The sequence below is a fragment of the Pelobates fuscus genome, chromosome 4, assembly GCF_036172605.1.
Source record: "Pelobates fuscus isolate aPelFus1 chromosome 4, aPelFus1.pri, whole genome shotgun sequence".
Lineage (NCBI taxonomy): Eukaryota > Metazoa > Chordata > Amphibia > Anura > Pelobatidae > Pelobates > Pelobates fuscus.
This window is the reverse complement of record NC_086320.1, coordinates 360,090,488-360,151,435: the sequence shown is the minus strand read 5'-3', so window position 1 is coordinate 360,151,435 and position 60,948 is coordinate 360,090,488. Positions and strand designations below refer to the sequence as shown.

Below are 60,948 nucleotides of genomic sequence, written 5' to 3'. Positions count from 1 at the left end.
ATGAATTTATTTTTAATTACTTTCCTTAACCTGCACTAATTATGCACACATTATGATTGCAAAAACTGTAAAAAAAAACAATATTTTTCATTTTTTTTGCATTTTTCTGTATTTTTTTTATAATAAGTAAGCATTTATATATTTATATGTTATATCAAATTAAAGCCCTTTCTGTCCTTTAAAAAACAGTATATAATATGTGTCGGTGCAATAAATGAGAGAGATGAAAATTGCAGTTGAACGCAAACAGCAAGAAAATGCAAAAATTGCTTGTGTCATTAAGTGTAAGTCAAGCTTCTGAAGCTCTGTCCTTAAGGGGTTAAGATCTTCGCATACACTGCCACAAATATTGTGTGGATTAGATTCCAGCTTCTTTTTTGCCACAAATATTTACATTATTCACAAATAAGTGAAAAGATAAATTCATATTTAGTGATATGGTTTCACAAGGGTTATATTTATTTTGCACCAATGAAGTACAAAGACATTAATACAAAAAACCCTAAACAGAAAATCAGCAGCTTTAAATGAAAATTATTTTTTAAAAAAAGCTAAAATCCTTTTAAATATGTTATTTTTTCCCCTAAATAGTCTCTTGTTTGTGCAAAATTCATCGAATAATCCAGGTTGGATCTTTTTGAATAGCTTCATTTTCTGGCCCCAGAATTGCAGTCCCACGAGTGCACTGACCAGCAGTTAAATACCTGGGATAAAGAGAGAAGGTGCATATTAAGATTCGAACAGTGTCTATTCTCACTTGCCATACTGTGGAGAAGCAGAGGTAAAACGGGAATGGAAACATCTGGTACACAGACAGATGGGGATAATAGGACTTTAAGGATGCAAAATGTTCAAGGGATCAGATCAGGGATGGCCACAAGGTAGATCAGCTGTTCTTGAACTAAAACGAAGTAATAATACTTTTCTATTCTTATGACTGACTAGGCATCATTGGGGTCCAGGTTTTGGCCAGTGCACATGGTGTGCAGTTTTCGTTATAGTTGGTGGGAAGCGATGCTTGTGGACATGTCTAAAAGTCTAAATGTGTTTCTCTACCCTTTTGATTTTACGCTGGTGAAGCCATGTGGCCTATAATATGCACACATGCTAAAACTATAATCAGCAAAAAAGTCAACTTACCTTCCTGCCGCATTAACCAGATCCGAATGGCTGACGGCAAAAAGTTGTTCTCTGTGTCTTTGTATCATCTCATTACTGAGTCCACTTAAAAACTGATTCATGCCTTAAAAATAAAAAGACTTAGTGATTAGATGTCCTACAGACTAGCCATGTTGTATTAATTAGATGGACTGTTAAATGAGAAAGCATCATGGCATTTATTGATTTTTACATACATAGACACATATACAATCACATGCAAACACACATTTACACACAGCCAACTATACACACACACACACAGACGCACACACTTACGTTTATTCAAATTCTTTCTTTTATTTGGCGGGGGGATGGGTTCTTACTTTAAAGTGGCTCGGCAACCACTTATAACTACTAATAAGATATCAGCCATGAAGCATTCACTCCGTTTTAAATATATTTACCTTTATTACAAGGAGCAGTGGGAGAATCTACTTTTGAAAATACAGAGAGCTTAGCTTCGTTTAGGTCTTCTTCTGTAAATTTTCCAGATTTTGCCCACTCAATTGCCTTTCGAAATGTAGTTAGTGTTGACAATGAATTTGGATCCCTGAAATTAAGATTTAAAGACATTTAATTTTTCTATGGAGGGCTCAAACATACTGCAGCAAGTTCTCACACAAGGTTGCAAATACCTGTAAGCAAGGGTTTATAGAATATGAACATTTAACATTCTTAAGTAGCTTCATTCGTGAAAACACATGAATGAGGCTACTCCACAAGTTAACAGAATATTTATTAAAATGTTTATTATTTTGCCAATCAGATGAATTCATCTTTTTCTATGAATAAAGCTATTGTTAGGGCACTTTGACGTACATCTTCTGCCTGTAATATTGTTGAGCAAAATTTGTGATTACATTTTGGCAAATGTGCTTGAAACCAGTATTGCAAGAAATGCACTATCAGAAGGCACAAAGGGGACGCCAGTATCATTAGTGTATCAATCCCCAGTGTGATATTTTATCGTGAATAAACAAATGTTGCAGAGTGGCCAATGAGCCTAACACCTTCCATTTTACCTGGTAACTATGGCAATGCTCCCATGACCCTTCCTCAAAGCAAACTACAAAAGTTAGGCATCATCCTTAATTTTAATATTCTTACATGACCCCAGTAATTGCATGATGATGGGTTGTGCATTCCATTGGAACAGGAGCATGGGACTATGTAACAATAGACATGAACACCGCAAACTAGCTTTTCAATTTTACTCAAAGTACACTTACTAGCCTTTACATTTTTGCTTAATTTCAGTTCAACTGTGTTTATCCATAGCACATGTAACGTTGCAGATGGTATTTCAGCGGTACATGAAATAACAGTTTGGTCACTACATCTTACACAATCTGTGTTTCATGGAAGAACACCACGGTCCCAAAATCACGTCAAGGCAAGTGCTGCTATTTTTGGGGTAGAAAATGTTGAATTTGTACTTCCTTACCGATACGAGTAAAATGTGAAAATTCCATTAAAATTGAGTTTTGCTCCTCCCCCATAAGCTCCTCCTTTCTCCCGGATTTCACCATGAAGAAATTTATTGCTCATTACTCGTGCGAGTAAACGTAAACTAGAATAAAACATAAACATGTTGTTACTTTACAAAGCTAAGACGAAAAAAAATTAAGCCAAGTCCATTGCACATAGTTAACAACTAAAACAAACTAAATATTACAAAAATAGGAAATTAACAATATACTCTCTTAAAATAGAATACCAAAGCTCCACTGCAATGCTAGCAAATGTGTTAATCAGTCCTGAAAAGAATAATCTCCCATTTCGGAGAATTCCACACTGATGCAGGATATCATGGCAATTTCCTTCAATGTACAGAAAACATCCTGAAGAGCATTAATGAGTATATAAAACAAGCCAGAAAACAGTTATAAACAAAGGGGTGAACAATTCAAACAATACCAGTGAGAATTATTCGAAACACATGAATGCTTATTGGGTCACATGACTGCACATTCTATTATATACTTAAGAAATTCATATTTCCATTGTATTTGCATAAAATATATTGCAATTTCAAATGCAGATCATCAGACATACACACAGCACTTCAAGGACTTGGGCCAAGTTTAAAATTAGGACTGTGCTTCCAGATCAGGGACACGTAGGAGCTGCTAGTTTAGCTGGATACTATTCTGGAACATATATCTTTATATATATGCTGTCCATGCTGTTTGTGGATACATGTCATGTTATCGCACGTTAAAGGGACAGTCCAAGCACAAAAATAACGTTATTTTAATTCAGAGAAACATCACTGTTAGCAGTCCCACACCTCGAGTGGATGAAATTCAGATGGCCAGTAGGCGCTTCGGAATAAAACAATCGATAACTGAATCTATTTTATGGCCGGCATTAGCCCCTGAGAATGCTGACCCCAGACACTAGGTATGCATCCAAGCTTCTCTATGAGGGACATTGGACTGGTAGATAGATAATAGCAAAATGACACGCATGCAGCAGAAGTCCACAATGGCTCTCTATGAAAAAAAAAGGTCAGCAATCTTGATGACTTGACATTAGGTTATATCTTTATTCTAGTAAAAGAAATATATACTCCAATCGATACATTTGAATATACAGAATTTTTATTACCTCCCATAGTCCGAGTCCATGAAGGGGACAGTCCTTATAGATTCACCAATGTAATTTACAGGAAAAGCTAGAGAAAAATGTGTCTTCATCTGGCATGGTTTGAACGTTGGCTCCTTAAAAAATATAAAAATGGTAAAATCAGTAATATGACAGTTTAAGACATTAACAGACTGTCTTATTTAATGGAAATACCCATTCAGCAAGATGGGATTTTCTGTATGTATAATGTGTTGTAATCCTATAGAACATATATAATGTTAATGTCCATGTATCAGTATAGTTTTATCCTTCTGGTATTCCTTTGTAATGTAAGCAATACCTGGCACTAGATTAACTAGAGGGCACCAAACAACTAGTTACTTACACATATAAGCTTCCTCTTGATTTTCTGAGAATTTTCGGAAGACGAATGACTGCAATATTTCTATAAATTCAGAGACAATTAGAGATTCATTTAATAAAATTGACACTGGAAGAAAATTGAATGTATCCCCCACCCCCTGCACTTCCCAGGTCCAACCAACTTTTCACATACCTCAACTACATTGGGGCGGACAGGTTTGCGCTCTTTCTTGTTCCTGGGGAGTCCAGACAAGAAGTTATCTATTTCCTTTGATGTGATGGGTATTTGTTGTGGGGTGGCATTCACCGAGCACCTAATGGATAAAAAGTGTCGTTGGGCTTATTCATTCTACCACAGTCAACCTACACCAAGTTAGAAGCTAGTTATAAAATGCCTTTAGGTTGATGTATGTGTGAATAAAAGACCTTTAATATGTTTATTTAGTCATCTTATAAATCACTGCACTACAATGATATATGTCCACTTACCGTAAGCTGTCACTTAGAAGGACATATTTCCGGATACGAGATAATTTACGGAGCACGGAACTCATATCGGGCATTTCTGCTATCCTTTGCATCATGTTTAACTAGAAATAATTAAAACAAATAAAAATATTTCTGCAATACAACAAAATGTAATGATACCCAAGCACACTTGTGGAGCCCTTCTCTTTTTTGCTAATTCTCGCAATGATCAACTTGAATACTAAGCTCTTTTATTACAGGAACAGTAATAGCAGCAGTGTCACAGATCACAGTGCAATAGCCCCCCTGTCCCTGCACTCAGTTGTTATTTGCAAAATTTGGTTCAGCTACAAACACTTCCCTCACCTTATAACAACATACCTCAGGTGTTTTACTCCAAGGATATAAATATTAGATTTAAAAAGTGATCATGTTTGTAATATGTTTTTTTTTTCCCCCACAGGTTTTATAATGCATTATAAAAAAAGCCGTCATCTCCAGCTTGACGTGACCTTTAAATTATGTTAGGCAGCAGGGAGGCCATTTAACATTTTCTATAAAAGGGAGAAAAGCCCATGATATAATAATATGATATTTACATTTACCCAACATGAAACCTAAACACGTTATAAAGGAGGAGACTATATCTAAAAGAAGAAAAACTACCACAACAAGAGGACATAGTCTTAAATTAGAGGGGCAAAGGTTTAAAAATAATATCAGGAAGTATTACTTTACAGAGAGAGTAGTGGATGCATGGAATAGCCTTCCAGCTGAAGTGCTAGTGGTTAGAACAGTGAGGGAGTTTAAGCATGCGTGGGATAGGCATAAGGCCAGAGACTAATGAAAGTATTTAGAAAATTGGGCAGACTATCATCTGCCGTCACATTCTGTTTCTATAACAATGTATTAATAGAACTGCAAGAGGTATAACTCAAAATAAGAAATAAACCAGGTGAGACAGAAAAAAACAAAAAAACAGCATAACAGGGGATATTGGAGTAAATTGTCTCTATACCTGATCCATTCCACCAAACAGTTCCTCCAGTTCTCCTGTTGGTGTAAGAGTCCTTCCAGCACGGATCCAAGCATACTGGTGTCCTGAATCTGATATCCCATTACACATTTCTTGGGCACTCATTCTTACTAAAACACTTAGTCGCTCCTCATCATCAAAACGCGGACTGTAAAAATTAACAAAATTCTAGTAACTCATATTACATTGGGGGGGGGGGGGAAGCATTAACAAGATACCAAGTAAATCAAAACATACAACATATTAAAGTTCTGTTTAAACTCTAAAACTACAGACTAACAATCACATGAGTTTAATGTTAATAAAATGGGTTTGGCATTGCACACATTACACTGGTTTACACAGCTTGAACAAACAGCACTTTGACATTGTGGTGTATAACATCTGATAAAATTAACCTCGATTTATTTAGTGGAAGAATTGATTTTTTTGGCCACAATTAAGAACAAACAAAATTACATAACACCAAGGCTTCTGCAACCACCAATTGTCCGGATATTGGAATTCTCCCAAATAGACTAAATTCTGTATATTTACAAACTGGTGATTTGGCGAGCACTGGTGTAGACTGCTAAATTTAATCAGCTGTTGTGTACGAGAGGTCTGGCTATTTAAGACCGGCTAATTACACAAGTTTCCTCTATTGTCTTCTCCTATAGCCTCCATCAAAACACAAATATGCCAGCTGACATGGTCATAAGATAATGCTATAGAAGAAACACACCTGTTAAAAATTTCGCTCCAGAGATGCATCATGTCTGGAACATTTCTATCCAGGCACGACGATGAGAAGAGAACTCCCTACAGTTAAAAAGAAATTAAAACAAGCCATGAAACATCATCAGTCTAGTAAAGCAGATATTAAAAAGGAAAACATGCTAATTAGCCCTATTGCAAAAGAAAACATAAAACGTAATGTTGTAAGATGCAGTGAGAGAAACAGGGCTTACCGTTTATACTAAAATAATGAAAATATAATAATAGCTCCGGTTGTTTTCTGCTTTCTTCAATTAGAAAGATTGTAACAAGTGTCATATATGTGACCTTTACAACACTAATCTATTGTGATCTTATGACGGCTTTTTTTTTATATCTCACCTGTTCATAAGTGTCCAGACTGGAGTCGTCGGACACAATGTGCGGACTGACAGACATTCCACCAGTTGTCAGCTCCATTTGTTGAGCTTGTTCCCGGTAATTATAAGCACCACATCCCATCCTGTAAGAGATCGTATCATTTTATTGAAAAACAAAATAACAATGTTTCTACATCATGAACAATAAATTTAAAATAATTAAGGGATCTTTGTGTCGGCTTCCTTCAAAAAACTCATTTCTGTGAGCTGCATTTCTGCTTGGATGAGTTTTACGAGCCAGTAAGTCCTCTTCTGGGATTTGTATGGTTAGACTAACGCAAATTGCCAAATTTCCTCCATTGATAGGTAAGGAAAATAATCTTTATTCCAAAGTGAATGCACAGTTAAGACACGTGGGGGGGGAGAGTGACAATCACCACTGGTGCTTTTTGTGCCTACAGGCAATTTACCAGAGTCAGTGATGATCTCCACTCTACACTCTATGCATCCTAACTGTAAGTGTTTTTCTGGAATAAAGAATATTTTTCTTACATACAGATCAAAGGGTTTTTACACCCATGCTTAAGAAGATCCAGAAATTCACTTTAGTCTAGTGTTTCTTTGCAGTTTCAGAGACTACTTGCCTCTCTTAGAACTCTGGTATATTTTGCTGTGCTATATATTCTAACATGCAATCTGGTTGTATCCAGCTATACATATACAGTGTTTGGTGGTTTTAACACCTTCTCTGGTCTGCAATATCAGTTGTAAAAAGCTACAAATGTTAGCATTGCGTGCAAGTCACCTTCAATGTCAGGGTGTTATGATCCCGTGTGCCATGTCTCGCAGGTTCCTTCTTTTAAAGCTTTCCTACCCTTTTTACTTGAAGAAGAATGCAGGAGAAGTGTGAGATTATCCGACTTGGTCAGCCTATTGCTTCCATCACAGATAAGCAATATTTAGATAAGTAGTATCCGTGTCTGAATTAACCTGAAGGTCCAGATGAGTTGGTTGTCCAGGCCATGCTCCCAGTATCATCGGCACCTGCTGTGGCTTATGAAACTGCTAGGCTGCTTGACCCAGAGCTCAGAGCACGAACAGGAAGTTGCTCCAAAAATATACATGTGTATTGTTGAATGGCAGACTCAGATATTCAGTTATTGGTGCTTCCACTACATGACCTAAAGCAACGGCTCCCAAGCTCCTCCCCCAATAACATAGTATTGTAACCAGATAGATTTTCTCACAGTTCCATTTAAGAATTCGTTTTAACCAACCTTAGTAGTATGAAAAGCTTACTCTTCATGAGACAACAGGAATAATGTTACACCAATTCTATAAATATATGGATACACGACTCCACAGGCACCACATGCGAATTAATTCTTGCACAAATACTAGCAATGTAAATATTAAATCCCTCCTAAAATCAAATATTAAACATAATTCACAGATTAATAATGTCAGATCGTAAAAAAAACAACTTACTTTGTGACAACAGAACAGAAGAGAGGGACGTACGGCTTGAGCTCCTCAGGCAAAGGGTTTAAACTGGATATTGCTCGAAAATATACCATCCCATTGGTCGGCTGAGGACAGTACTGGACAGGAACACCCCCTGAAAAACCACAATGCACACATTAATACATCCGATGACTGAGCAGGATTGGTAGTGACGAATCAATATGATCACAAGTAGGGTAGATTTAGCACCGAATATCATTTATAAAAATATAATATATATATACCCAAAAACTATATAAATATAAATAAAATAAATACAAATATACACACACCCCAAAAACTATTTTCAAAGATCACAGATTGTGAACTCTGAAGTGGACCTCTTATACATAGATCTGTGGAAGCTAGGTTCTACTTAGTCTTCCTTATAGAACATAAAGAAAGACTGAGTACCCGAGACTCGCTGATTGCCTTACCGGAGTATGCAATTTCCAGTTCTGTATTAGGAATACATCGTTCAATCTCAGACACTTTGATGGCTGGCAAGAAGGATACATCCTCAGGTTTGCTCTGCAGCTCTATTAATTTCAAGCCTAGAAATAAGACATTACGTTAATTTGAAATGCATCTCGACAAGACAATGCAACAACAAAGCATCCCGACAAGACAATGCAACAACAAAGCATCCCGACAAGACAATGCAACAACAAAGCATTGAAACTCCTGCTGATCTGCATTTCTCAGGAAAAAAATAGTTTCATTGGGAGGCTCAGGATAATGTTGTTGTTGATGGTGGCACTTTGCTGTCAGACTAGTATTAGTAGCAATGCCAAGTGATTATGTGGGTCTCACACGGATGTGAAAGCAGAGTAATGCCAGGTGAATGACATTACCTGGGTTTGAATAGTATTTAAAACAGAATAATGCCACGTGAATTTAAGTATCAGGAGTAGACTTGTATCAGTAAGTAATAAAATAGTAAATAGCTCTTAGTAAATACTAAAACCTCAGCTCATTAAAGTGGTCTGGGTGCAGTGTCCCAGGTTCCTTAACCCTGCAAATGTAATTATTGCAGTTTTTAATAAACTGCAATAATTACCTTTGAGGGATAATTCCACTCTAGTGAGTGACATCGGCTATGGACTTAGGTAAGTGTCAGAAGGGTTTTTTAACCCCTTCTGCACCACAGGGAAGGGGGGACAGGAGCAACAGAGGGAGGCACTATAGGAAGCTATAGCGCCAGAAAAACAATTTTGTGTTCCTGGCACTATAGTTTTCCTTTAAAGGCTGCCTATTCATGTTTTCCAAATCCCTTTTCATCAGAGACTAGAGCTGTGAATTGCCCATTTGCAAACCAGGGCTTTGTTATTTAGCCTGGCGCACTAAACAATGAACCAGGCTGAAATTGTATGGCTACTATAATTCTACAGAGCCGTTCAGCTAATCCTCTGTACTGAACGGAACTGCTTTAAGGGAAAAACTACTTATACTATAATCTCCAGGTGTGCTATGGTTTATGATGGGATAAGAGTTTCTGTCTAGTGTGGTAGGGGTCTGCTTTGGAGGTAAAGGCAGAACCACTAAACGGCGCAAAATGGGAAAATAACTTTACAGATTTTTTTTACATTATAATTTTAAGGCATTATCTATATACTGCATAAAATATAGGGGATAATTTTAACTCTATATATTCCTCTTCTGCAACTGTCACTAGTCTAATACTATCCTTACCTTTTGTGTCATTTTACCCCACTCCCTCTAGCATGTAAGCTCATTGAGCAGGGCCCTCAACCCCTCTGTTCCTCTGTCTGGTTACAACTACATGTCTGTTCGTCCACCCATTGTAAAGCGCTGCGGAATTTCACAGCGCTCTATAAATAATATAATAATAATAATAATAATAATAATATCCCTTCTAAGCTTTCATAGAATTGTTGTCTCCCAATTATCTCCTTTAAAATGAAAAAATAGAAAAAAAGTATTATCTACCTTCTCCATGTGTGTATAGATTACGAATGAGTTTCACTTGAGTTAGTAGATACATTTTCACTGCCTTGAATTAATTATAGGGTTAACCTGCTTGTGCTAACCAGACTGCTAGAAAACAAAATCTAAATCTCTTCTCTCTGCAGTTGGAGTAGGAAGTGTCCAGCTTAACTGTGTTAATGGTTACCTCAGCTTTGTATCGCAATATTGGAAATAAAACATAAGTAGTACTGTTGAAAATACACCAATTGCTGGCCTTTTGATAAATTGGAATACAGTATGTATACTCATTACACCCATATACATACATACATACATATATGTTAATTCATTAAAGGGACACTATAGTCGCCAGAGCAACTACAGCTTAATGTCGGTGTTCTGGTGTCCATAGCCTGTCCCTCCAAGGCTATTAATGTAAATAATGCTTTTTCAGAGAAAGTCACTCAGATGGCCACTAGAGGTGCTTCCTGGGTCAGTGCTGCATGGAGATGCTGAACGCTCCCCATAGAGATGCTGATTGGCGCAGTGAAGCATTTCACCACGCATGCACAATAGCCTTCCAATGCTTTTCTTTGAGAAAGCATTGCACTGACTGAGATTATCAACTCTGATAATGGCAGACGAGGAGGCGGAGGCACCCACAGTGAGCCCGGACATTGTACTGGAAATAGTGTAAGAAATAGATGTTTATATTCCTGATACTAGAGAGTCCCTTTAAACGTATATGGCTTGGCTGCATAATTTTAGTTTAGCTATGTAACCTTTCTCATAGATTTGCTTTCTTTCTTCTTCAGACAGTGCTTTGACCTTTTGGTTCAGTTTCTCAGTTTCCAGCTGCAACTGCTTGTCTTTGTAGTTCTCCTCAGGGCTCATTGATAAGGTCATTTGGTGTTGGTTGTCCTGTGAAGACACAAAATGCAAAACTGTAATGGGGCAAAATACGGATAACATGCTGGAGCATGTCCACAGCCATAGGGAGTAAAAATGAGGATGAGACTTGATCTAAGCAATGTTTCAGTGGTAGAACTGCTGGTATCAGAGGTGGTTACTCAATAAACAATCAATCTTATGGCAATTTGAACCACCGCAGTCTCTGAAGGTGAAAGTAATATTCCGTTGACATACATTAGATCACGTGCTTCTAACAGAGCCAAAGACCACTATTAATTACTACATGCATTTTCCCTAGCCAGAATCTGTCAATTCAAAATGGATAATGTGATATGTCACACAGCACCTGGAATACCAAGCTAGTTCCATGAATGTGACCATAGTTTACTCCAGGGAACACATACAATAGAAAATAAATAGAAAGTAAAACCTTCTGGGTGAGCAGGAATGGGAGGTTTGCAATATAAAATGGTTGACCAGAATGCATGTTTGCAAAGCATTTACTAAAATCTCCAAGAAATGTTTATGTCACATTGTAAAATCCATAATACAAATATGCAATCTGCCCTTGGAAATAAATACATTTAAAAAAAAAAAACAAAAAAAAAACAAAGGTTCTAGAACAGGTTGTGCTCAATAAAGTGGTGGCCATCGATTAATTCTTCCATTTGTGCCTTAGTTTAAGAAATGTGAAAAAATAATACAGAATTCTACGTTCTAAAAATGCAACCATGGGAGAAACGGTCCGTTCTAAACATATGCACATTGTTTTAAATGCATACTTCTATTTTATTTTAAGATCTCTAACTATGTGTGTTACTTGGTATTTAGTACTTTAGTTTGAAGCATTGCTAGGAAACAACATGGTTTTTAAATACATAAATGCTTACATTTTCACCTGTGGCTGAATGTCTGTTGGTATAGCTGTTCAAACCCGAATGACATATCAGTATCTAACCATTTAACAATGTTATATTACCTTAAAATATTGTTTGAGTTTTTCTTGAAGGAACTTCGGGTTCTCTTTAAGACACTGTCTGAATTTATTGATTTGTTCTTCAGTTTTCAAGAGCTCCACAGGGTCGCCATCATGATTCCATGTAGACGAAATACACTAGGTTAACATGAAGAAGAAAAAATATGTTTTAAACTTTTAAATAGAGGAAAGAGGAGAGAATGTATTTAGTTTATGTATAGGTTGGTTTGGCGTCCAATCTCCCAATCCTTGTGGTGCTACCACCCTTCATATCCAAATGTTATTCAAACGACAGCACAGCCTGATCACCAGATCCACACAATGGGGAACTACGATATTCTCCATATCTATTGCAGATGGGGTTCACAATATGCAGAGGTTAACTATGTGTCTAGGGCCATGGAGAGAAGATTTTTAAACACATGTATAGCCAAGCTTTGGTCAGGAGAAAAAGACAGTTTAAACCCTGGCTAATAATGTATAGCAGTGGTTATAGTAACACTTACTGAAGCAAGATGAAGTCCAAAGCTTGTAGTCTGGTGTTTTGTCTGTATTTCCAATTTATGAAGCAAGGCCTCTATCCTTTCAGGTTCAAACCCCTTCCTGAAATTAATTAGAACATAAACACGTATTATGAGGGGAGCAAAGGAAACGTATGCTCAAATAGAATATAGGGTTCGAAACGGAATGGACAAACAAAAGCTATCCCTGGGAAGCTGTGATGTGAATCACGGTTTACCTATGTGGGAATCTTTCTGTACGACCTGGCATGGGAGGTTTTTCTTTTAGAACTTATAATTTCTCCTTCAAACCCCATATGCCACCATAGAAAGCATGAACATGGATCAAAGTGGTGCCATTAAATCTTAACCTTAATAAGATGTGTATTATAGAGCATAACATGGAAAATACAGAGCTCTTACATTAAAGGAATATGTGGACAGTATAGAGCCCCTTCTTGTCTATGACAATTCCTTTATAACACAACATATCTGGCAAGACTTCTTAAACAAACCTTTAAACATCTCTGTAAAAACTAATCTCCAACTTACTCAATGACTTCATCAATGGTCGTATAAATTATATTTTTCACAGTTTCAATATCATCTTTAGAGATTCCTTGTAATCCAATACTGAAGTACGTGTCGAGTGTGTGGCTGTTAAAGCTGTAAGAAAAGCAAGAAAAATGAAAAACAAATGATATACATATATCAGTATAGTATTAGTAGAGTATAATAAACAGATGTATAAATCACTTTTGACATTTGTGCATGTTCTATGACTAGATCTGATTTGTTAAAATTGGTTAAATATGACCTTCTGATCACTGGTCAGGTGAGCTTTGGTTATTTTCAGGTTAGAGTTTAACCTTTGTATTTGGGTACATATCTAGAAGTGAAACTTTATCAGTTTGTTGAAACAATAGGGGAAACAATAGGGGAGCAGAGGTTTGACGTTCATAAAATAGGGCATTTGATGACTGATCACATCTAGTAATTACTAATTTAATTAAATATGAATCACAGGACTTCAAACAAGAAGAGAAATAAATAAATAACCTGCCATGATAGCAAGAATTTACTCAGTTACCATTGAAGAATTAATATGTTGTCATGTAATAAAGCACTCACAATAGCTTACATGAATTGGCAAAACAAAAGGTCAACAAAATTTACTTTTTCTTACCCAGTGTCAGGAGAAAAATCAGCCCCAAGGTTGGATTCAATTAAGGCTTTATAAAAAGGAGAATTAGGTCCATTAACCAATAGCGAAGACAGAAGGGATAACGTAAAGGTTTCAAAAGAATCTGTAAGTCTATGGAAAGACAGACAAATACATTTCAAATATGAGATAATTCTGTGTTCCATATGAAAAAAATATCAGTTATAAAATACCATGATACACTTATAAACTCAGGGAATAATTATCAGATATGTTCAGCACTACTTTGTATTTCCTAAAGGGACACAGTAGTCACCCAGACCACTTTATCTCAATGCGTCCTGTCCTTTTAAATCTACAATGTAAAACAATACAGCTCTTTAGAAACTGTAATATTTACATCACAGAGTTAAACACACCTCTAGTGGCTGTAGGTATTACTTAGTTACGTGACGCAGAAGCCCCCCTTAAGAAAGCATTGACTCAATGCCTCCTGTGTGACGTTGCGGAAGGAGGAGAGGTAAGAAGAGCCAAGAGAGCCTCCATGCTGGCTAGCTGTCCCTAGATAGGATCACATGCTTGAATCCCTAGTGCCATAATATTCCTTTAACCCTTTATGGACAGAGCTTCAGATGCTTTTCTTTCACTTAAAGATGCAAGCAATTTTGCATTTTCGTGTTCAACCGCAATTTCCAGCTTTCTCTTTTATTTGTCGTAACCAAAAAGTCTGTGGCCCCAATTGGTAGAGGGGAGCCCCAGGTAGTTAATGATAACTGGCACTGCCTGCTGTGAGCAGAGATTAAACTCTGACACCACATTTTAGCAATGGGTATTTAAATCCCAATTTAAATGCCTGTTTGCAGCACTCACTTTGGATTCTATATCGAGCTTGAATAGCAGTCGCTTCTTTCAAAGAAAAAGTTTGTTGTTTCCAATCTTAATATTTCACTCACTAGAACAGGTGTAGGCAACCTTTGGCCATCGGAATGTTGTGGACTACATTTCTCTGATTCTTTGCCAGCATTATGGCTGTAATAGCATTATGGGAGATGTAGTCCACAACATCTGGGGTTCTGAAGGCTGCCTACCCAAGCCCAGAACTAGAAAGTGGGCTGTGAGCAGTTAAAGTAACTCCTACAAAGAACAAAGCAACAGATCTGGAATTCTTTTTCTAATTGTGCGGTTAGGGGATACAGCTGATGAGTGATCGAACCCTCAAATCAATACGATGGTAAATGGATGAAATACTCACTGTGATAACAGGAAGCTAATGCTGACCATTGTCTGTTTAGATGGATCAGAAGCAAAGGAGTCTGTGGCACAGGTTTCGTGGTATTCCCTCTACAAAGGACAAAAGCACTTATTAACACTGACATACAGTAGATAGATTGACAGACATGCACGAAATGCACAACAAAAAATAGAAAACACTTATAGCCACTACCTATGGTTCTTACTAATTCTGACAGACACGTAGAATGCTTAGGGCAGCAATTTTCACATTCCATGAATGATCCAAAGGGTTTAAAACAGCATGGGGACCTGGTTGAGCATGAACGTGAACGTGTAATCATGAAGAATGGTGTTGTAGAAGGAAAAGATGACGCAATATCGAAAAATTATCAAACAACCACATTTTTTATTTTAACAGTCTTTCTTAGAATGTTTATTTTGTGATTTTAGTTTACAGAAGGACGAGATGTCACTATCCAAATTTGTTTTCCAGTAAAACAAATCTTCACACAAAACCAGTGGTAAAAGGAAATGCTACAAATTTAAAGGACCACTTTTGGCCCCCAACCACTTCAGCTCAATGAAGTGGTCTGGGTGCCAGGTCCCTCTACTTTTAACCCTGCAGCTGAAAACATAGCAGTTTCAGAGAGACTGCTATGTTTCACTGAGGGTTAATCCAGCCTCTAGTTGAGGTCTCCCTGGCAGCCGCTAGAGGTGCTTCCGCGATTCTCACTGTGAAAATCACAGTGAGAAGACGCTGGACATCCATAGGAAAGCATTGAGTAATGCTTTCCTATGGGCGGTTTGAATACACGCGCGGCTTTTGCCGTGCATTCGGAGCTGACAACGGCAGATGGAGGAGAATTCCCCGGCGCTGGAGAAAGGAAAGTGGCTGAAGGGGTTTTAACCCCTTCAGCCCAGCGTGAGGGTGGACCTAATGATCCTATAGTGCCAGGAAAACTAGTTTGTTTTCCTGGCACAATAGTGGTCCTTTAATAACACCAGTACAGGTTCTAAGAATGAAAAGAACTCAGATTCCCAAGTAAATACTAAGTGAACAGTAAGAAATGAGAAACATTAAACCTGAATTAATGAACTAAAGTGGATCTTATAACTCTTATAACTGTGCACCAATATGTACATTTGCAAAACAAGAAAAAAATCATTCACAAAAATGAAAAAATAAAATAACAAACAATGTATATTACAATGTTACTATTTACAATAAAATAGAGCTTCACAATATAGTTCACACACTAGTAAAACATTGAAAACATTTTTTTTTTTGTTTAAAGTGGGTTTATTTTTGTGTGTACATAAACTACGCTAACAAACTATGCGATCTGTTCCCCAAACCAGGAATTGACCAGAGAATTGCAAATTTCAGAGCAAAATACAGGAACTAAAAAACAACAAATAAGCTTTTCCCAGCTCGTTATATGGGCCTAAAATTTGTAAATTGCATGCCAGTTCCCCACTATTCCAAGTTTAGTGAATAAGACTCTATATTTGATGTTCTATCAGGATGCAGATAGTGAAAGTAAATACTTACAGGAGACTGCCAGCGTTTTTGTGCTGGAACCATAGTGTCAGTGTTTATTCTTCCAAATCTACTCAAGGCGTCTTCATGTATTTGCTTTAAATGCATTTCCAAAGGAAAGTTGCCGTACGTAAAAAATCTGAAAGTCAAGTCGTTTATAGAAGAAAAAAGGTTAACATCACACACACAGAATATAACACAGATATATGACAGGTGCAAACAGATTGATATCAAATGCAGCATTTTTGTCTATTTATGCTGAAAATGTACCTTGATGAAGGCCCCAGTTTTGTATTTCTTATGGCCCATTCTATTATTCTATCGCTGGGCTGTAAGAATGTAGGCAGTGTGTTTGGGACGTGGTTTTGTTATACCCTTCTAACAGACACTGGTAATATTAGGGCCATGCATTATCAAATAAGTGTAAAAATAATAATGTTTGTGATTTGTACTATAGCAATCAGCTAGGTGGAAATGGCATGCGGAAGGATGGCTATAAAACTAGTTCAATTTTGAGGAACCCACACCAAGTATGCCAACAGGCCACATATCTTTAATTCACCCTAAAGGAGTTCATAGACTTGAAAAAAATCAAGCACTGATGATGATTTTATCTTGTTTATATAGTTTATTTTAGACAATACAAAGTGTATTTTGTGCATTTAAAGCCTTGCTTTTGTGTTTTTCCTTTTTTAAATTCCATATTCAAGTAAATCATAAATAATTTTTCCTATTAAGAATAACCATATATCCATATCTGTAACTTCATCCACTACCCGCTTTTCAAATCCCCAAAATGCAAATTTCTGCATATTTCAGAGGTAGGACCACCTTTTCCTGTGTAGACCTTTTGAAAGGGAACAGCACTTCCTGTCCTTAAAGGACCACTATAGGCACACAGACCTCTTCAGCTCAATGAAGTGATCTGGGTGCCAGGTCCATCTAGGGTTGACCCTGCAGCTGTAAACATAGCAGTTTCAGAGAAATAAGTTACAATAGGGTTAATCCCATTGACAGCCGCTAGAGACGCTTCCGCGCTCCTCACTGTGATTTTCACAGTGAGAAGACGCTGCCGTCTATAGGAAAGCAATGAGAAATGCTTTCCTATGAGACTGATTGAATGCTCTCGCGACTCTTGCCGCACATGCGGCGGATGACGTCAGAAGAGGGAGGAGAGTCCCCAGCGCCGAGGGAGCCCTGCGCTGGAGAAAGGTAAGAGTTTAACCCCTTCCTCCCCCTAGAGCCCAGCGGGAGTGGGACCCTGAGGGTGGGGGGGACCCAAAGACCTTATAGAGCCAGGAAAACGAGTTTGTTTTCCTGGCACTATAGTGGTCCTTTAAAGAGAATACTCTCTGTGTATAAGGTGGTCAGTTATGGCTATATCTGTTATTGATACTGTTGAATTGACCATATAGAGGTAACCCAGCTTGTCTGTTCACTAATATAACGGATTGGGCATTGAAACACAGCGGTACCTTGCATTGCTCGGGTGGTAATATGTGGAATGGAACTGCTTTAGCTTCTCCCAAGTGAGATCTGGAATGTCTAATGGTTCTCCTCCTGATACAACTCCATACGTGTGATCCGGGAGCAGCCAGGTCTGACCCTTCTGTAAGAACACTCTCTCCTTGTCAGCCTGATGAAAGAAAGAGAGAACAACTATTATAAAATAAACCTATAGCAAACACAATTTACTTGCTAAAAATTTAAGCAAATACTTACCGTATATACTAGAGTATAAGCCGACCCGAATATAAGCCGAGGCCCCTAATTTTACCCCCAAAAAATGGGAAAATTTATTGACTCGAGTATAAGACTAGGGTGGGAAATGCAGCAGCTACTGGTAAATTTCTAAATAAAATTAGATCCTAAAAAAATTATATTAATTTAATATTTATTTACAGTGTGTGTATATAATGAATGCAGTGTGTGCGTATGAGTATGAGTGCAGTGTGCGTATGAGTATGAGTGCAGTGTGCGTGTGTGTATGAGCGCAGTGTGTGTATGAGCGCAGTGTGTGTATGAGCGCAGTGTGTGTATGAGCGCAGTGTGTGTATGTGATGCAGAGTGTGATGCAGAGCCTTGGTGGGGGGTGGGCATTTTTATTATTTTTTAATTATTATTTTAATAATAATTGTTTTTTTGTTTTATTAATATTTTTTTATTATTATTATTTTTTATTTTATTATTTTTTTAAATATTATTTTATTATTATTTATATTTTTTTCGTCCCCCCTCCCTGCTTGATACATGGCAGGGAGGGGGGCTCTCACTCCCTGGTGGTCCAGTGGCATTGGCAGTTTAGTGGAGGGGGCTGGCAGAGAGCATTTACTTATCTCTCCTGCAGCTCCTGTCAGCTCCCTTCCCCTCCGCGCCGGTCCGGTCAGCTCCCTCTGCAAGTCCCAGTGTAAGACTTGCGGCCGCGCTATGACTCCGCGGCTCTCGCGAGACTTACACTGGGACTTGCAGAGGGAGCTGACCGGACCGGCGCGGAGGAGAAGGGAGCTGACAGGAGCTGCAGGGGAGGTAAGTAAACGTTCTCTGCCAGCCCCCCTCCTACACAGCCCCATTGTCTGTATTATGGCAATGTAAATTGCCATAATACAGACATTGACTCGAATATAAGTCGAGTTGGGGTTTTTCAGCACAAAAAATGTGCCGAAAAACTCAATTTATACTCGAGTATATACGGTATATGGTATATTTCTTTCTATCAAAAAAAAATAAAAAAAAATTTCATAGTACATAGCTTTTTACCCCTCTGTCTGGAGAAATACCTTTGATCAATTGTTAAGATTTTGTAAAGTATCCTGGATAAGAGCACAACAAAAGATTGATTAAATAAATAAATAAATAGCTATAACTCTTATACTTGGCTGGATTGACAGTGTGACGAACTTTCCTTCGCCACAAGCTCCTGGGGGAGCCTTCTCGCTAGCCTCCTGCCCCAGGATTATGGGCCATGGAAAGGACTTGGTTTGTGGGGTTTATTTGTGCTGTTTGGGAACCGAACAGACTCACGAACTGCGGACCACTTCTGTGCTTGTTAACCCCTATTGACCTATCGGGAGACCTCAATCATCGAGGGTTCTAATTGTTCGGCTGGGTGGCCGCCGTTCGTATGCATGAACACGTGGGAACTGAGTTAGCAGCCATCTTGTTCGCAAGAATGCAAGCAGCGGTGTTCGATCATCGAGTTCATGGAACTACAATCGGACAGTGTTACTCCCGAACAGCCGTTCAGTGCGGCTCTCCTGACATGTGTGGATAAGAAGCAGACGTTTGTCAAAGTTCAGCGGTGTTCAGGAGTAACAGTGTTCGACAAGCCAGAGGATGAGTTTGGTAACTCAATCGTATGGAACTCCCGAAAGTGACCGGACGCTACCACTGAATCCCTGGAACTAATTTTGGCTGACGCCTCATGGGCGGTTGGTCAAAACTTTACCCTGGTGGTGATTCCACTGTGTTCGTGGGATCTGAGCGCTATTTGGAAAACTTGGGCGCTCAGATCCAAGCTATCCGAGGGATTTCATATTAATGGGGGTTCCTATATATGTTTTATGTATTTTTGATATTTTGTATTTTATTCCTAGCCATGCTGACTCTGGAATTTGTAACCATTTTGTGGGAGTGTTCTGGGTGTGTTTTTCAGCCTTCTGATTTTGTATATAAGTGGGCCAGTTTAAACATATTTGTTTTACCCTTCATCAAGTCTATGCTGATGTTTAGGGAACTTGGACTATTGTCACTACTGCGCTTTGGACTCTGGGGATTTATAATGGATATACTCAGCGTGAGTATAGGGGATCCGTTATTGACAGCTAATAAAATGTTTTATCATATCATTACCCATCTTAATGATATTCATTTTATTGGTAACAAAAGAATGGTCATTTCTGAATGGATGTTTTTTTTAAGCACTGTTTGCTTGCAAATCCTGTAGATTTAGTAACAATCTCCCTTGTAGGAATATCTTTTCTGAATTTGCTAATATGAGATACAGGACAACACTTCTACCTTTCTAACATTGTCTTCAATTTAATACTTTTGGATAAGTTGGTAAAATGATTTACTATTTTTGGATAAAAAAAAAAAAAATCTTACAAATATTACAATTACATTACAAAATATTGCAATTGGGGCTATTTTAATTGAACTAGCATTGTATAAAGTATTTTTAAAAAAAACACCACAACTTACAAATGCTCCTTTCATCTCGTTAAAGACGATGCCTTTGAAGATCAATGGAGAGTTAGGATCTGTTGGATCTTTGTGCTCTAGTCTCCATCCTTCTTGCCTACAATAATTAAACAGTGGTATTACCCAACCTTGCAAGTACAGCGACTGATCTGCACGTAATATTCCATTTGATATATTTACCAAAAATCCAGTTCCCTCAAGAATGGGAAGAAAACGGCATCCAAATACACAGACATGAGGTTCTGAAAATCCTTGGGATTTTGTGTTGAAAATGGATACATTGTGTTGTCGCTGGCTGAAACATAAAAGGAATGCCTTTTTATTGGGGGTTATTTTCTCCTTTTTTAAATCCATCCCAGGAAAGACTATTACTACATTAAGTTTGAATTAAATCACTTTACATCTACTGACTGAATTGAATAATGTGCACCACCATTTAGATCTCACAAATAAGCAAACTTTTGCCATGACAACTCTTCCACAAAATGTTTGTATAGCTGTTAATTTTTATGATCTTGCCACCCTGTCAACTTCTTTGAGTAGAATGTATATTCAGCACAGAACTCCAGCAAGAATAATGCACTGTTTTACTTAGAAACGTTTCCCAGAGATCCCACGGACATTATGCAGACTTGGTAAGTGACTTGGGCTGATCAGCAAACTCTCCTTTGGTGTTAATGGGGCTCATCACTAACAAACTTGCAAAACTTTGCAATCATGCAGACTGATTTGTATTAAATTCCCTGACTGTGCCTAGTGTAGTCATACTAATCTGTATATATGCAAAATAAAACCATATTAAAAAAAAAAGAGAATCATTTCACAAGATACCTATTTAATTTCTCTCAGAAGTACTTTATGTTTATCTTCTATTTATTTTAGCGTTTAAATAATAGGAATATAAAGCACCTTCTAAATGGACACTATAGTCACCAAACCAACTTTAGCTTAATGAAGCAGTTTTTGTGCATAGATCATGACTGAAGTCGCACTGCTTCATTTTCTGATATTTAGGAGGTATATCACTCTTGTTCCTGTTTATGCAGCCTTAGCCACACTTTTTCTGGCTCTGACTGACAACCTGCATGAAAATAAAATGGTTTCCTGTTTAATCAGATGCTAACTTACGTTAGAAGTAATTGTTTTTTTTCCTGCTCTGTAAATTTAACTTTAATCACACACAATAGAGTCTACAGGCTATTGACAGAGCAAAAGATAAGAAATTCTTAATTAAACAGAATTTGCAATAAAGGAAGTGTAAACATTAGAGGACGTGTTTAGGAAGGTTGCGTATGTCACATGCAGGGAGGTGTGACTAGAGCTGCATAAACAAAGTGATTTTACTCCTAACGGCAGAGAACGGAGTAGTGAGACTGCAATGACATGATTTATACACCAAAACTGCTTCAATAAGCTAAAATTGTGTTGGTGACTATAGTGTCCCTTTAAATGTACAATATTGAATCTTCAACAACTTTGTAGTGCTAGCGTATGTTTTATTAAACTGAAAAACAATTCAGCACACACACACACACATATATATATTAGATCAGCAGTTGCCAAACTGTGTGCCGCGGCGCCCCACGGCGTGCACACAGGGGTGCTGCGGAATGTTTCCCTGGTGCTATCATTATAGCACCGGACATTAATGCTGAACCGGGGCCCAGTCGGGTGCCGTGGTCTTAAAGGACCCGGCACCTGTAATGTCGGGCGGCGGGGAGGAAGTGACAGCCTGTCACTTCCTCCCAGCGTCATGCAGGGACACAGAGCGGGAGTGACCGCAGCTTGAGGGGAAAGGAGCATGAAGAGCTACAGATCCCTCACTCCCACCAGCCAGCAGGACTCCAAGCCACCAAGCCACTATCCTGGACACATAAGTTAAGCAGGAGATATTAAAAATATCACTTGTGTGTGTATGAGTGTGTGTATGTATATATATATATATATATATATATGTCAGTGTGTGCGCACACATCTGTGTGTCAGGATATGTGCGTGTATGTGCATCTGTGTCATTGTGTGTGTTTTTATGTCAATGTGTGTATCTGTGTCATGTATGTATAAATGTTTGTGTGTGTGTGTATATATGTCGGTGTATGCATGTTTTAAGGTGTGTGTATGTGTCGTGTCTATATGAATTTGTGTGTATGTATATATGTATGTATATACATCCAAGCAGTCATTCACCAGCACAACAAACACACTCCTGCAATCCAACACAAATATTACATACGAACACACCCCTGCATTCAATTCAAAAAGGATATACAAACACACCCCTTCACTCAAACACAAATAGTTCACACAAATGTACACCCGCATTTAAAAGTGAACATTACATTCAAACACACCCCTGCAATCAAATACACCCCTATATTAAAACACAATAACTATACACAAGCACCCCTTCAAACACCAACACTGTACATTACACTATAGCACCAGTAAATGCTGCAGAACTCCACAGATATACATCCTAGAAATGTTGACTTGGGGTGCCTTGGAAAAATATTGAAATATTAAGGGTGCCTTGAACCTAAAAAAAATTTGGGAACCACTGTATTAGATCCAAAAATCCTCTTCTCCATTACTGTAACTGTTCCTCTTTGAGAGGTGCACCTTGACAATTCCATTTTAAATTTTAATTACTGCAAACTATTTAGTTTCCTTGTGAACCACAAGGGCGAAGTACAAAACCTTGAAATGCATACCAGTGGATTTATTAAACAGTAAATTGTACAGATCTGGAAAACAAATTCCAAAATGTAGAGCAAAGCAGCTAATTTAAAAATAAGCCTTCCACCTCTGCTATAGTCACAGTCTGGCTATTTTAGTTTGAATTTTGTAATGTGGTCTTCAGTATGTTGCGGTTCACCAATTAGTGAATAAAGCCTCAATGTTGACTCACATTAGCAATAGGGTGCAGGTAGAGATTATTTTTTATAAAGATGCGTGGTAAACTTACCGGTGAATGCATTCATGAATGTAGATAACGATCTATTCAGCATTTTGAAGAAAGGATCTCTGCATGGATATTTCTCAGAGCCACACAACGTGGTGTGCTCCAGTATGTGTGGGACGCCAGTACTGTCCAGAGGTGTTGTTCTAAACTGAACACTGGAAAAATAAAAGTCACAGGGTAATGGGAGTCACACTAATGTTGGTAAACTCTTTCTGTGGTTCTACAGATATGAATAATAACAAAACTAAAAAAATAAATAAAAAAATCTTTATTTTATTTATTTAAAATATTACATCTGTTTTTTCGAGACTCCAAAGAGAACTCCAAAATTTATGTCACTGCTGGCTTCGAACCAGAGTGCCCAGGCAGCACTATAGCCATGAAAGTTCCCAAACTAGTATTAACCGCTGCATTACCTAAATAAATTATTGGAATCCTCTCTTGCGATGTGCAAGTATTTTGCTCCCGTGTTGTCATGGCTGAGCTTAATAGCAGTTAAAAATAATTCTGGGACAGGTGTAACCTAACAAAGAAACAAAAAAAGATCAGCAGCTTGATAACTCAACCAGAAAATTGTACAAGAGAGCACAGCCTTTTTTTTATTTAAATCAATCAATTCACAAAACACATGCAAAAAAAACAAAAAAACAACATAACTACTAGTAGAGATATGAATGCGCACAGAAAGAATAACAACATTTTTTTTTAAAGAAATGTACAATGTATTCCTTTAACCAGTATTACAACCTGATCATTTGGGCCTAATGCACCATCCTGCACACATTTTTAAAGCTTTATGGTAAGATATTTATTTATAAAATATTTTACCGTGGGAGAGCGGAGCTAGCTCTCGATCAGGCAAGCCGCAGGGATGCGAACTTCCGTAGGCAGGGCGTACAAAAAGCCAGAAAAACAGCACAAAGTGGGGTGTAAACAGCCCAGGAAAACACAGGTGGTGCTACTCTAACAATGGGGCGCAAGACCAAGATGCCCTGGCTGTATCGGCCCAGATACTGTGAAGATATCGGAGATCTTCTGCAGAGACCGTATGTAGAATTGAGGCCTGAAATGGCGGCGGACCTTTGAGATTTCTCTGACGCATCGGAGGATTACTCCCTCCACGACATGGAAGACCTGGGCTATAAAGGGACACCCAAGCCCACACAATCCACTGTGGGAATATCACACCCTGTCACCACAGCCATACTCACAAGCCTATTGGTGGACCTCCGTCAAAGTCTCTTATCCGAAATCACACAGGTAAGGGAGGACATCAAGGGGTTCACTGCACGCCTAGACACAGTTGAGCAAACCACAACAGCTCACACATCACAGGTCCTGGAGCTACAAAAGCAGGTCAGTGATCTCACCGCGGCCCATGCAACCCTCAGCCACCAACTAGCTGCCATGGAAGACAAAAGAAGGTGGAAACACCTGAAAATTAAAGGCCTAGCAGACGGCGGCACCACTGCAGGACTGCCTCATTTTCTGCGCAGACTTTTTGCGGCCCTCTTGCTGTCTAAACAGGCATATTGTTAGACAGGATGTTCCGCCTCCCTAAGCCTTCATCAGCTGCGGCTTCAGCCACTAGCTACCTACTAATACAATTTTTAAATGGCCAGGACAAGGCCGCCATTTTAAACACAACCAGAGGGAAAACTCCATATCGGTTCGAAGAAATGGACATTGCATTTTTCTACAACCTTTCCCGTATGACGCTGCAATGGAGAAAATCACTGCGCCCTCTCACAACACTTCTGTCGACTCAGAGCATTAAATACCACTGGAGTTCCCCTCACATTCTTATAATACAGCACCAGAATGTGGATTACAAAGTGTCCAATGCTTCCAAGATGGACGCAATCCTGATCAGGCTTGGTCTGCATGGCACCCCCATATCTACAATTCGTTCCAGCCTCCAAGAGCAAGACCTCTGTTGCAGTTACCTTGCAGCACCCTCTTTTTGTTTTTTATGCTTTATTTCCAATTTTTCCACCTATACAAAGAGAGACTTACGCGGTTTTAAGTTTATCAGTTCTTACGTGTTATGTTTTGTTTCTAAGGATTTTATCACACCAAGTCATTGAGAAACCCCTGTGGCCTTCCTGGGTCATGGCCAGGAATAACCCATTTACGCTAGCTCACCTATTACCACCAACCCCCCCCCCCCAGCTCCGCACTAATAATTTCCCACTTTACTCTAACATGTGGAGCTGCCATCCTTGCGAGCAAAGCTTCCCCTATCTTTAAGTTTGTATTCACCTTTTTTATTTTATTTTCCTTGTTGTGTTTCCATTTTGAACATTGCCGTGCCCTTTTACTGCACCTACTGCTTATAAAACCTACACTAACTGCCTAGGCACGGCAGTTTACTCCAATTTAAAAAAATAAACATACAGCACAGTTATTATTATTATTATGATATTTATAGAGCGCCGTCAAATTCCGCAGCGCTTTACAGTGGGTGGACGAACAGACATGTAGTTGTATCCAGACAAGTTGGACACACAGGAACAGAGGGGTTGAGGGCCCTGCTCAATGAGCTCACATGCTAGAGGGAGTGGGGTAAAATGACACAAAAAGGTAAGGATAGTATTAGACTAGTGACTAAGATTGAATGTATGTCACTGACCATTTTGTCATATCTCGACTATTGTATCACATGCTATGTCTCTTATGTACCAGACTGCGCAAAAATAAAGAATTTTAAAAAATATATATTTATTTTTTACCAGGAAGAATACATTGAGATTTCATTCATTTTCAAGTATGACCTGGGGATATCAGCTCAAGGAGCCGATTATAAAACATTTAGACCGATGTTTAATGGGAGACTTTCAATTTGGAACACTGAATGGATAATTAAGGCTCAAATAATTTTAATTGAAGTTTATCAGTGAAAGTACTTTGAAGTACTGGCTGCATTGAAGACCAGTGCTTATATACCGTAATACCTCATTTACTGTGAAACCATGAATCGTTTCTCCTGGTTTATACTGCAAGGCTCTCTCATTTGCCAAACTTCCCTTCCATCTTTGTGAATACCGGGAAATTGCACTATGGAGTAAATAGAGGAAAATTAAATCATTAGTAACAGAAATTCTCTGATCAATCTCCTCGAACCATAAAACTGGCTAGGTCTATATAAAGAAATTAAAAAATAATAATAAAAATACTGAACTTGATGAAAATCAAAAGAAACTATACTATACTAAACTAAAAAATAACAATGAGATGATAAAATCAAATAATAATTATTTCACTTCATATTGAGCTACAGAACATGAAAAATGTGCATTTAAAAAGTAAAACAAAATTGCTTATTTAAAGGTTCAGCAGTTCAGATATTCTAATTAAAGGATTTTGGGCTAGCTTGCTGTGGGCTGTTTGGAACTTGTTCAACCACTCCCAGAATCTCACATAATGAATAGTTATCTCAGTCGGCTATTGTACGAGTTTCAGTACCTGTTTTCCAGCTCAGACCTGAGGGTCATGGGTTTAAACCCCAGCAGGGTCTTCACTTATTGCTCAATAAAATTAACACCTTTCAAGTGAGTAACAGAACATATCTATACCAGTTAAAAATTATAGACATAGTAAATGGATGATAGATGTCCCTGGCCATTGAATAATGATGTACTGGGACAGTCATTCATCAGGTAAGGACAGTGTTTATGACTTTCCCAGCACATAATTTGCTGTGGAGGGGTTAAACTATATATTGGGGGTCTGCAGGACTCCAAAATAACATTACAAAAAAAAAAAAAAAAAGGGATCAGAGGGATTCCAGTCCCTCGTTTGCAATAAGTGCATTGAATTTCACAGACATTCCAATGCAAAGAAAAGAAAGCTAATGAGGGCAGGCATATTCTTGCATGATGCCCTATGGCATCATACTACACATTTGACTTAAGATCTACCAACGAATTCTAGATTTTGCAGAATTTTCCATAGTTCTCCGCCTTATATTCTTATTAACATGAGCGTGTGAGACATGCCTCTAATGGGGTCATAAGTGGTCTGGGTGCAGTGGCTCTGTCCCTTTAAGTGAATACTATAGGCATCAAAACAACGTTAGCTTAATGAAGCAGGTTTAGTGTATACACTGTGCCCTTGCAGTCTCACTGCTTAATTTTCCGCCATTTAGGAGTTAAATTACTTTTGTAAATTTAAATTTGTGCAGCTCTGTGTATTTTTACAAGTGTCATCATCCATGAGTGTCTCATATAAAAACAGCAATCTCATGATGAGTTACTAGTTGCTGTGAGTTACATAATATACAGCATGTGTAATCATAGCAATCTAACTTGCATTTAACCTTGCTTTTAGATGGCTTTCATCAAGCTGATCTGTCTCACTTGAGAGCTTCTAATAAATATTGAAATGCCAAGCATGGCCACTTATGTTTTCTCAGTACTGGCCATTTTTTATTTGCTCACATGTAGCAAAATAGGACAACTTTTCACAACTTTTTGACATTTACACTTTAACTGGGCATTCCATATCAACTAAACATGCATTACACACAATGTCTGTCTTTAGACTGTAATGTTAGCAAGCAGTATCTAAAATGCAAAATTTATCAAGAAACAAACATCGTACAGAAAGAGACTGCCATCAATACAAAAAAAGATCCCATCAGCAGTCTATTGATACAATGGGACACACACCCTACAGAATAACAGATAGATATAGATCAGATACATTTACATAAAAAAAATATAATTCCTAGTAAGTACAACCAAAGATACAACTGCTGACACACAAGGTTATATAAGCATTTGTGAGTATTTACAAAATATCAAAAAAGCCTTCTGTAAATATTACTGTTATTGCATTAACTAAAAGGGTTTGTTTTGAGTTTTACCTAATTCTAGTAAATTGCGTACAACTAGGATCATTAAAACTAGCTGAAATAGAAAACAAGTGTGTGACTTCGAAATCTTAACTTAGCATTTTCTTTTCAAATTATTTTCATTGAACGGTTTGTGAAAAACATTTTTTCAAGTAATACTGAACAGAAATATATATATAAAAAAAACATGAAACTACAGAAATGAGTATTAAACACACATATATATATATATATATATATATATATATATATATATAAAATTAATAATAAATAATAAAAATTACTGTATACTAGATTATTATTTTTAATTAGCTGATGAAAGCTACATTTACATAAAAAAGGAAACAGAATTCCTATTAAATAAAAACAAAAATACAACTGCTGACACACAAGGTAATATATAAGCATTTGTGAATATTTACAAATATATATAAAGTCTTGTGTAAATATTACTTTTATTGCATTAACTAACAGGACTAATCAATCCAACTCTAGCCATGTAGTTTATATTGGACTACAATCCCCATCATCCAGAGGCAGCCCCATACCCCTTGCTGTAGAACTTGTCATGTAGCCATGAGCTCACCCAGTGCTCACCCAGTGCCCACCCTCTGCCCCCCCGGTACCTACCGGCTCAGTAGGAGCCCTGCTCGGAGCTGTCTGATCATGTCTCTGGCTGCCACAAACTCCTCGCACCCAGTCTGCCCGGCTTCACCATCTAACCAGTGACCTCTGCGCTCACCACCATCCCGCACACCCATTGGCCGAACGGCTAGCTAAGAAAGTCGCGATTGGCTGGTTGCTAACCGGGCACCCGGCATGTGACAGATTCCACCATCCGAAAAGAGTCTCCGAGCTCCATACACAAGAGACCCTATCGCCGTTTGGCACAGTGTCGCTGTGGCGGAGGAGTTATTTTGTTGGAGCAAAGAATAGCTGTCTTTCCCATACATTAACGTTTTATCTCTAGTGATGAGAGCTCTTTAGTGAAATTTAGTTGGTGTGACAGCTAATAGTTGCAATATGTCAGACATTGGCTCCTGTATAGTTTGGGGCTGACTAACATGTCTCCCCCCTCCTCCCCCAGTTGTGATCTCAAAATGCTTAGTAAGATTAAAATATAACTTATCTATAACAGCAAGGCCTCCAGATAAACCATCATGAATTCTGGTGTATTCATTGTATAAAGTGTGTCACATAACTCCCAACAGTGATTAGAGGGACACTATAGGCACCCAGACCACTTCAGCTCATTGAAGTGGTATTGGTGCATATTCCCAGGTCCCCTAACCCTGGAAGTGCAATTATTGCAGGCTATAATTCATTTTAATAATTACCTCTCCATGGTTAAGGGACATGGGAATATTTTTTTGACAATAATTAACCCTAAAAACCCTGGAAGTCCCATTAGAGCAGGGGTTCCCCACCCAGTCCTAAGTTACCCCCTTAACAGTCCAGGATTTAGGGATTACTCTGTTGTGTCTAAAGTGTTTTTTTTTTCCCTCTCTCTAAAAATGCCTTAGACACAACTGGGTAATCCTTAAATCCTGGACTATTAGGGAGTATTTGAGGACTGGGTTGGGATTGGGAACCACTGCTATAGAGGGACTTCAGGGATGTTAGGTGACTTTTGGGGCGCCTAACTGACCCTGGACGTCCTCACGCTATGGATGAGGATATTCAACGTCACTCAAAACCCCATACTAAAGCATTGTATTGCGGGGGAGGAGCGAAGGAGGACCCAAGCCAGCACCGCGGGACGTCAACACTGGACTCAGGTAAGTGACAGAAAGGGTTTTTAACCCATTCTTCACCATGGTGGTTAGTAAGGTGGGGCACTATAACTATGTTTTCCTGGAACTATAGGGTTCGTTTAAGAGGGACCATGCTGAATATGAGTTCCTCTTCTGCTTTCCCAGGTTTGCCTCAAGGTGTCCTTAAAAATGGACAAGAGAACAGGGACATCTTGACGCATGGGCGTGCTGGCCTGTTGCCCGGGTTCCTCAAGAGCATAGGGGCCCCATAGATTTGCCAACTTTTCATTATATTATTCGAGAAGATTTATTCAGACCCTTCAATCATTTTTATCAAAACATGTAGGTGGACTAATCACCCCAGTATCAGCTGTTAACTGCACAAGTCAGTTTTAAAGCAATTCTCTGCAAAGAAATTTCACAAATGTTTGTGTTGAACACTTTATTAAAGGGACACTATAGTCACCAGAACAACTACAGCTTAATGTAGTTGTTCTGGTGAGTATATTAGCTCCCTTTAGGCATTTTCATGTAAACACTGCCTTTTCAGAGATGCCCCTAGGGACATCTCCAAATGGCCACTCCATAGATCCTGGCTCAGTATTGTAGCTTTGTATGGTTGAGGACCACCCGATCGCAATGGATTTCCCAGTGATGATGTCAGAGCTGGGATGAAGCCCTCATTTCCTCCCAGCCAACAGAGCGACGTGCAGGAGGAGAGTGGAAGCTCTGACTCCCATCAGCATGAGGCAGCCACTGGACCCCAGGAAAGTCACTAAATGTTTTTAACAGTTAGTGTGTGTGTGTGATAGAGAATGTCTCTAAAGCATGTTTTTTTCATGATTAAACACTGATTTTGTCAGAAGTATCAATAAATCTAAACTTAATTTTGTCAGTAGTTTATATTTTTATTCCTGTGAGTGATTGTGTAGGTAGGACCCCAGTGCACTGCTTTGCCCAGGGGCCTATAGTGCTGTTAAGAGTACTCTGTCTCAGGACACTGTGTTTAGACAGGAACCCCCATGATGGATGTAGTAAGCCTACTTCCATAGGAAGATTATCACAAGTTAAACTACTTCTGGATCACTAATTAATTCTGTCTTCTGGGCTGCATAGTTTGAAAGGACTGTCTGACCAATTGTGTAATTCAATAAAATTCTACATACTGCTGGGTAGCACTTTCAAGTCATGCTTCTGCATAATGCAGAACTCATTAGTGTCCCGAAATAACTTTTTAATTAGCACCTTAAAGGGACACTATAAGTACCAAAACAAATTTAACTTAAACCCTTAAGGACACATGACGGAAATATTATGTCATGATTCCCTTTTATTCCAGAAGTTGTGTCCTTAATGGGTTAATGTAGCAGCTTTGGTATATATATCATACCCCTGCAGTCTCACTGCTTCATTATCTGCCATTTACAATTACAATTATTTATATAGCGACAACTTATTCCGCAGTGCTCTACAATAGATAAACAGGCCAAACAGTTCTAACAAAACATATTTGATAAACAGTTGGTGAAGAGGGTCCTGCCCAAGCAAGCTTACAATCTAAAAGGATTAGGAACAAATACACACAGGGAAGTTAGGGGATCAATTGACATGTTTCATAGGTGCCAACAGTCCCGATTTTGGTGGTGCAGTCCCACCCAGCAAATACTGCTCCTAGTGATCTGTCCTCTATTTTGAAATCTGATTGCAGATTTCAAAATGCAGTAGGGACTGGGTACTAGGACAATGCTCCATTGACCTTAAGGTAAAAAGGCACGTTTGTAGTCTTAGAGGGAGAAAAATCACGGAGTTCGGTCTCAGAGAGATTACATTTTAGGAATCGTGAAGTCATCCAATCAGAAACAGAGGATGGGGAGTCAGTGACACGATACAACAAATGAGGACAAAAAAGAAGAGAGGTATCTGGGTATCATTATTACAGACATTCATTATATATTATGTATAAGGATGTTAACTATCAGTAAAGGAAATGTGCCAAGTGGCATTTATTGGTTACATAATTTTTTCACGCCTATGTAGCAAACCTCTTGCATACATACGTTTGTAAATCTTTTAATGTCTTATATGTTCTTATAAGGTCTCTGATGCCTTGTGCATGATGCAAATGTACAGTTCATGCAGTAAGTTACTCAATTCATTTCAGTAAATTCTCCTCTGCGATTGTAATATAGCAAACAAAAAAGCTAATCTTTTTTTTGCATTTTGTAATACACTGTCGATTTAACGCAATAAAATTTGAGTTCAGCACTCACTTAGACTGTCATTTCTACTTATTAAAAACATCATTGTTGTATTTTGTATGTAACCTTTATATTTTAAATGTAGCTATTAAATAGAGCAATGCTTTAATGATGCTTTCCTAAAAGTAAAAATCTCTAGAAAAGATGTTGTTCAAAAAGACCCTCTTAACGTACACTCCCTCAGACCCTAGTATGCAACAACATACGTTATGAGATCGCACATCATCACACATAAGATCTGATGTATTTGTCCCCAGCAGACGCGTCGGCCCCCTACGCCAGAGCTTCCCGTTCCAATGGGCGGACCAAAAGATCAGATACCTGGGAACCTGGCTGACCAAAGACAGCAAAGACCTCTTTCAAGCTAACTTCGCCACCACACTTTCTACCTTTTCAAAAAGACATGAGGGACTGGGCACATCCGCACATATCATGGCTCGGAGGGTCCAAGTCATCAAGATGAATTTCCTCCCACGCCTACTATACTTATTCCAAACCATCCCCATTAACCCCTTAAGGACACATGACGTGTCTGACACGTCATGATTCCCTTTTATTCCAGAAGTTTGGTCCTTAAGGGGTTAAACTCCCTGGGGCGTTTTTCGCCGCACGAAAAACAGCCATGATCACATACATTTGGGACGGTAGACGCCCAAGGATGAAAGCCACCATACTAATGAAACCCAAGGACATGGGGGGCCTAGCACTGCCGGACTTCCGCTCATACCACACGGCCACAAATCTCCTGAGGCAAACATGCCATTAGCAGCCATACCCTGGGGCAGGAAGGACCCAGACACCCGAGACATGTCCCCATACACTAGATTCACCCTGGAAATATAGCGCAAAGCGTCGAGGACACACAACTTAGCGCCCTACCCCTCCCCCCTGACACCACTGATACACAACACTGACTTCACGCCGGGTCTCGACCCTAAAGCATTTCAGGAAATTCTCCAGACCCCGATCCCGAGACTACACCACATAACCACCAACGGCAAATGCAAACCACTAGTGGACATGCTGGGGGACAAGACACCCACTTTCATACAAAGCTTCAAACACGCACAACTTTCCGCCTTCGTACACACCCTACCACAGGGAACCGCACTCACCAGAAACCGCACAACATTCGAGACACTAAGCAATAACCCAGACCCACTACCACACGGAGTCTCCCTCTTATACACAATGTTGCAGACAGAGACACCTACTGCTAAACCTCTATTTATGGGGAAATGGGAAACGGCACTGAACAGAACGTTCACAGACGCAGAGTGGGAGCAGATATGCTACCTCACTCACCACTGCTCGACACACAGCAAAACCCAAGAGACGGCATTTAAAATCCTGACGAACTGGTACCGCACCCCACACCTCCTCCACAACATAGACCCAGAACACACTAACCTCTGCTGGAGGTGCGAGAGGGAAACAGGAACTGCACTACACATTTGGTGGGACTGCGAGGTAATTAGACCGTACTGGGAGGGCATACACAACATACTAAATATGTTCTCGGATGCACCTCCCCCCCCCTGGAACCGGCAGCAATGCTCCTTCACCACACCACAGTACCGAGATCCAGATATAAGAAATCCATGACGGTTAGGATACTGAATGTAGCCAAACAGATACTCCCCCAATACTGGAAGCAAAAGACTGCACCCCCGTTAAAGGTATGGTTCGCCCAGATGGAAGAACTTAGGGCAATAGAAGACCTGATCATGACAGCCACAGACCAACCCCAGACTTACGCGGAGACCTGGACACTGTGGCTCCTCGAGACCGCCAAAGACGCCTTTCTAGAGAAGATTAAGGACAGGGAGGTGGCCAGACCCCGACCCACCCTCCCCATTACCACCTAGAATGAACATGACACGAGACTGGTACCCACGGCTAAACCACCCTGAAGCTCCAATGCGCAACCACAACCTGACACCACTAATGAACGAATGCCATACGCTATTCTAACATACTGCATACACCCAACACAACAGATACCTAGACACACTTTAATACACTTATTGCAGCAGACATGCACAGCAACTCGATACGACACACATAACCAACAGCGCCCGAATGGGAGTGAGACCCACGACCAGGCACCGCACCACTCCTCCCCAGGAGACGAAAACACTGTGAGACACAAACACACAGAAGAGTCGCAATTAACCCACGCACATCACATAGGAAGTAAACATTGTTGCATACTCACATATCATACGGGACCTGCGCGTCCGACAATACAGCGGGCCTGCGAGCCCAAATATACGTACGAATAATTGACTTCAACAAAATGCATAACGCTCCAATATGGTTTCACACGAATGTCTAGCATACTGTATATACCTGATAACACATCCGTGAGGGCCTGCGTGCCCGATAACTCCTTTAATTGCAAAGTTAACCTGATTACATGTTACGTTAAAAGCAGAGACCTGCGAGTGTCAAAAACCTGAACGAGAAAACCAAAATAAAAATTATATTTACAAAAAAAAAAAGATCTGATGTATTTGTGTATAGTATATATTGTATAATTGTTGTGCATTTTTTTCCATGCCTAACCCAGAGTGATGCATTCATAAGCACAATGACCACAAATACAGGCTTATAGAACAGTTTCAGCAAGTGAAGGAGGCAAACTTTCACTAGGCTCATGGGTAATGCATGCTCATGTCATACAGGTACACAGATTTGATGACAGGGTTACACTTTCCTACCTGACATTAGAGGAGTGGGAAGAGTTTCAGCCTAAATATTTAAGAACAAAATAAATTAAATTTGAAGTAATTTCAGAGAAGGTCTGCAGACACAGCTTCCTAGTGCCATAATCAGTAAAATAATAAACTGTAGTGGCTATGTTGCTTGGAGTGTGCGTTTAACTGTATATTTAGTGGAATTTAAGCAATTTAATGAAGAACATGTCATGTATGATCACTTGATCTGTAGGAAACCGTAACAACTGTCCAGTCTGTTTGTTTTTCCAGCACACCCAACAGATTGTAGAAATATAAATGGAAACATCCCGCAGATGCTCAATCAGATTGAGATCTGGGGAATTTGGAGGCCAAAGCAACACCTTGAACTCTGTCATGTTAATCAAACCATTCCTGAACATTTTTTGCAGTGTGACAGGGTGCATTATCCTGCTGAAAGACAGATGAAGTGAATAACATTGATGGCCACTGCCATCAGGGAACACACCGCTGCCATGAAGGGGTATATGTGATATACAACACTCTCTAGGTAGGTGATACATGACAAAGTGACATCCAAATAAACGCCAGGACCCAAGGTTTCCCAGAAGAACATTGCCCAGTGCATAACACTGCCTCCACTGACGTCTTGTATCCTTCAGCCATCTCTTCCCCAGGTAAACGATGCACATACACACCATGGCCATCCACCTGACCTAAACTAAAATGTTATTCATCAGACCAGGCAACTTTTTTCCATTTCTCCGTGGTCCAGTTCTGACACTGACGTCCCCACTAAAGGCACTCTTGGTGGTAGGTCATCATGGGCATTCTGACCGGTCTGCGGCAACTAGACATGTGCAATTCATTTCGTTTCGAATGTACATTAAGACAAATTTTGTGCAATTCGGACATTTGGATGCTTATGAATGTCCGAAGTTCGGTAGTTTGGAAGTGGCGAAACGAATTGCCGAAGTGCTGAAGTTCCGAAGTGCTGAAGTTCCAAAGTGCTTAAATTTCTGAAAAGTGGCAAAACAAGAGAGAGGGAGGGAAAATTACATGAATGATGACAAGAATCTTGACCAATAAGCTAATTCCTGGCACTGGGAGCCCTATAGATGGTTAAGTGGTTGTGGTGGTAGTCCTGGCACTGGGAGCCATATATATGTGTAAGTGGTTGTGGTGGCAGTCTGGGCACTGGGAGCCCTATATATGTGTAAGTGGTTGTGGTGGCAGTCCGGGCACTAGGAGCCCTATAGATGTGTAAGTGGTTGTGGTGGCAGTCCTGGCACTTGGAGCCCTATAGATGTGTAAGTGGTTGTGGTGGCAGTCCTGGCACTTGGAGCCCTATAGATGTGTAAGTGGTTGTGGTGGCAGTCCTGGCACTTGGAGCCCTATAGATGTGTAAGTGGTTGTGGTGGCAGTCTGTGCACTGGATGCCACTTACACATCTGTAGGGCTCCCAGTGCCAGGATTGTCACCACAACCACTTACACATCTATAGGGCTCCCAGTGCCCGGACTGCCACCACAACCACTTACACATCTATAGCGCTCCCACCTCCCAGTGCCAGGACTGCCACCACAACCACTTACTCATCTATAGGGTTCCCAGTGCCAGGACTGCCACCACAACCACTTACACATCTATAGCGCTCCCGCCTCCCAGTGCCAGGACTGACACCACAACCACTTACACATCTGTAGGGCTCCCAGTGCCCGGACTGCCACCACACCACTTACTAGGCATGTGCAATTAGTTTCATGCAATTCAGACATTCGGATGCTTACTAAGTGCCGCAGTTCAGAATTGCCGACTAATTTTGTAACTTACCTGAATTTCTGAACCAAACCAAATGTTTTGCCCATGCACATCCCTAGCGGCAACTCAGACCCATATGCAGAAACTGTGATGCACTGTTCACTTTTCTATTATGGCTATTTGGTTATTTCTATTGGAGCTACAGTAAGCCTTCTGTATGATAGGACCATATGGGCTAGTCTTACTCCCCACGTGCATCACTGAGCCTTTGGCGCCCATGACTCCGATGCCAGTTCACCAGTTCCCCTTCCCTGTGCTTCTTTTGGTACTTAATCAGTCAGGAATAGAGGATAAAGCCTGGGACAGAAAAAGAGGTGGCTCTAGTGAATTTACTACTTACCCCTGTATACCGGGAACACCCCACTAGGCTTTCCATTTTGGAGATGCTCTGACCCAGTCATCTAGCCACCACTATTTGGCCCTTGTCAAAGTCACTCAGATCTTTTCGCTTGTCCATTTTTCCTGCTTACAGCACATCAAACTCAATAACTGAGACTGTTCACTTGCTGCTCAATATATCCCAGCCCTTGACGGGAGCCATTGTAACAATATAAGCAATGTTATTCACTTTACCTGTCAGTGGTTATAACTGATTAGTGTATACCACATAAAATAAGAAAGCACATAAGGGAAGCCGTAGGGTCGATTCACCTTGTTTATAGCAGTAGAGAGATAATAATTTAAATATAATGTAAATAAAATACCGACCTGATTTTCTGCTTGTGTCTCAGGTACTTCACCCACCTCTTGTTCACTTTCACTTTTTCTTTAACCAGGACGTGAATTAGATATATAAGATATAGTATCCAATCCCTGATTATATTTCTTATTCTGGAATTACTGACAATATTTTCTTGCAAGACGTCACATGCACAGTTACTCTGTCACATGTGACGTGAATAACCAGCCTCTCACATATAAACAAGCAGGGCTGGAGTACGAGCCTCTTATGCTTGGTGCTGAAGCACATGATGGGGCTAATTACAGACAGAAAAGAGAAAACACTAAAATAGTCATACCTCCCAAGTGTCTTGTATGTGGTATAGGTGGTGCCGGAGGGAAACTCAGACACTCACAGGATGCATTGGTAAGAATACCCAATGCTAATTTCTGGCTTTCATCTCTCAACCAAGTCTATCTCTCCATCTTTCAAGCCCACAGCTCCCAACACCTGTCTCTCACTATGAATTCTGCCTCCTCAGCACTCACCTATCCACTCCTCTCATTCCCTTCTTACTAGCAGGCAGAAGCTCCTGGTATGCAGCTTGGGACAGAGAAAGAGGTGGCTCTGGTGAATAATGCGGAAAGTGGACATGCTGCATTGTTAAAGAAATAGAACCAGAAAGAGCATTTGCACAGTGAGCTAAGTCAGCTTTATGCTATTTTATAGTCATCCAGTCCACACAAGTTTTTCCCAGACATCCCTTCACTCTGAACATCAATAGAGAGCAAAAGCATGTTAAAAAATAGTAAAAAAGATATTATTATTATTATTATTTTCATCAATGCCCTATTTATTCTATAGGCGCCACGGGTCTGGAGCAGATTCAGCTCCATGAGCCCCTATGTTAATCTGACTCTGTAACATCCTGTAAGGTGGGTGTGAAAGACATCTCAGCTTTTATTTCCATTCCTTTGTAAATTTTAATAGAGTAGACTTGCAGGAACCGGCATCTCTCAGCGTTTCTTTTGCATTGTCTTTACTCTAATACCTAGATTACCTATGCAAGTATTTAGAAAATCTTAAAATAATACATTTCAAATAATATATAAGGCATAGAAAATAAAATTATCGACCCTACGATTACAATGTTTGCTTTACAGAAGAGAGCGTATTTGATTTCTGCACTAGACAACAAAAAAGCCGGTTACTAAACTTCTTTTATATTTTTATATTTTATACACTAATAGATTACTAAGCTATTGAATATGTGAAACATGAGTGTATTGCCACTCGTGAGGACTGAGGACTGAGGTTATAAACCATGTATGCCACTGCACGGCACTGCCAACATGTATTCTGTTTGATACCTGCTTATATAAAAATATTCTAATCAATTACTTTGATTTCATGGGAGAAAAACATTTCTGAACAATTCAATATTTATTTTTTAACATAACCTTTATGAGTGACATTCAAAAAATGTTAGTCACCAGAACAACTGCAGCTTATTTTATTTGTTCTGGTGAGTATAATAAGTCCCTTTTCAGAGAAAAGGCAGTGTTTACATTACAGCCTAAGGACACCTCCACTGGTCACTCCTTAGATAGCTACTAGAGGTGCTTCCTGGGGCAGTTCCGTTCAGTGTCTCCACTCTCTGCATGGAGACTAGTGTTGTCGCGAACCCGAAATTTTCGGTTCGCGAACGGCGAACGCGAACTTCCGCAAATGTTCGCGAACCGGCGAACCACGCGAACCGCCATTGACTTCAATGGGCAGGCAAATTTTAAAACCAACAGGGACTCTTTCTGGCCACAAAAGTGATGGAAAAGTTGTTTCAAGGGGACTAACACCTGGACTGTGGCATGCCGGAGGGGGATCCATGGAAAAACTGCCATGGAAAATTGCACAGTTGATGCAGAGTCTGCTTTTAATCCATAAAGGGCAGAAATCACCTAACATTGACACCTGTCCTCAAAGCCCTGCCCTGATACACACTGACACAGAGCAGAATAGAGACTGTTCCCCGTCCTCAGAGACCATGATACACACTGACACAGAGCAGAATAGAGACTGTTACCCCTACATAGGGTCACTTGGCAGATATGGATTGACACCTGTCCTCAAAACCCCTGATACACACTGACACAGAGCAGAATAGGGACTGTTCCCCCTACATAGGGTCACTTGGCAGATATGGATTGACACCTGTCCTCAAAACCCCTGATACACACTGACACAGAGCAGAATAGAGACTGTTCCCTGTCCACAGAGACCATGATACACACTGACACAGAGCAGAATAGAGACTGTTCCCTGTCCACAGAGTCCATGATACACACTGACACAGAGCAGAATAGAGACTGTTCCCCGTCCACAGAGACCATGATACACACTGACACAGAGCAGAATAGAGACTGTTCACCGTCCACAGAGACCATGATACACACTGACACAGAGCAGAATAGGGACTGTTACCCCTACATAGGGTCACTTGGCAGGTATGGATTGACACCTGTCCTCAAAGCCCATGATACACACTGGGGGGAGCTACTGTCCTCCCCAACCCCTGCGCGGTGGGTGGGGGCCATAAATCACAATGGGGGGACCTACTGTCCTCCCCCCCTCGGCCCCCACCCCTGCGCGGTGGGTGGGGGCCATAAATCACAATGGGGGGGCCTACTTTCCTCCCCCCCGGCCCCCATCCCTGCGCGGTGGGTGGGGGGCATAAATCACAATGGGACGGACCTACTGATAGGAGTGGAGTATTGTTCATATCAGTTTAATACCTTCCGCGTCCCCTATCAGTGGACGTGTATATGGCAGCCATTTTAGGAACCGTACACCTGGGACCCGAGCAAGGTCAACTCGTTCAAGCTGCTCTGGTTCCTTGATGAGCCAGCTGCCCGTGAGTTAACATGTCCCGTGGAGAAGCACTTTGTCGTGTAAAGCCTCACCACAAAAAAATTAAATAAATAACAGCACTCGGAGTGGTGAGTTTAGTAAATGTTCATATCAGTTTAATACCTTCCGTGTCTCCTATCAGTGGACGTGTATATGGCAGCCATTTTAGGAACCGCACACCTGGGACCCGAGCAAGGTCACCTCTTTCAACAGGCGACATGATTTGGCCCTGTAAAACTATCCTGGATATTCTCTACAATTTCTATGGATATGGCATTGATTTATGTAACAGGGAGATGGAAGAAGATGCTTGGTCGGTCCTCTTACTTGAAATTTGGGGCACTGCGCGGGCAAGCTAATGTGCCACCAGATAGGAGTGGTGAGTTTAGTAAATGTTCATATCAGTTTAATACCTTCCGCGTCTCCTATCAGTGGACGTGTATATGGCAGCCATTTTAGGAACCGCACACCTGGGACCCGAGCAAGGTCACCTCTTTCAACAGGCGACATGATTTGGCCCTGTAAAACTATCCTGGATATTCTGTACAATTTCTATGGATATGGCATTGATTTATGTAACAGGGAGATGGAAGAAGATGCTTGGTCGGTCCTCTTACTTGAAATTTGGGGCACTGCGCGGGCAAGCTAATGTGCCACCAGATAGGAGTGGTGAGTTTAGTATTGTTCATATCAGTTTAATACCTTCCGCGTCTCCTATCAGTGGACGTGTAAATGGCAGAGATTTTTAATTGTTGAATCACCTCCCCTTTTTAGGCCAAGGTGGGAAGATGCTTAGACCACTGGTATATTGGTGCCATCTTGGAGAATTTTTTTTTTTGGTTTGGTTTTTGAAGCCACAGTGCTGCACCAGTGGGAATAAAAATAAGGCATGTACACATGCTGGAAAAATTTGGTATTGTTGCAGCCGCTGCTGTAGCAGCGGCCAGAAAAATTGATGTTTGTTTCACAGGCAGAAAGTGCCCTAAAACATGGCGGCTTGAACCCTAGTTGGTGGCGGATAAGTCACGCAAGTCAAACGTCATTCAGAGCTAAAATACAGCAGCGTGTGGACCATTTTTAGCCCAAGGCAGCTCATCTCATCAGGCCTTTTTTAATCGAATGTATCGCCCAGTGTCAGTCCCTTCGGGATCCATCCCTCATTCATCTTAATAAAGGTGAGGTAATCTAGACTTTTTTGACCTAGGCGACTTCTCTTCTCAGTGACAATACCTCCTGCTGCACTAAAGGTCCTTGCTGACAGGACACTTGAAGCGGGGCAGGCCAGAAGTTCTATCGCAAATTGGGATAGCTCAGGCCACAGGTCAAGCCTGCACACCCAGTAGTCAAGGGGTTCATCGCTCCTCAGAGTGTCGATATCTGCAGTTAAGGCTAGGTAGTCTGCTACCTGTCGGTCGAGTCGCTCGGCTCTGAGGGTGGATCCCGAAGGGCTGTGGCGATGCATAGGACTTAAAAAGGTCCGCATGTCCTCCATCAACAACACGTCTTTAAAGCGTCCTGTCCTTGCCGGCGTGGTCGTGGGAGGAGGAGGAGGAGGATGACTTCCACCTCTCCCCCTGTTAGATTCCCGTTGTGCTGTGACATCACCCTTATACGCTGTGTAAAGCATACTTTTTAATTTATTTTGCAAATGCTGCATCCTTTCCGACTTGTTGTAATTCGGTAACATTTCCGCCACTTTCTGCTTATACCGGGGGTCTAGTAGCGTGGACACCCAGTACAGGTCGTTCTCCTTCAGCCTTTTTATACGAGGGTCCCTCAACAGGCAGGACAGCATGAAAGACCCCATTTGCACAAGGTTGGATGCCGAGCTACTCATTTCCCGTTCCTCCTCCTCACTGATGTCATTGAAGGTATGTTCTTCCCCCCAGCCACGTACAACACCACGGGTACCAGATAGGTGACAACGAGCACCCTGGGATGCCTGTTGTGTTTGGTCTTGCTCCTCCTCCTCCTCCTCAAAGCTACAATCCTCCTCTGACTCCTCTTCCTCACAATCCTCTTCCAGCATTGCCGCAGGTCCAGCAAGCGATGCTGATAAGGCTGTTTCTGGTGGTGATGGTGACCACAACTCTTCCTCTTCCTCTTCACGCTCATCTACAGCCTGATCCAGCACTCTTAGCAGGGCACGCTCCAGGAAGAAAACAAATGGTATGATGTCGCTGATGGTGCCTTCGTTGCGACTGACTAGGTTTGTCACCTCCTCAAAAGGACGCATGAGCCTACAGGCATTGCGCATGAGCGTCCAGTAATGTGGCAAAAAAATTCCCAGCTCCCCAGAGGCTGTCCTAGCACCCCGGTCATACAAATATTCATTAACAGCTTTTTCTTGTTGGAGCAGGCGATCGAACATTAGGAGTGTTGAATTCCAACGTGTAGGGCTGTCGCAAATCAAGCGCCTCACTGGCATGTTGTTTCGCCGCTGGATATCGGCAAAGTGAGCCATGGCCGTGTAGGAACGCCTGAAATGGCCACACACCTTCCTGGCCTGCTTCAGGACGTCCTGTAAGCCTGTGTACTTATGCACAAAGCGTTGTACGATCAGATTACACACATGTGCCATGCACGGCACATGTGTCAACTTGCCCAACTTCAATGCCGCTATCAAATTTTTTCCGTTGTCACACACCACTTTGCCGATATCCAGTTGCTGCGGAGTCAGCCACTTTTCCACCTGTGCGTTCAGGGCGGACAGGAGTGCTTGTCAGGTGTGACTCTCTGCTTTCAAGCAAGTCAAACCCAAGATGGCGTGACACTGCCGTATCCGGGATGTGGAATAGTACCTGGGGAGCTGGGGGGGTGCCGTTGATGTGGAGCAAGACGCAGCAGCACAAGAGGACTCAGCCGAGGAGGTTATGGAAGAGGATGGAGTAGGAGGAGTAGAGGAGGTGGCAGCAGGACTGCCTGCAATTCGTGGCGGTGTCACCAACTCCTCTGCAATGCCACGCATTCCTTGCTTGTCAGCCGTCAGCAGGTTTACCCAATGCGCAGTGTAGGTGATATACCTGCCCTGACCATGCTTTGCAGACCAGGTATCAGTGGTCAGATGGACCCTTGCCCCAACACTGTGTGCCAGACATGCCATGACTTCCTTTTGCACAATCGAGTACAAGTTGGGGATTGCCTTTTGTGAAAAGAAATTCCGGCCGGGTACCTTCCACTGCGGTGTCCCAATAGCTACAAATTTTTTGAACGCCTCAGACTCAACCAGATTGTATGGTAAAAGCTGGCGGGCTAATAGTTCGGACAAGCCAGCTGTCAGACGCTGGGCAAGGGGGTGACTTGGTGACATTGGCTTCTTACGCTCAAACATGTCCTTGACAGACACATAACTGTGGGCAGATGAGCGGGAACTGCTCAAGGCGGGAGACGGAGTGGCAGATGGTTGAGAGGGGGCAAGAAGGACAGCAGTGGTTGACGTGGCTGAAGATGCTAGACCAGGAGGAGGATGGCGACTTAGAGTAGGCGTGCTGCTTGTACTCATGTGTTGATCCCATAGGCGTTTGTGATGTGAGATCATGTGCCTACGCAAAGCAGTTGTACCTAGGTGGGTGTTGGACCTCCCACGACTCAGTTTCCTTTGGCACAGGTTGCAAATGGCATCGCTGTTGTCCGAGGCAGACACACAAAACAAATGCCACACTGCTGAGCTCTGCAATGACGGCATTCTGGTGGTGGACACAGCATGCGTTGATTGGCGTGCTGTCGGGCTGACCCCGGGTGCTAATGCATGCTGTCTGACTGTGCCACTAGCTCCTTGCGACGACCCCCCCCTGCTTCCAACTCGTCTCCTCCTCCTCTCTGTCTCCCCATCTGAACTTTCGCCCTGTTCTTCTTCTTGCCGAGCGGGCACCCACGTGACATCCATGGACGCATCGTCATCATCAACCGCTTCGCTTGTATCTGACAACTCAGAAAAGGAAGCAGCAGCGGGTACAACATCATCATCATCACACCGTACCTCCATGTGTTTAATGCTGCCTGCCTGAGACATATCCCTGTTATCTACATCCTCTAGCAATAATGGTTGCGCATCACTCATTTCTTCAAACGGGTGTGTGAATAACTCCTCTGACATACCAAGTAAAGCGGCTGTGGTGCTAGTTTTGGTGGTGGCGGCAGGCGGGTGAGTGGTATCTTGAGAGGTGCCTGAAGCTAAGCTGGAGGAGGATGGTGCGTCAAGGTTCCGAGCGGAGGCTGTACAAGATTGGGTGTCCTGTGTTAGCCAGTCAACTATGTCCTCAGAACTTTTCAAGTTCAGGGTACGTGGCTTCTGAAAACTGGGCATTATTCTAGGGCAAAAGGGAATCACAGCACCACGACCACGACGGCCCCTGCGGTGTGGCCTGCCTCTGCCTGTCATTTTTTGGGGGATTAGTGGTACTATGCGTGCAAGCTACTGTGAGAACAGATATGATTGGCAATGTGAACTGTAACAGTTCTGCAGAGCACACACTGTAGGCCTGACACACCCGCTTGAAGACAAGTAACTGCTATTCAATCTATAACAGTGAAAAACAAATTTTCTTTGTAAAAGCACGCTATAGAGACACCAGATATGATTGGCAATGTGCACTTGAACAGTTCTGCAGAGCACACACTGTAGGCCTGACACACCCGCTTGAAGACAAGTAACTGCTATTCAATCTATAACAGTGAAAAAAAAATTTGGTTTTAAAAGCACGGTATAGAGACACCAGATATGATTGGCAATGTGCACTGGAACAGTTCTGGAGAGCACACGCTGAAGGAAGGACTGACAGAGCCGCTTGAAGGACACTGACTGGCTGCTATTAGCTTACACTAGAAACCTTTTTTCTTTGTAAAAGCACGCTATAGAGACACCAGATATGATTGGCAATGTGCACTTGAACAGTTCTGCAGAGCACACACTGTAGGCCTGACACACCCGCTTGAAGACAAGTAACTGCTATTCAATCTATAACAGTGAAAAAAAAATTTTGGTTTTAAAAGCACGCTATAGAGACACCAGATATGATTGGCAATGTGCACTGGAACAGTTCTGGAGAGCACACGCTGAAGGAAGGACTGACAGAGCCGCTTGAAGGACACTGACTGGCTGCTATTAGCTTACACTAGAAACCTTTTTTCTTTGTAAAAGCACGCTATAGAGACACCAGATATGATTGGCAATGTGCACTTGAACAGTTCTGCAGAGCACACACTGTAGGCCTGACACACCCGCTTGAAGACAAGTAACTGCTATTCAATCTATAACAGTGAAAAATAAATTTTGGTTTTAAAAGCACGCTATAGAGACACCAGATATGATTGGCAATGTGCACTGGAACAGTTCTGGAGAGCACACGCTGAAGGAAGGACTGACAGAGCCGCTTGAAGGACACTGACTGGCTGCTATTAGCTTACACTAGAAACCTTTTTTCTTTGTAAAAGCACGCTATAGAGACACCAGATATGATTGGCAATGTGCACTTGAACAGTTCTGCACAGCACACACTGTAGGCCTGACACACCCGCTTGAAGACAAGTAACTGCTATTCAATCTATAACAGTGAAAAAAAAATTTTGGTTTTAAAAGCACGCTATAGAGACACCAGATATGATTGGCAATGTGCACTGGAACAGTTCTGGAGAGCACACGCTGAAGGAAGGACTGACAGAGCCGCTTGAAGGACACTGACTGGCTGCTATTAGCTTACACTAGAAACCTTTTTTCTTTGTAAAAGCACGCTATAGAGACACCAGATATGATTGGCAATGTGCACTTGAACAGTTCTGCACAGCACACACTGTAGGCCTGACACACCCGCTTGAAGACAAGTAACTGCTATTCAATCTATAACAGTGAAAAAAAAATTTTGGTTTTAAAAGCACGCTATAGAGACACCAGATATGATTGGCAATGTGCACTGGAACAGTTCTGGAGAGCACACGCTGAAGGAAGGACTGACAGAGCCGCTTGAAGGACACTGACTGGCTGCTATTAGCTTACACTAGAAACCTTTTTTCTTTGTAAAAGCACGCTATAGAGACACCAGATATGATTGGCAATGTGCACTTGAACAGTTCTGCAGAGCACACACTGTAGGCCTGACACACCCGCTTGAAGACAAGTAACTGCTATTCAATCTATAACAGTGAAAAAAAAATTTTGGTTTTAAAAGCACGCTATAGAGACACCAGATATGATTGGCAATGTGCACTGGAACAGTTCTGGAGAGCACACGCTGAAGGAAGTACTGACAGAGCCGCTTGAAGGACACTGACTGGCTGCTATTAGCTTACACTAGAAACCTTTTTTCTTTGTAAAAGCACACTATAGAGACACCAGATATGATTGGCAATGTGCACTTGAACAGTTCTGCACAGCACACACTGTAGGCCTGACACACCCGCTTGAAGACAAGTAACTGCTATTCAATCTATAACAGTGAAAAAAAAATTTTGGTTTTAAAAGCACGCTATAGAGACACCAGATATGATTGGCAATGTGCACTGGAACAGTTCTGGAGAGCACACGCTGAAGGAAGGACTGACAGAGCCGCTTGAAGGACACTGACTGGCTGCTATTAGCTTACACTAGAAACCTTTTTTCTTTGTAAAAGCACGCTATAGAGACACCAGATATGATTGGCAATGTGCACTTGAACAGTTCTGCAGAGCACACACTGTAGGCCTGACACACCCGCTTGAAGACAAGTAACTGCTATTCAATCTATAACAGTGAAAAAAAAAATTTGGTTTTAAAAGTACGCTATAGAGACACCAGATATGATTGGCAATGTGCACTGGAACAGTTCTGGAGAGCACACGCTGAAGTAAGGACTGACAGAGCCGCTTGAAGGACACTGACTGGCTGCTATTAGCTTACACTAGAAACCTTTTTTCTTTGTAAAAGCACGCTATAGAGACACCAGATATGATTGGCAATGTGCACTTGAACAGTTCTGCAGAGCACACACTGTAGGCCTGACACACCCGCTTGAAGACAAGTAACTGCTATTCAATCTATAACAGTGAAAAAAAAATTTTGGTTTTTAAAGCACGCTATAGAGACACCAGATATGATTGGCAATGTGCACTGGAACAGTTCTGGAGAGCACACGCTGAAGGAAGGACTGACAGAGCCGCTTGAAGGACACTGACTGGCTGCTATTAGCTTACACTAGAAACCTTTTTTCTTTGTAAAAGCACGCTATAGAGACACCAGATATGATTGGCAATGTGCACTTGAACAGTTCTGCACAGCACACACTGTAGGCCTGACACACCCGCTTGAAGACAAGTAACTGCTATTCAATCTATAACATTGATAAAAAAATTTGGGTTTTAAAAGCACGCTATAGAGACACCAGATATGATTGGCAATGTGCACTGGAACAGTTCTGGAGAGCACACGCTGAAGGAAGGACTGACAGAGCCGCTTGAAGGACACTGACTGGCTGCTATTAGCTTACACTAGAAACCTTTTTTCTTTGTAAAAGCACGCTATAGAGACACCAGATATGATTGGCAATGTGCACTTGAACAGTTCTGCAGAGCACACACTGTAGGCCTGACACACCCGCTTGAAGACAAGTAACTGCTATTCAATCTATAACAGTGAAAAAAAAAAATTGGTTTTAAAAGCACGCTATAGAGACACCAGATATGATTGGCAATGTGCACTGGAACAGTTCTGGAGAGCACACGCTGAAGGAAGGACTGACAGAGCCGCTTGAAGGACACTGACTGGCTGCTATTAGCTTACACTAGAAACCTTTTTTCTTTGTAAAAGCACGCTATAGAGACACCAGATATGATTGGCAATGTGCACTTGAACAGTTCTGCAGAGCAGACACTGTAGGCCTGACACACCCGCTTGAAGACAAGTAACTGCTATTCAATCTATAATAGTGAAAAAAAATGTGGGTTTTAAAAGCACGCTATAGAGACACCAGATATGATTGGCAACTGTCAAAGCACGCTGGCACAGGTCTGCAGAGCACACGCTGAAGGAAGGACTGACAGAGCCGCTTGAAGGACACTGACTCGCTGCTATTAGCTTACACTAGAAACCTTTTTTCTTTGTAAAAGCACGCTATAGAGACACCAGATATGATTGGCAACTGTCAAAGCACGCTGGCACAGGTCTGCAGAGCACACGCTGAAGGAAGGACTGACAGAGCCGCTTGAAGGACACTGACTGGCTGCTATTAGCTTACACTAGAAACCTTTTTTCTTTGTAAAAGCACGCTATAGAGACACCAGATATGATTGGCAACTGTCAAAGCACGCTGGCACAGGTCTGCAGAGCACACGCTGAAGGAAGGCCTGACAGAGCCGCTTGAAGGACACTGACTGGCTGCTATTAGCTTACACTGGAAACTTTTTTTCTTTGTAAAAGCACGCTATAGAGACACCAGATATGAGTGGCAACTGTCAAAGTACGCTGGCAGGGTTGTGCAGGGCACACGCTGAAGGAAGGCCTGACAGAGCCGCTTGAAGGACACTGACTGGCTGCTATTAGCTTACACTGGAAACCTTTTTTCTTTGTAAAAGCACGCTAAAGAGACACCAGATATGATTGGCAACTGTCAAAGCACGCTGGCACAGGTCTGCAGAGCACACGCTGAAGTAGGCCTGACACCCAGACGCTTGCAGACAACTAACTGCTCTTCTATTACAGTGAAAAAAAATTATTTCTTTTAAATGTAAAGCTTAACCTATTGTAAAAACAGATATGAGTGGTGGCACTGACTGTGCAAATGGGCAAGGCATCCAACCTGACACAGAAGCTGGCAGGCAGGCAACTGCTCTTCTATTACAGTGAAAAAAATTATTTCTTTTAAATGTAAAGCTTAACCTATTGTAAAAACAGATATGAGTGGTGGCACTGGGCAAGTAGGCACAGTATCCAATGTGAACCTCACACAGAAGCTGGCAGGCAGGCACCTGCAATTACATTACACAGGAAAAAAAAAAAAGCAGCCTGATGTTATAGCCCTAAAAAGGGCTTTTTGGGGTGCTGTCCTTACAGCAGAGATCAGATGAGTCCTTCAGGATTGTAGTGGACACTGAATACCCTAGCCTAGCTATCAATTTCCCTATCTAATCAGCAGCAGCTAAACTTTCCCTCCTCTCACTAAGCATGCAGCTTCAGAATGAATCGAAAATGGATGCTGGGAGGGAGGTTGGAGGGTGTGGAAGGGAGGGAGTGCTGCTGATTGGCTGGAATGTGTCTGCTGACCGAGAGGCACAGGGTCAAAGTTTGCCCAATGATGACGAATAGGGGGCGGATCGAACTGCGCATGTGTCCGCCCGCCGCGGCGAACGCGAACACGCTAAGTTCGCCGGGAACTGTTCGCCGGCGGACAGTTCGGTACATCACAAATGGAGACACTAAACTTTCCTCAAAGAGTTGCATCTCTTTGAGGAAATTCTGATTGGCCAGGGCTGTGTTTGGCTTGTGCTGGCTCTGCCCCTGATCTGTGACAATCTCAGCCTATCCAATGCTTTCCTGTGATTGGCTATGATCACCACTTCTGACGATGTCAGCCAAGGAGGCAGTGCAGGGGCAGAGCCAGCACCAACAGACTGGAATAAAGGTAAGATTTTACTCTATTTGGGGATGGAATGGAGGGTTGGGAGGGTGGGGGGAGGGGGGAGAGGGCGGAATACATTTTTGTGTTCCAGTTCCTAACCTTATAGTGTTTATTTAAGGTAATTATATTTGTTTTACATTTTTGTGTTCCAGTTCCTAACCTTATAGTGTTTATTTAAGGTAATTATATTTGTTTTACTGCTGTGTATATGTTTTATTTACCTTATTTATGGACATTTATTTTTGTACATTTTTATTTTGGATGTGCAGTGATAAAACAAGTACATCACTGGCATATGCAAATAACACAGTAGGTAACTTACGGAGAGGTATATTGTATACATATGGGACATGGAACATGGAAAAATATTGCTTAATCGGAAAAAATGCACACAGGCAACATCACACCAGCGTACATCAGTCTTTATGAGTGTAAGTAGCTAGTCAAATATACAGAGAGTAGAGAGTGCAGCGTAGGCCAATATGGCAACTGCGCCAAAAATAGGGAATTGTCCTTAGCAAATAATAGGCTATACCTAACATGAATGTGACGCTGCAGTGGACTGTGCGGTTAGGGAAATGCTATACCAATAAGCAATAAGATGAAGAAACAGATTACTAAACCACCAAGGTCACGTCAGACTGTTTCTAACTACTGTATAAGTGCATCAAATTAAGCTTAAGATGGAGCAATACCGAAACTTTGCCATCACAATAAGTAGATAAACAAATTTAAAGGGACACTATAGTCACCAGAACAACTACAGCTTAATGTATTTGTTCATGTGAGTGTATTAGCTCCCTTTAGGCATTTTCATGTAAACACTGCCTTTTCAGAGAAAAGGCAGTGTTTACATTGCCCCTAGGGACACCTCCAAGTGGCCACTCCTTAACTGGCCACTGGAGGTGTTTCCTGGCTCAGGGCTGCACAGTAAGCAGCCCTGCCATTCAGCGTCCCCACGCTCTGCATGGAAACGCTGAATTTTCCTCATAGAGATGCATTGATTTAATGCATCTCTATGAGGAGGTCCTGATTGGCCAAAACGGCATTTGGCCCTACCCCATGCCGATTTTAGCCAATCCAATGCTTTTACTATGGGAAAGCATTGGATTGGCTAAAAATAGGCCATATTAATGATGTCACAAAGGGGCATTGGATTGGCTAAAAATAGGCCATATTAATGATGTCACAAAGGGGGCAGAGTCAGAGCCGGGGGGGGGGGGGGGGGGGAGGTGGCTGGGACAAGGTGTGGGTAGGGGGGCTGTGAGAGAGTAGTGGGGCTGTGAGAAGGTAGAGGGGCTGTGAGAGGGTAGGGGGACTGTGAGTGGGTAGGTGGGCTTTGAGTGGGTAGGGGGCTGTCAGTGGGTAGGGGGGCTGTCAGTGGGAAGGAGGACTGTTAGTGGGTAGGGAGTAGGGGGACTGTGAGTGGGTAGGGGGACTGTGAGTGGGTATGTAGGCTTTGAGTGGGTAAGGGGCTGTCAGTGGGTAGGGAGACTGTGAATGGGCAGGGGGACTGTGAGTGGGTAGGGGGCTGTGAGTAGGTAGGGTCTCTGTAAGGTGGATAGGGGTTCTGTAAGGGGAGTAGAGGGGCTGTAAGGTGGGTAGATGGGCTGTAAGGTGGGTAAGGGGGCTGTGAGTGGGTAGGGGGCTTTGAGGTGGGTAGGGGTTCTGCAAGGTTCGTAGGAGGGCTGTATGGTGGGTAGGGGGACTGTGAGTGTGTAGGGATTCTGTAAGGTGGGAAGGGAAGCTTGAGTGGGTAGGGGGGCTCACTGACAGACAGACACACTGACAAACACACACACACACTCATTCACTGACAGACACACACTCACAGATATACACACACAGACTCACTGACAGACACACACACACACACACACTGACAGCTAGACACACCCACATCACACACACACACACATTTCCCCCAAACACTCACAGATTATTTTTTAAAATCCACCCAGCCTCCCTACCTTTGGGAGAGCTATGTGGATTTTTTACCTGGGGTCCAGTGGGCCTGCTGGCCCGGCTGTGCAGGCAGGAAGGAAGGCAGGCAGGGAGGGAGAGCTGATTTGTTAGCTCTCCCTGCTCAGCTAATTTGCGCGCTGCAGAGTGACGTCAGGAGCCGGAATGTAAAGCCCGCCTGGACTTTAACCTCCCTCCTGCCCCGAGGCTAACAAGGCAAACAAGCCCTGCAGGACCACTAACAGGAACGCCGTTCCTGCTGTGGAAAAAGTGCAGGAACACCATTCCCACGCGTTCCTGCAGGACTAAGCCCTACTTAGATAATTCTTTAATGAGCAAGGCATGCATTCTCTTAGTCTCTTCTTCTCTGGTGTTTCTGCTTAGTGTTGTCAGCCTTTGCTTAGCTGTTTCCAGTGTCTCTGGTTTGGGCCTACCCTTGTTTTTCCCTCAGTAACCAGATCTATCCTTGATCTTTCCACCTCTGTGTAGTTGATCCAGCTTACTAACTTCCTTACATGTTGCCTTTATCTTGGCTTCCAGTCTTAGTCCCATGGTGGTCATAGTTTCTTCTTCAGTCTGATCTTGTAGTAAAGCATTCAAAGGCCAATATGAGCTTAAAATATTGAGTTTCTTAAATGTAATAACCGTATAAGAAACTAGAAGTGAAGGTTTGATGACAGTTGTCCTTTAGATTTACGGGCATTGTTCTACCAGGATTAAGCAATTTATTGAGGCACACACTGGTGATAGTATTGGAATTAAAATGGAATTGCTCTGAATTACACTTACGTTTAAGGGTGATTTGAAAGTTTTATGAATGGAAATGTTTTTTTCCCAGAATTCTTTATGAAAAGTCAAACACAATGGAAAAACTATGTGCGTGCATCTATGTGCGTGCATTTATTGACTATATTATTCCTTTAAAATTGTTAAAACTAATATTGCTTTTTTAACACTAGATGGCAGTAGCAATACATATGTTAAAGACACATTTAAAGACACACAAAAGTTCATCATCAATTGCATACCTTAAGTAGCTGTCTATCCAATCCATACAAGTTTGAATACAAATAATCACAATGTTGTTTGCACAATGTCATACACCGCAGACTTTAGGTTTGAAAAAGCCCAGGGGCAAGAGAATGAACATTGAGTAACAAGTTAATAATATAAGGCAAAGGTGACTCCACGTCATTCAGGTTTGTCTGTGGGTCTTGTGATAGAGTAATAAGGTGTTTATTGAGCAATAGTACTCAATGTTAGAACACGATGTTCTGAGCAGATTACTTCCCATTTTCTAATATTTGCCAAGAGCAACATACCTTAAAAATGCTATCATGCTACTTTTTTTTTTTTACTACTTTCTACAAAGACTTTGAAAAAATGTGCAGATGTTTATCATGTACTTTTGGGGCCATTAATTTGTTACACAACAGAAAACCAGCAACTTTACCTCTCTAATGGATTCGTTTTCTCAGGACATAAACATGGTCTGCTTCTTCGTTAAGTTTTTTTTTTAATAGGCAAATAATAGATACAATAAATCTAACACAACAGGAAAAACATAAATCATGCCAGACATATGTCAATAATCTTAGATAAACAATCACAAATAAACAACCTACAACAACAGCAAAATAGGGTGAAATACAAGCAGCAATGATCTACTTTACTGCATGACATACTCGGTAAATTGAAATACCAATCAGTGGTAAATATCCAGGAGGGTTTAAAGAGACGTCTTCTCAAGAAAGGTAAAATTAGTCATGAATACTACTTTACCCCCTTTGTACCTTCAATTATGACAGTTGAAAATCAATAGAGGAAGAAATGTAAAGGAGAGAAGAGAAAAGAAGACAGAAAGTTTAACAACAAAATCTGCTGGACCCTGCCGCAGTCATCTCCCCCCTCACTCCCTGGCATGCAAACAAGCCCTCTACCCCAACATAGTGACAGACTAAAGTAGAAATAGCCCTGGTGCAAGAATTTTTTTGAGCCCCCGAATCGCAAGGGTGGCCAGAAGGTACATCCCTACCTGTCATGCAACTCCAACAATGTTTTGACAGCTGGGGCTCTACCATTTTCCCATGCTTGTAGGTTTGTATTTAACACTGAGACGTATTGGTGTGGTTGAATGTAAGCATGTTTCGTATGGAGTATGTTTGTGTGAATGTACGGGTGTGTTTGTATGTGGCGTTTGAATGCAAGCATGCATTTATGTGTAGTGTTGGTTTTTGAAAGTAGGGGTGTGCTCATATATTATTGGTATTTAACACCAAAAATATGTGTGTTTGTATGTAGTGTTGATTATTCAATGCAGAGGGTGTGTTTGCACGTAGTGTTGAAGTGTGAATGCAGTGGTGTATTTGTATGTAGTGTTGGTGTATCAATGTTGAGATGTATGCACATATGCACATATGCACATACACTCAGGGCCGGCCTTAGGCATTTGGGCGCCCTGTGCAAAAAATCTTCACAGCGCCCCCCCCACCCCCACTCCTTACCCCTTCCCACACACCCTGTCACACACACACACACAGGCAGACAGCCATACACACACACACATACAAACACACTCAGGCAGTCATACACAGACAGCCACACACAAACACACACACAGACATAGAATGTGACGGCAGATAAGAACCATTCGGCCCATCTAGTCTGCCCAGACAGTCACACATAGGCAGTCACACACAAACACACACACACACACACACACAGGCAGACAGCCACACACACAGCCACACACAAACACGCAGGCAGACAGCCAAACACACAGAGGCAAACAGCCACACACACACACACACACAGTCACACACACACAGACAAACAGTCAAACACACACTGTCAGACAGCCACACACACACAGTCACACACAGACAGCCACACACACAGCCACACACAAACACACAGGCAGACAGCCAAAGACACAGAGGCAAACAGCCACACACACACACACAGTCACACACACACAGACAAACAGTCAAACACACATACTGTCAGACAGCCACACACACACAGTCACACACAGACAGACACACACACACACACACTGGCAGACAGTCACACACACACACATAGGCAAACAGTCACACACACAGGCAGACAGCCACACACACACACACACAGTCAGACACACACACTCACTAACAGACAAACACACTCACAGACACACACACACTAACATACACAGACACACACTAACATACACACACACACACTAACAGACACACACACTTACCCACATTAACACATTTTTTAAAATTTATTTAGACACCCCCCCCCCAGCCTCCTTACCTTTTGGGAATGCTGGGGGGGGTCTCTTCCTCCCTGGTGGTCCAGTGGCTGCTGGGCGGCGCTGGCAGGCGGCTGGCGAGGGAGCACTTTCTCTGAGCTGTATGCTCAGCTCCCTCGCGCGCCGCAGAGTGAGGCTGGGAGCCGGAATATGACGTCATATTCCGGCTCCCAGCCTCACTCTGCGGCGCGCGAGGGAGCTGAGCATACAGCTCAGAGGAAGTGCTCCCTCGCCAGCCGCCTGCCAGCGCCGCCCGACCGCCCAGCAGCCCGGCATGTCTGTTAGCTGCAAGGTGATATCTTTGGATACTCTCATCTGGCAGCCTAGGATAGCCAAGGGGAGCCAAGGGGAGCCAAGAGAAGCCAATGGGAGCTGTTATTAAGGCTAATTCTCCTAGGGTTTGATTAGTATCTCTCGGATATGAAGGGAGCTTGGATCTAAAATCATGTCAAATATGATCAATGCAAATATTGACACTTTGTGTCAGGTTGTCTCTCCCGATGACAACTGGATGATGCATTAGTATACTTTGTTGTTTATGAATTCTAATCATAGAATTATACATGAAATCATATTTGTCTTTAAAGATTAAGTTGTGATTTCTCCCATTTTCTATAATGTCTTTTCTTTGAGTTCTCTGAGTTATGTATGAATTGGCTAAGTGGGAAGAATCTTATATGTATCTTGGTCTTGTAAGATTCGGTATGTCATATTCAAATATTGATTTTTATCAAGAACTACTACATGCCCCCTTTGTTGGAAGGTTTAATGATACTAGTGTGATTGCTACTTAGTTCTTTTACGGCTTTGATCTCATTGCAAGTAAGGTTCTCATTAGTTTTAATCATAAGGTCTCTTTCATCCACCTTAGATATTCCCTGGCATGTCATCTCCTCAAACATATCAATATGTATGAATTCTGCAAATGATTTCAATGAAGGACATGTGTAATTTAACTTGATTTTCTTTGGATTCAAGTAGATCAACTAGAGTCCGGAGCAGTGTGAAATCCTTGGTCTCCAAACCAAAATATTTTGCTCTTTTCAATTTCGATTTAATAAAAAACGTGTTAGACTGGAGATTGATTTATATGTAACCGGCTGGGAATTACCACTTCATGTGTCTTTCGTTGTCAATTTCTTTATTCAATGGTAAGACCCCACCATGAATATTTGCTGCAATTTTGGGCAAGATATTTGCAGAACTTGAAAAAGTGCGTAGGCAAGTTGCAAAATTAGTAAAGGGGATGGAAAACATTAATTTTGAGAAAAGACTATAAAAACGGAAGTTGTTTTCTTTAGAAAAAAGGTGCCTCAGAAGGGATATGAGAGCATTATACAGTTATATACAGGGTTAGTACAAACCGCTGTGTGCTAACCTTTTCTTCTGCAGGAATATACAACAGACAAGAGTTCACCTATTGAGACTGGAAGAAAGGCATTTTCACATACAGCAGAGAAAAGGATTTATTCCAGCAAGGAAAATAAAGATAAGGAATTCTCTACCTGAACAGGTTGTGTTATCAGATTCTATAGATAATTTTTTTTAAAAAAGACTTGGATACGTTTTTGCATATACAGATTATTCAAGGATATAATTGATATGTATGTAAACAGGTTGCTGATCCAGGGAGAAATCTGATTGCCATAATGGTGTCAAGAAGGTTTTTTTTTTTTTTAATTTTGTGGCATAATTGGAAATTGCTACAACTGGGGTTATTTGCTTTCTTTCTTTAGATCAGCAGCATAAAAGAATGGGCTTCAAGGTTGAATTTAATGGACTTGAGTCGTTTCCATCTTGACAACTATGTATTGCTTGTGTTAATTCTAATATTTCGTTTTTTTTTTCTTTTTAATAAATTTGCAGAGCGTTCTATAGCATTGCTATTGCTTTGTCATTGTGGGATATTGTGTTTATATTGACGTGAAAAAAAAAGTGATTTGAACAATTGTACCGTAAAGCTGCAATATACAATATGTTTAAAACAAATTGGAGGCGTCTGAATACTTTCTGAATGCACTGTATGTTCTGAATCATTGTGAAGATCCATGTTTAAAAACAATGTACTTTGATCTATGTTTTCCAAAATCAAAACTGCCACCCTCTCTCATGCCATAAATCTAATCCATTTATTATCACTTTAATGAAATGATTTTTTTTTGTACAATAGAGCTGCAATCTATCACTGTCTTGTTTGATCTTACTGTATATTGTGATAATTAATCATAGTGTATATTAAAACATACACTAAGGGTGTCTATCCATTTACAGTAACTACTGGGAAGTCTATTAATGGCTTGCTTTATTTAAACTAGAATTGGGAAGCTACAATAGTCATGTCAGTAGTGGAATCTCTGTATGTTTTGCAAGGCATTGATAATATACATGTAAAATATTTTAAACAGGAATACATTACATTTTCTTTCCTTGGGAATTTTATATTTTCATAATATTCAAATATTTAATGTGTGCATTAGATTTTATTTTATTTTAGAGGTTGTTTTCAAAGGGATGCATTTTTCTGAAACATAACCTATTTTCAAAATTCACAAAATAAAACAAAACAAAAAAAAACTCAAAAGGGAAATTAGGACCAATTCACATTTAACACTAATGTCACCAGGGACTTTATCCCCAGTGACATTAGTGTTAAGGTGCACCTGTCATGATGCAAATAACTTGTTCTCACAGAGCATTACATTTCATTTATATCTTGTGCTAGCGGTAAAGTTAGCAAATACATGGATTTTAAGTTATTTAAGTCACAATTCCTTATGCTTGCTGGGGGATTATAGGACGCACTGACGCCAATGTGCTGGTACTGAAGCCAGCGTGTGTGCGTCAGCATGATGGGAGGCCCTACTTGGGGAAATGTGCCCAAACAGGGCCAATCACAGCAGTCTGTAACTGTTATGGAGGTAGGGTGTTGCAGCACCGTAACAATTATGGGCCTTTCAAAAATGGAGGTGCTGGAACGTGGCTGCGGGTAGCAATATAGCAGCTCCCAAAGGAACACAATATATAATTTATCTTTATGATATATTATATATATATATATAGTGCTTTTGGAACTGGTATAGCATTAGGTGAATCGGAAATGCCAGGTTCACTTTAAATTGTTACAACCGTTAGCAGCTTGTGGGTCTACATCAGGATGGTTAGCAGTAGTAATGAGCATGGACATGTGTGAGGGATTGGTTGGGAAAGGGTTCTGACAACAGCAGCAACCATAAGTCGACACTTAATATGCAAAGAATCTCTAATACACAACAATGAGAATATATAACTTGCAAGAACACAAATGAAAAAAGGAAAAAACAGGGAAACTCAATACAAGGAAATGGCAGGCCTCCGGGACTTCTATAAAAAGGCAGCGGGTCTTTGGGGACTCAGGCATTCTGTATAACAAAGTAGTTTGGGTGTATAGATCCATTCTCTTACACGTACGAGTTAAATCACTTTGTGTGTCAGTTTGTATGGCCTTAGCCACACATCCCCTCGCTGTGAGTGACACAGCCAACATGAAAAAATGGTTTATTTTCCAATCATATTTTACAGCACAGTGTGTTTATTTTAGAAGTTAGTATCTCCTGCTCTGTTTATATAACTGTAATCAGACATATGAGGTTCCTGGAGTCTCTAGCGTGTAATTAAATCAGATAAGTGATTCTAAATGAACTGCTTAACCCTGTTTGGGCATTCAATGCCCCTCTACATAAAGTGGCCATAAGGGTGGGGTTTGGTTTAGGGTTAGCATTAACTAAAAATGTATTTAGATCCTAAACATATTTAGTATTTAACAGTGAGGACTGATATATGAATCTATTTTGAGTTATTTTTAATTAGTTGTTCTGGATGTATAAAAAGTCTAAATTTGTGTTAGGTATATATACAGGATGTTAAATGAAAACAAACCCTTTCTGTCCTTTTAAAGATGATATATAATATGTATTGGGGCACTTGAAGAGAAACCTTTCGATTATGGTAAACAAATTAGTTTTAGTTCAGAACATGGACAATTGCCTCCATCCTTAACCCCTTAAGGACCAAACTTCTGGAATAAAATGGAATCATGACATGTCACACATGTCATGTGTCCTTAAGGGGTTAAAGGACCACTCTAGGCACCCAGACCACTTCAGCTTAATTAAGTGGTCTGGGTGCCAGGTCCCTCTAGGATTAACCCTTTTTTTTTATAAACATAGCAGTTTCAGAGAAACTGCTATGTTTATAATAGGGTTAATCCAGCCTCCAAATCCTCTAGTGGCTGTCTCACTGACAGCCGCTAGAGGCGCTTGCGTGATTCTCACTATGAAAATCACAGTGAGAGCAAGCAAGCGTCCATAGGAAAGCATTGTAAATGCTTTCCTATGCGACAGGCTAAATGCGCGCGCAGCTCTTGCCGCACATGCGCATTCAGACGAAAGGGAGGATCGGAGGCGGAGAGGAGGAGGAGGAGGAGAGCTCCCCGCCCGGCGCTGGAATAAAGGTAAGTTTTAACCCTTTACTCTCCATCCAGCCCGGCGGGAGGGGGTCCCTGAGGGTGGGGACACCCTCAGGGCACTATAGTGCCAGGAAAACGAGTATGTTTTCCTGGCACTATAGTGGTCCTTTAATGGGTTAAGCACCCAGTACAAGAATATCAGATTAAACTAGATTAGACGATTTACAGAAAGTTTCTAGGATAGACATGTTAGATGTGACTAGTGCTGTATAAACAAAGCTATTTAACTCCTAAGAATTGAGCAATGGGACTGCAGAGACATGATATATAAACCAAAACCACTTCACTAAACTCAATTTATTTTGGTCTTAGAGTGTCCCTATAAATGATCTACACATGTTGTTAAGGAGATATCATTTTTGTATGAAAAATATATTATTTTACTATTTTCCAGCTTTACCGGTGTCTAAGTAATTGCTGTTTTATGTTTGCTGTCAATGGACGTCTAGGGCAGGGATTGACATTTTAATAATAAGCTAAACAGCAAAATTTACATTTAACCCCTTAAGGACCAAACTTCTGGAATAAAAGGGAATCATGACGTGTCACACACGTCATGTGTCCTTAAGGGGTTAAACAATATAGTAAAAAAAATATATACATATAACATACATATAACACTTAGAGTGTGGTATTATATGTAGTAAGAGTGTATTTGATTCAGTACCATGGACAGAGGAATTTTCGAATGCTAACACAACTGCGTGCTGGAAATCTATACCTTCTTGGAACAAAATAACTCTCAGATATGAACCTATGGAGTCTAAGCAATACACTGTGCAAAATATTTTTCTTGATCCCCTCTACCTGGTGTAAGAGATCTGACTGTCTGGTGGCACGCATCTCTCTAAACTAAAACTAAGTTAGACGATTTGTTTATCAAATCAACTATTATGGCCGTAAATTTCAATTGCATTTTTAATTTAGCATATTTCATTATTGAGTAAATAAATGTAAAGTGGTTTTGCCTTTTCTCTGAAATGTTTTAATGCGTATAAATTAATGTGAATGGTGATAATGCAGGCCAATGATTGTAAA

General features: G+C 41.1%; 1 protein-coding gene across 1 annotated transcript; it reads right to left on the bottom strand.

Moving 5' to 3' along the window:
* Positions 1 to 456: 456 nt before the first annotated feature.
* Positions 457 to 29,180, bottom strand: PITRM1 (pitrilysin metallopeptidase 1). The gene is made up of 27 exons (XM_063452643.1): positions 29,096 to 29,180; positions 26,565 to 26,667; positions 24,027 to 24,133; positions 23,614 to 23,765; positions 20,829 to 20,943; positions 20,649 to 20,745; positions 17,924 to 18,084; positions 16,461 to 16,587; positions 14,928 to 15,016; positions 13,700 to 13,828; positions 13,066 to 13,179; positions 12,520 to 12,616; positions 12,017 to 12,151; positions 10,908 to 11,046; positions 8,634 to 8,750; positions 8,182 to 8,311; positions 6,716 to 6,836; positions 6,342 to 6,418; positions 5,600 to 5,765; positions 4,603 to 4,703; positions 4,307 to 4,427; positions 4,136 to 4,195; positions 3,772 to 3,884; positions 2,606 to 2,731; positions 1,566 to 1,711; positions 1,141 to 1,243; positions 457 to 704 (listed from the first exon to the last, which is right to left on the bottom strand). The coding sequence occupies exons 1-27, from the start codon at positions 29,131 to 29,133 to the stop codon at positions 611 to 613; spliced, it is 3,078 nt and encodes a 1,025-aa protein (XP_063308713.1). The 5' UTR covers positions 29,134 to 29,180; the 3' UTR covers positions 457 to 610.
* Between the last annotated feature and the right edge of the window lie 31,768 nt (positions 29,181 to 60,948).

Excerpts from the sequence above, each read along its gene's own strand:
- PITRM1 (XM_063452643.1), bottom strand. The coding sequence starts at position 29,133 with ATGATCAGACAGCTCCGAGCAGGGCTCCTACTGAGCCG. Across the intron at positions 12,152-12,519 it reads TTGGACTTCATCTTGCTTCA|TGTATTTCGTCTACATGGAA; the intron begins GTAAGTGTTACT and ends ATGTTAACCTAG. Across the intron at positions 8,312-8,633 it reads ACTGGAAATTGCATACTCCG|GGGGTGTTCCTGTCCAGTAC; the intron begins GTAAGGCAATCA and ends GTGGTTTTTCAG.